Genomic DNA, 72089 nt, shown 5'->3' on the forward strand with positions numbered 1-72089 from the left:
CAGAGCAGATAGGCCTAATGAAATGATCCAACAAGGAGTGCCTACTTGAGAACCATTATTTTACCCATAAATTTCAAGTTTCTTTTTTCAAATTTTGTACTTAATATAAAATTTTAATTCTTCATTATATTTATTGATTGTAGAAAGGAAGCGCTACCAGCATAGAAAATAATTTTTTTTACAATGTCACAGTTTATGTGTGGCGGTGGTTCATCAATCAATCTTCCATTGTTTCCATACTTTACTAATGTCGGTCAATCATCGGGCCAAGGTTTATCCACGATAATTTCACCTGTGCACCCCCAACAACAACAACAAGACGACGATGATTACGGGTAAGAAGACACAAATTAAATAAGGTAATTATGATTATTATTTTGTGTTTGTTTAAGAACATTTGTTATGTATAATTAAAATTCAAATTTTGGTGTTGTACTACTTATTATTTTGTCTTTGTTTAAAAACGTTTGTTATGATTTTTAATATGGTTTAATTTTGTTTCAATTTCATTTAGGTTTTTGTTTATAATTTAATTATTTTTCTATTTTAGGTTTTGTAATTTTATTAAAATATATATTTTTAATTATATTGCCTATACCAATTGGTTATTAACAACATTCCCTATACCAATTGGTTAATAACTAATCGATGTTTTAAACATTTCCTATACCGATTGGTTATTAACCAATTAGTGTTTCTCGACGTTCCTTATACTGATTGGTTAATAATCAATTAGTGTTTCTTATTCTCTATACCAATTGGTGAATGATCAATCGGTGTTCTTTAAATTTGTATTACCGAGAGAGGTACTAGCGATCAGTGACCATTGGATTAAATCCATAGGTATTTCCCTATACCGATTGATAATCAAATTATTACTGATCGTGTAGAGGTTTTTTTACTAGAGGGAAGTGAAAATTAGAATTCAATGTCTAAAGTACTAACCATTACACCATATAATTCATGTGAAAAATACTACAAATTAACAACTAAAATAATATATTGCAAAATCTAATAAGATACAACTTCATTTTGAATTACGAAAATGGTAGGTCTTATCGGGAGTTGAACCCACGTAGTTGGATTCCAAGTCCTGAGTACTAACAACTACACCATAAAGGTCACGGGTAGCCCAATGTTAAGTCTTGAAGATATACGGTTTGAATAGAGATAATGTTGGAGGTGAACAAAAATACTACAAAATAACAAATAAAATAATATATTGCAAAATCTAAAAAGATACAACTTCCTTTGGAATTACGAAAATGGTAGGTCATACGGTGAGTCGAACCCAGGTTGTTGGATTCAAAAACTAAATTGCTAACCACTACACCATAGAACCCATGTGATTATACATTATTTGAATAGATATAATGTTGGAAAAAAGAATACTACAAAAATAACAATAAAAATTTATTACTAAAAATAATTTATTGCAAATAAGTGTAAAATACAACTAAAAAATTGATGTGTGCAAATGTTATTGTAAGACAAAAAAATGGCGCGTAGATGTTATATCCTAAACTCATTTATCAATCACTTTTTTTGAGTTACAAAATAGGGAGTTACAAAAAGATCCTAATAGTAGTCAAACCCAGGTCGCTGAATTTAATGTCTATAGTACTAACCCACTACACCATATAGTCCATGTGAACCTATACGGTTTGCATAGATATAATGTTTGAAGTGAAAAAAAGAATTCAATGTCTAAAGTACTAATCATTGCACCATATAATTCATGTGGAAAAAATACTACAGAATAACAACTAAAATAATATATTGTAAAATTTAATAAGATACATCTTCGTTTTGAAATGTCTTATCGGGAGTCGAACCCAGGTCACTGAATTCAAAGTTCTGAATACTACACCATATATGTCACGTGTAGTTTAGTGGTAGAGTCCGGTGGTAGAGTCCGGAATATATGCAGTTTGAATAGAGATAATGTTGGAGGTGAAAAAAAACTACAAAATAACAACTAAAACTATCTATTGCAAAATTTACAAAGATAAAACTTCGTTTTGAATTTAAAAAATAGTAGGTCCAACCAGGATTCAAACCCAGGTCGTTGGATTCAAAGTCTAGAGTGCCATTCACTACACCATAGATCCCATGTCAATAAATATCATTTGAATAGACATAATGTTGGAAGTGAAAAAAAGAATTCAATGACTAAGGTACTAACCACTTTTTTTATCGAACACTTTTTTTTAGTTATAGAAAAGGTCCTACTAGGAGTAGGACCCAGGTCATGTCTAAAGTACTAACAACTGCACCATATAATACATGTGAACATATATAATTTGAATAGAGATAATGTTAGAAGTGAAAAAAAGAATTCAATAACTAAAGTACTAACCAGTACACCATATAATCCATGTGAAAAATATACTATAAAATAACAATTAAAATAATATATTACAAAATCTAATAAGATATACCTTCGTTTTGAATTACGAAAATGGTAGGTCCTATCTGTTGGTGCGGAAAATATTATAACTAAGAAAATAGGATTTTATTGATAGAAATCTCAAGTAGCTACAGCTCACTTAATTTTGATATATAAAAACTAATGAGTGAACCTCAATTTAAAGGATAAAGTAGAAGGATCTAGAACTCAAAATAAATACAATTCATGACATTAAATAATGCATCTCTTGAGCTTCATCTTCCTCTCACGCTTGATCTTCAACTCTTGAGTTTCACCATCACATTAAATGTTTTCCAAGATTATTAATTATTTATTTTTTTAACACCCCTCTTAATTAGTAATCTTGAGTTTCTTCTTGAATTTGTCGAACTTGTCAATCGTGACGGCTTTGGTCATGATATTTGTTGGCTGATCCTCCGTCTTGATAAACCTCATGGAAATTACTTTTTTGAGTAACCAAATCTCGAATAAAATGATGCCGTAGTTCAATATGTTTGGACCGAGCATGAAAAACAGGATTCTTTGTCATTGCAATAGCTGACATATTGTCACAATGAATAATTGTCAGCTCACATTGTTCAAACTTAATGTCCTTTAAAATTCTTTGAAGCCAAACAGCTTCACAAGCTGCATCAGTACATGCTATATACTCTGTTTCGGCTGATGACAATGCCACAAATTTCTATTTTCTTGAGCTCCATGATATTACATTTGATCCAAGACAAAAGATATAACCGGATGTACTTTTTCGATCATCAATCGAGCTTGCCCAATCACTATCTGTATACCCAACCAACATACATTCACTTTCCTTTTTGAATTCAATGCCTTGAGTTTTTGTGCCTTTAAGATATCTAAGGTTTATTTTTCGGCTGCAAAATGAATTTGACTTGGCTCATTCAAAAATCTAGAAAGCAAGCTTACCGAATGTGTGATATCCGGTCTTGTGTTGAGATAGATTAAGGAACCAATCAACTTTCTATAACTAATTGAGTCAGCTTTCTCACCGTCGTCGTTAACTTGAAATTTTTCATTCAACGCCATAGGAGTGGAGAGGGGCTTGCATTGACTCATATTGAATTTCTTGAGCAGATCTTCAATATATTTTTCTTGAGATATAAAGATTCTTCTTGGACTTTTCTTAACTTGTATACCAAGAAAATATTTCATGAGTGCCAAGTCTGTCCTCTCAAATTCTTTCATCATTTGATTCTTGAAGTCTTCCACCATAGCTTTGTTTGTTCCAAAATAGATGAGATCTTAACATATAAACATACAATCAAGAAATATTTGTCAATAGTCTTCACATATAGAGATGATTTACTTGTACTTCGATTAAAACCTTTCTTGATGAAATAGCTATTGATTTTGCTGTTCCACGCTCGGGGTGCCTACTTTAACCCATACAATGCCTTTTTTAGTCGATAAACTTTCTTCTCTTTTTCTTTGATCTCAAAACCTTCGGGCTGCTCAACATACACCTCTTCTTGAATTTCTCCATTTAGAAAAGCTGATTTTACATCAAGTTGAAATATATTTACCTCCAACTAAGCTGCAATGGCTACACAAGTACGGATTGTCTCCATTCTTGCAACATGAGCATAAGTTTCTGAGAAATCAACTCCCGGTTGTTGAGAATAACCCTTTGTGACAAGTCGAGCTTTATGTTTTTGAATCAAACCATCCTCATTGTACTTTACTTTATAGACCCATTTTAAACCAATAGTTTTATTTCCATCTGGCAAGTCCACGAGTTCTCATGTTGAATTTTTCTCAATTGTAGATAACTCGTCCTTCATTGCTTTTTGCCAATATTATTTTTGATAAACTTCTTGGAATGATTGTGGCTCACAAGAAAATAATCCAAACTCAATTTCATCATAAATGTCTTGAACCATTTGGGTCTTTCTTGGAGGACTATCTGAATTAGATTCTGAGCCTTGTGCAGAAGGTTGAGATGAGCTAGCTTGGGATGTACTAGCTTGGGATGCAATTGAATCAGTAAATGGTTGTGATCCCAAGTCTTCAACTTCTTTCCCCTTCCAATTCTAAGTAGTTTTTTCATCGAAAACAACATCTCGAGATACAATAATTTTGTTGGTCAATGGATTCATCAATCGATATCCCTTGGATTCATCACTGTAGCCAATGAACACAAGTTTTTGACCTTTCTCTTCAAACTTCTCCCGACTTTAAGAGGGGATTAGAGCATAAGCAGTACTCCCAAATATTTTAAAATGATCAATGACGGACTTTTTATCATACCAAGCTTCAAATGGAGTCTTATTTCTGACCGCTTTGGTTGGTGATCGATTGAAACTATATATAGTTGTGTGAACAGCTTCAGCCCAATATAGATTTGGAATTTTCTTTCTTTTCAGCATGCTTCTTTCCATCTCTACAATTGTACGGTTTTTCCGTTCAGCTACATCGTTTTGTTGTGGAGATCTACTGACGGTTAATTGTCTTTTGATACCATTATCTTTGCAATATTCCGTAAAGGAATTTGAGAGATATTCTCCTCCACGATCAGTTCTCAAGCACTTCATTATATGATCACTTTCCTTTTCAACTAGAGACTTGAATCGTAAGAAAATAGAAAATGCTTCGGACTTTTGATTAAGGAAATAAATCCACAACATTCTTGTATAGTCATCAACAAAGAGAATGAAATACCTCTTATTTCCAGGAGTAGGAGTTTGCATCGGGCCACATATATCAGAATGGACAAGTTCAAGTGGTCATTTTGCTCGCTAGGTAATTTTGAGAAATGGGAGCTTGTGCATCTTTCCATAAATACAACCTTCACATATATCATTCATCACTTGAATAGAAGGAAGTCCAACCACCATATTTTTCTCTTTTAGCAACTGAAGTCTCCGTTGATTTAGATGACCATATCGAAGATGCCAAAGTTTAGACAAATCTTTATTTTCCACTTTTAATGCACAATCACTTTTTAATGGAAACGTGAGAGAAAAAGTCTTATCTTTCATTTCGTTAATTACCACAACCACATTCTTTTTTTTGTCAAATATTTTGCAACTTCCATCATCAAAATATACCGAGAAGTCCTTCTTAATAAGTTGTCCAATACTAAGAAGATTATATGAAATATTAGGGACATATAGAACATCCGTGATAAGATTTTTGTTACCTCCCGAAGTTGGAACAACAATGGTTACTTTTCCTTTCGCATCTTGATAAGAACCATCTCCAAGAACGACAGTTGAAGTAATGTCTGAGTTGAACTCCACAAACATATCTTTATTGCTTGTCATATGGGTTATAGCACCGCTATCAAGATACCATCAACTTTTTGACTTCTCTTCACCATTTAGAGAAACAAACATAACGTCATAATCTTCTTTCACAAATTTTGCATCATCTTCTTTCTTCTCCTGATTTTGAAATCGACAATCCCTTTGAGAATGATTAGAGATTTTGCATCTTTTGCATTTGAAATAACAATCTTTTGCCTCATGATTTGATTTCTTTCAAATGATACACGAATAAGAATCATTTGATTGTTGTGGTGCTTTACCTTTCCAACCGAATGTCTTCTCATTTTTCTTACCAATTTTTTTGTGATGACTTCTTGAAAACGCTTCTGGTACTTGCTTGGATTTGAAGGCTTGATCAGTTGATGGAGTACAAGAGCGATTAATTCTTTGCTCATGTGCTAGAAGAGATCCAGTCAACTCATATATTGTCATCTTGGACAAGTCTTTTAATTCTTCAATCGCAGCAGGAACATGATCGAACTTTTGAGGAAGGCTTCGAAGAACCTTTTCAACAACCTTTTTATCTTTGATTTCATCTCCGCTGATTTTTATTTGATTGACAATAGTGGAAACACGAGAAGAAAAATCTTGTACCATCTTTAGATTGTCAAAATCTTTCCACAAGGCTTGGAGTTTTAATGCGATCGTTTTCTCTGTACCTTGAAATTCCTGTTTCAATATCACCCAAGCATCTTGAACCTTTTTTACTCCAAAAATACGATGAAATATGGTTTTCCCAACTCCTTGTTGAATATAGCGCAAAGCTAGTGCATCTCGTTTTTTGAGATCCTTTTCAAATTTCTCGTATTCTTCGTCGTCTTCATCGGGCACATCGAGTTCTTCTTCATCTATCATATCCCAAAAACCTAGGGATATGAAAAATGTTTCCATTTGGCTGCTCCAGAATTCATAGAATTCGCCTTCAAAGATAGGAACTTGACTTGGAGAGTATGAGAATAGAGTGGATGCCATTTCAATATTGAAACGTAACATTGCTCTGATACTAAATTTGTTGGTGCGGAAAATATTATAACTAAGAAAATAGGATTTTATTGATAGAAATCTTAAGTAGCTACAACTCACTTAATTTTGATATATAAAAACTAATGAGTGAACCTCAATTTAAAGGATAAAATAGAAGGATATAAAACTCAAAATAAATACAATTCATGATATTAAATAATGCATCTCTTGAGCTTCATCTTCCTCTCACGCTTGATCTTCAACTCTTGAGTTTCACCATCACTTTAAATGTTTTCCAAGATTATTATTTATTTATTATTTTTAACACTATCATGAGTCGAACCCAGATCGCTGGATTCAAAGTCCTAAGTGCTAACAACTACACCATAGAGGTCATAGGTAATTCAGTGGTAAGAATTCTAAATATATACGATTTGAATAGAGATAATATTGGTGGTGAAAAAAATACTACAAAATAACAAATAAAATAATCTATTGCGAAAAGGGTAGGTCCTACCGGGAGTCGAACCCAGGTCGTTGGATTCAAAGTCCAAAGTGCTAACCACTACACCATAGAACCCATGTGATTATATATTATTTGAATATATATAATTTTGAAAGTAATAAAAGAAAACTACAAAAATAAAAATTAAAGTTTGTTACTAAAAATAATTTATTGCAAAATTGTATAAGATACAACTAAAAAATTAGTGTGTGCAAATCTTAATTGTAACAAAATAAAATGGTGCGTAGATGTTATATTCTAAACTCATTTATAGGAGTCAAACCCAGGTCGCTGAATTTAATGTCTAATGTACTAACCACTGCACCATATAATCTATGGAACATATACGGTTTGAATAGAGATAATGTTGAAAGTGAAAAAAAGAATTCAATGTCTAAAGTACTAACCACTGCACCATATAATCAATGTGAAAAAATAATATTATAAAATAACAACTAAAATAATATATTGAAAAATCTAATAAGATACAACTTCGTTTTGAATTATTAAAATGGTAGGTTCTATCGGGAGTCGAACCTAGGTCGCTGGATTCAATGTCCTGAGTGCTAATAACTACACCATACGGTTTGAATAAAGATAACGTTGGAGGTGAAAAAAAATACTAAAAAATAATAACTAAAATAATCTATTGCAAACTCTAAAAAGATAAAACTTTGTTTTGAATTACAAAATTAGTAGGTCCTATCGGGAGTCAAACCCAGGTTGCTGGATTCAAAGTCTAAAGTATTAATCACTACACCATAGAACCCATGTCAATATATATTATTTGAATAAACATAATGTTAGAAGTGATAAAAGAATACTACAAAAATAACAACTAAAATTTGTTACTAAAAATAATTTATTGCAAAATTGTATAGGATACAACTAAAAAATTGGTTTGTGCAAATGTTACTGTAACACAAAAAAATGGTGCGTAGATGTTATATCCTAAACTCATTTATCGAACAATTTTTTTAGTTACAAAAAAGGTCCTACTAGGAGTGAAACCCAGATCACTGAATTTGATATCTAAAGTACTAACAATTGCACCATATAATACATGTGAACATATACAATTTGAATAGAGATAGTGTTGGAAGTGAAAAAAAGAATTCGATGTCTAAAGTACTAACCACTACACCATATAATTCATTTGAAAAAATATTATAAAATAAAAACTAAAATAATATATTGCAAAATCTAATAAGATACAATTTCGTTTTGAATTACGAAAATGGTAGGTCCTATCGCGAGTCAACCCCAGATCATTGAATTCAAAGTTCTGAGTGCTAACAATTATACTATAGAGGTTACAGGTAGCCCAGTGATAAGAGTTCTAAATATATACGGTTTAAATAGAAATAATGTTGGATGTGGAAAAAAAATACTACAAAATAACAACTAGAATAATCTATTTCAAAATCTAAAAAGATATAACTTTCCTTTTGAATTACGAAAAGGGTAGGTCCTACCGGGAGTCAAACTCAACTTAGGTAGTTGGATTCAAAGTGCTAACCATTACACCATAGAACACATATACTTATATATTATTTGAATAAATACAATGTTAAAAGTGATAAAAGATACTACAAAAATAACAACTAAAATTTGTTACTAAAAATAATTTATTGCAAAATTGTATAAAATACAACTAAAAAAATTTGTGTGTGCAAATGTTATTGTAACACAAAATATGGTGCATAGATGTTATATCCTAAACTCATTTATCGATCACATTTTTTGAGTTACCTAAAAGAGAGTTACAGAATAGGTCCTAGAATAGGTCCTAATAGGAGTGAAACCCAGGTCGCTGAATTTAATGTATAAAGTACTAACCACTGCACCATATAATAATCCATGTGAACCTATACGGTTTGAATAGAGATAATGTTAGAAGTGAAAAAAAAAATTCAATGTCTAAATTACTAACCAATGCACCATATAATCCATGTGAAAAATACTACAAAATAACAACTAAAATAATATATTGTAAAATTTTATAAGATACAACTTCGTTTTGAATTACGAAAATGGTAGGTCTTATCGGGAGTCGAACCCAGGTCGCTGGATTCAAAGTCCTGAGTGCTAACAATTACACCATAGAGGTCACGGATAGCCCATTAGTGAGATAACGTTGGAGGTGAAAATAAATACTACAAAATAACAACTAAAATAATCTATTGAAAAATCTAAGAAGATACAAGAGCAAGGCATGATGGTGATCAGATTTGGCAAGATATTGTTAACGATGGACATGCCCTAATACATACATGGAGGAGAATACCCATTAGCCCGGAAAATTTGGAGCTATGTCTAAATTGGTCAATCAAATTCAAAGAAATCATAAAAACAAATTTGTTGTTTAAGGCGCGTTAGACTTCTATTTGTTTAAATGTGTGTTGTAATTTTTTTATTTTTTTTATTTTATTTTTTTTATTTGTTTAAATGTGTGTTGTAATTTGATAGATAGCATGTAATTCAATTGTTGGTTGCTTTGTTTAAGTCATCTAAAAATTAGAGCAAAAGTTGTTTTTGTTCTAATTCAAAACATTGTAGGTTTTTACCCTTTTGTGTTTTTTTAATAAAATGACGATAAATCGTTTTCTCAAAATAAAAATAAAAAATTTAAAATGATACAACTTCCTTTTGAATTACGAAAATGGAAGGTCCTACTAGGAGTCAAACCCAAGTCACTAGATTCAAAGTCCAGAGTGTTAACCACTACACCATAGAACTCATGTGAATGTATATTATTTGAATAGACATAATGTTTGAAGTTATAAAAGAATACTACAAAAATAACAACTAAAACTTATCAATCAAAATAATTTATTACAAATTTATAATACGCAACAAAACAATTGGTGTGCAAATGTTATTGTAAAAATGGTGTGGAGTTAAAAAAAAAAGTATTGAAAAGAGATAATTTGGAATTGAAAAGAAAATAACAACTATAATTTGTATCTCAAAATAATTTATTGCAAAATTTTATAAGATACAACAAAAATTATAACCTTTTTTTGAGTTATAAAAAGGAGATCCTATCGGGAGTTCAAAGTCTAGAGTGATAACCACTACATCATAGAACCCATGTGAATATACATTATTTGAATATAAATAATCTTGGAAGTGACAGAAGAATACTATAAAAATAACAACTAATTTTTTTTAATCAAAATAATCTATTAAAAAACTTTATAAGATGTAACTAAAAAATTGGTGTGCAAATGTTATTGTAACACAAAAAAATTGCGAACAACATGATTCGTCGTAAAAACTATTCTCGATTAAATCAAGTTTATAAAATAAATCGAACTCAATAATCTAAATCACATAACTTACATTTCCCTCGAATCTTGAGTGAGATGAGAAACTAAAATGGTAAATTTAATTAGCTTTTGTCGATTTAAAATAATTTCTCGACTACATGATTCACCACCTTATTTTTTTCACAAAATTAGGAAAAATAAATTTAGTGTAAGAACACTATAAAATCAGAGATTCTTTTCAATCATGAGAAAGAGTCTAATTTTATGTCTTACATGACGATCTCTACTACGTATGTGTTTGTCCATTAGTTTAGAAATATTTTTACACATCTTATTGTTCTTAAGCATTATCTGTGCTAAGAGTCTAAATATGCCATATCCTAAGTCTAAGGGTGACATGGAGAGCCAAAAATAATACACATAAAGAATAAGTATATAAGAGTAAGTATGTAAAGGATAGTAAAAAAATGATAAAGAAAATAATTAAATAGTTCCAAATGGAGGAAATAACTTTTTATAGTCACAAATTTATTTTTGAATACCATGAACTTTTTTTATATATTTGTTAGAATTTTAAAATCAAAGCTATAATCCAAATGAATATGTAAAAATGTTAAAATATAGCCAAACAAGCTCTAGCGAAAAATATGTTTATGGTTTTTATCAAAATTATTATTTTTAGTCATTTTATATTTTTTTTAAGAATTAAAAAAATGATTAAAGCATAAAATATATAAAATAAATAGACAATTACAAATATGAAAAACAAACGAGTGTTAAATGTAAATGGACTAGAGTCTTGGTCAGATGGCATGGTTAAAATTAGGTTACGGGTCATGGTCAGGCATCTTCTTCACTTCAGAGCGACAAATTTCTGCGAATTTGTCCGAACCTATTTGTTAGACTGCCTACTTATCCTCGTGGAAGATGGATCTTTCCAAAGGTAAAAGGTAGTTCAATTTCTCTTTTCGAAACCGAAATCAATGATTTGAAAATCCAGACCTTAACCTGAGCTAAAGAGTTTTCAATGAATTCGAAAGATGACCGCTATTGAGATTAAGGTTTGAATGATGATTTTGAGATGCATTATCAAATGAGTGATCCATGCAATGCAAATCATATTTATGCATTTTTCTTGAAAAATACATCTAGTATGAATCGAGGTCTTGACTTTCATTCCTATGAATGAAGAATTTGGACTGAAGGGACTGAACTTACTAGGAGGTTGTCTAAATATTCCTATGTGGGGAATCAGGTCTGCATATAGTTCGATTGAGGAGATCAAAATCGTGATAGAAAGACTACCTTAACGTTCAAAGCTAAAAGATTTTTACAAGTTTTGAGGCTTCGACCTTAGCGATACTGAAGAGTTTCATGGGCAAGATCAAAAGGATTACCTTAGTGTTCGTAGCTGAAGAATTTCGAACAAGTCTTGAGGCTTTGACTTTGAAAATGCTCAAGGGTTTCATGGACAAACTCCAAAGGACTACCTTAACATTCAAAGCTGAAGTATTTCGAACAAGTCTTTCGGCTTTGATCTTAGCGATGCTGAAGGATTTAAGGGCAAACTCAAAAGGACTACCTTAGCGTTCGAAGCTAAAGGATTTCGGTGGGTATTTCAATATACTCATGATCTGGAACAGATCAAGAGTTCAAATACAAAATGGATAAAAAAATATCCTTATCAACTGGGTTAAAGGGTATCACCATAGAATGTTGGATACATTTCTCGAAACAAAATGTCCCTAGTGTGAATTAGGGATCCAATAAATGATCTATGGAAACTTATCATTATTATCATTAGTGCAATGACTAGAAGACAAGACACATTTTGTTTTTCAAAACTAGTCATAGGAAATTAGAGTCTTCATATATTCAGAATATGATATGTTAGGGAAAATCTGTAACAACTAGGTTAAATGACTAGATGATTTTTTTCCGCTGAAATGCTCCTAGTATGAACTAAGGTATTGATTCGTGATCCGCTGGGGAAGATTCTTATGGACTAGGGTCTTGATTTGTAATCTGCTATTGAAATTTGGTTTCACTTCTAAAACTTGATCTTAGATTCTTAACTCATTTATGTTCACTTCTTTTTTTTAGTTACTAAAAAAGTCACTATAATCAAACCCAAGTCATTGATTCCAAGTTCTAACCACTAAACCATATATAACCCTGTGAATATTTATTTTTTGAATATAAATAATATTTGAAAGCGATAAAAGAATACTACAAAATAACAACAATTAATCACTAAAATTTGTAACTCAAAATAATCTTTGTAAAATTTGGCATGTACAACTAAATTATTATTGAAAAATAAGATATTATAAAAAAAAATGCACCAAAATTGATGTGCAAATGTTATTGTGATGTTCCATATCGTGAAATTACAGTAAATATGAACTCCTTATAAAGTTAGACTAATAGAATATAGATACCTTTTGAGCTTGGGCTATAGTTGTCCAGTAGTTTACTTAGGAGTATTTATAGTCTATTTCCTCACAAGTAGGGTACTCAGGTTCAGAGTGTTACAAGTGATATTAGAGTTGACCCGATGGTAGGAACAAAGTATCACAGTGGAGCACCTCTTGAATCATGCGGTAACAAAGTGCCATGTGTGTCACTTCTAGAGTCTTAACCGGGAGAGACTAGGACTACAAATGGGATTATGATGAGGATATCGCGTGACCAAGTTGGGGAGATTGTGATGTCCCACATTAAAAAATCATAGTATATATGATTTTCTTATAAGAGTGAGGCTAATAGACTACATATACCTTCATGGGTACCTTTTGAGTTTGGGTGGTGATGACCTAATGATTTGCTCGCTCGGGGGTATTTGTAGTCTATTTCCGGGTAATGGTACCCAGGTATAGGGAATTACAGGTGGTATCAGAGTTGACCCAATGGTAGGAATAAAGTGTCACAGGAGAGTGAGGGTAATAGACTATAGATACCTTAATGAATACCTTTTGAGTTTGGGTTGTGATGACATAATGATTTGCTCGGGAGTAGTTGTGGGAGTAGTTGTAGTATATTTCCTCGTGGGTAATGGTACATGGGTTAAAGGAATTATAGGTGGTATCAGAGTCGGCCCGGTGGTAGGAACAAAGTGTCACAGGAAAGCACATCTTGAATCCTGCAGCAACAATGTGTCACTTGAGTCACTTCTAGAGTTTTAACCGGGGAGACTAGGAATATGAATGGGATCGCGATGAGGACGTCGCGTGACTAAGTTAGGAAGATTGTGATGCTCACATTAGAAAATTACTATAAATATGAATTATAAAGTAGGGCTAATAAATTATAGATACTTTCATATATACCTTTTGAGCTTGGGCTATGGTGCCCCGTAATTTTGTTTGATGGTATTTATAATCTATTTCCTCACGGGTAACGGTACTCATGTTTGAGACATTACAGGTGGTATTAGAGCCGACCCGGTGGTAGGAATAGAGTGTCACGGGAGAGTACTTCTTGAATACCGTGAGAATAAAGTGTCACATGAGTCATTTATAGAGTTCTAATCGGGGTAGACTACGAATAGGATCGTGACGAAGACGTTGTGTGACTAAATTGGGGAGATTGTGATGTCCCATATCAGAAAATTATAGTAAATATATTCTCCTTATAAGAGTGAGACTAATAGACTATAAATGTTTTAATACGTACCTATTGAGCTTAATAAAAATAAGCTATGATATCACTTGTCCTATTTTAATCAAACAAATGGAAACAAGAATAACATGTTAAATATAAAAATCAAAATAGAAAATCTTCTAAAATCGACAACTGTTGTAGCTCTTGTGCTTGAACCCTTACCAACATAGTTTACATAACTGTGCAATTTATAGTCTCTTGATCAAGTTGAAAATTTCCATCATATCTTTGATTTTTTTTTTTTTTTCATTTTCATCCGCCTTTTCAATAATTTTCTCACATTTAACCTGTTCATCCTCAATTTTTTGTATTACCCTCATTTTGTGAGAATGAGATCGTGCATTATGGTTCATTAAGCCTGAAATTCTTGATAGTAATAATATTGAGAAGCAAGAAAAAATAGACACCAACTGGAGACAAATTTATACACGAACAGCCAATCTTTTAAAATTAATAATAGTCCTATGTTAGTTATCTAATGATTAATATTATGAAGTGAGTGTATACCCTGCTTTTTAATTTTGTTCTTATTTATAACATTTGTTATAGTAGTGTAGAATTAGAAAACAAGCCCTTAGTTTAAATATAAAAATAAAACATAAGGCAAAATTTCAATGAAGGGTACTCTTACACAAAATCTTCTACTACTAAAATCTACCTCAAACCTATCACATAGATGAAACACAATTTAACAAACGAATAATCTAGACAGAAAATGGCTGGTTCCCTCTAAACAAGAGTTACCCCATAAAATAATGTTGTTGGTGAATCCTAAAAACATGGGACTCCCCATAGATAGGGGATACACTTTGTAGGATAACCCCTACTCTTATTTCTGTAATCCTCCATTTTCAATTGCTAATTCTTAATCCATCCTTGTTTTTCTCCTAATTCTCTACCATCCCCGCCCGTTCGACAGCCATGGCTACCACCATGGCTTTGTCCCCCTATAGGAATTCGCTTGTCATTTCCCTTCGTCTTCTTCTTGTTCTCGAATGGGTCATTTTTCTCTCCTTCCATTGGTCATTCGGTTACGCGGAGCTTCAAACATTCCACCATCCGTTGAAACCCGATGGCTCAATCAGTTTTCTAGTGATTGGAGATTGGGGAAGAAAAGGGTATTACAACCAATCTGAGGTTGCACAACAGGTACATGATCTCTAGCTATGTTGACCTAGGTTCACTTGAGCTATGAAAGGATTTTCAATCCTTAGGTAATTTATGATCAATCATGTCATAATGATTGTTCATGCATGAATTTAATATGTACATGCAGATGGGAAGAAAAGGAGAGGAAATGAATATCGATTTTGTCGTGTCTACGGGAGATAACTTCTATGATAATGGATTGAAGGATATAAACGATCCGAATTTTCAAGAATCATTCACAAATGTCTACACTGCCAAGAGCCTCCAAAAGCCATGGTTCAATGGTAAATGCCTCATAAACCCTAGATAACCCTATAGCCAATTATGATTTAAGACAACTAATAAAAAATTAATTTGTGTGACACAGTTTTAGGAAATCACGACTATAGAGGAGATGTAAAGGCACAACTAAACCCCATTCTTAGGAAAACCGATAGTAGATGGCTTTGCTTAAGATCTTTCATCCTTAACACAGGTTAAAACTCTCATTTACAATGAACATTATTTTAAACCAATTTTCTTAGTATATATATTTTTTATACAATTTCAATGTTATGCAATTTTGTATGATATCTCGTAGAGGTGGCGGATTTGTTTTTCGTGGACACTACACCTTTTGTCGAAGAATATTTTACATCCCCCGATGGACAATTCTACGATTGGCGAGACATTCTTCCTCGACAATACTATATTGCCAATCTCCTTAAGGTTAAGTAACACATATTTTTGCAAATTCTAATTAATATTTGTTCCCTAATTTAATTTCTCTCTATTTCAAACTCATCTTAATTAACTAATTAAAAAAGAAGTTTGATGGAAAATATTAAAGGTTTCTAATCAAACACATATATTTCAAAATTATCTAACAAGATTGAATTTTAGAAGCAATATCAAATTTGAATGATTTAAAAAAAATATAATAACCCAAATTATTGGTCTATGTATTATATTGCAATAACTTCAACTTTATTTTATTGTGGTACTTTTTAACATATATATAATTAGTTCTTAATTAAATAAAAATCTGCCTTGCTTTAACTACAACTTGAGAATGCTGAATAAAATTATATAAATTGTTTGAATATATTCTTATAAAAAAAAAATCTTATGCTAATTAACAATATTATGTGATAGTTTTATGTGGTCAATAATTAAATTTAAAAGGATTTGGAGTTAGCATTGGCCCGATCAACTTCCACGTTGAAGATAGTCATTGGTCACCATGCCATTCGAAGTATTGCTCACCATGGAGATACAATAGAACTCATCCACATGCTTCTTCCTATGCTTCAGGTAATTATTTTTACCACATTATTTTAGACAATAAAAAAAAAATAATAATAATAAAGGATAATCATAAGCCCGATATCATCGCAACTTGTTTCGATGGATCCGGGTCAGTGATGGGGCATCGGTGAAACTCGTCTCGATACTTAATACCCATCCCCGATACCCAAATATGTGTTAAATATTCTTGAATATTATGCTTAATAAAATCATAATAGACAATTTTAGAGCCTGTGTTGAAATTAATTATAGTAATTTATATATTATGCAGGATAACAATGTTGATTTTTACATTAATGGACATGACCATAGCTTGGAGCAAATTAGTTGCATGGGAAGGTGAAAAAAATCACTTTAAAAATAACAAATGTCCCAATGAGAATACATATGATCTATTTATTATCTAATTCAAGTTATTATATGATTATTGCAGCCCAATGCAATTTTTCACAAGTGGAGGAGGGTCCGAGGCATGGAGAGGCGACGAAAAAGGATTAGGAGACAATAAATGTGCGGTTAATTTCTTTTATGATGGACAAGGTTTTATGTCTACACAAATTAGCTCTACCAATGCGAAGTTTGTGTTCTATAATGTGAATGGAGAAACCTTACATTCCTGGAATCGATCAAAATTGTTTCATTCTTCATTTTGATTCGAATTGTACTTATATAGGACATGTCTTATAGTTAGAACATGTGATTTGTTTGTCAAAGAAATCTGTAATTTTTTAAAGTAATTGAATTGGCATTTTGATAAGATATTGGATACTTAACTAGCTACAATATGTTTTCCGTCTCTATTAATTAACCCAAAATGGAAATAACCTCAATCAATAATATTTTTTTTTTTTTTGAGAAAACGGTTAGAACCATATCATTAAAATCTCAAAAAGTGGGAGAGTTAAAAATCAAAGCTAGACAAACCTTAGCTATGGTTAAGAATAACAATAAAAAAACCCTAAAAAAATTGATTGGTAACATTTCATACATTTTAAAAAAAATAGATATTACAAACAGAATAGACTACATTCAAACTTAACTATCCCAGTCTAGCATTTTCTCATTCCATCCGTTTTCATTAAGAAACCTTCTTCCTCTTCCGTTCGCGACGGTAATTTGATAATAACTATACTTAATTTGTTGATATTTTCTTTCAACTGTCGCTATTAGTTTTAGTAAAAATTTGGATAGTACTATTGTTCAGCTGAGATAATAATTGGGATGTTTTTTTACGGTAATTTGATAATAACTACACTTAATTTATTGATATTTTCTTTCAACTGTCACTATTAGTTTTAGTAAAAATTTGGATAGTATATACTATTGTTCAGCTAAGATAATAATTGGGATGTTTTAAAAAAACGGATAATCGGTTCAATTTTTGATAAGCTGTTTTTTTACCGGTTTAATCGATTTATCGACAATATATTATTTATATATTTATAATTCAAAACAATTACAATAATTAAAGTTTAAACTCTTTAATTACTTCAGGTATTAATTAGAGATGTCAATAAATACCTTAAGTACCTCATTCTGAATCCGATTTTATTTTACTACCCGGTCCAGAATCTTGTGGGCATTTAACATGTACCCATTACTCAATTAAAATTTGAATTTACATTTATTATTTTTTAAATATACTAAATATTATTAAAAAATATCATAGAAGTTCACCGGACAGAAAAATGTAGAAAAATGTCACTCCATTGGGGGATTTTTTTTCTTTTTAATATTAATTAATAAGCATAATAAAAAAAACTAATACAAAAGAGCTCAAGAAAAAGTTGCCACCCACCATATAATTGGGTGATCTCTCATATTATATTATTAAAAGGAATTTTTTTTTCCGTAGAAGTACCCTTAAAAGAGCGTGTAATAGCTCACTAATTGAGTGCTCTTGCGCGGAAGATGAACGACTAAGCTAGCCACTCCTTTTTAAAATAAAAATTGTTCTTATCTAACCTTTATTTATTTAAACTACACAAACATGCAACTTATCCCTTCCCTTAGATTTGATTGTATGGTGTGGTTAGACTAACTTATGATAATTCATGTTTTAATATGTTCTAATTATATGCGTTTTTGTTTCATCCTTTGGTACTTCCACATTTTGCGACATAAATTATTTCAAAAATAATTTATAAAAACATATAAAGAAGCTTACGGAATGAAAGTGAAACACAAGTCCAACATCACATATAAAACACCAAGAAATTCATATCAAAGGCAAAACCCAACTTTATAAAATGTAATTAGTTAGGTCTTAGTTCTTCGAGGAGATTCATTATGGTGTAACCAAACTCATTGTTGACCGAAAAAATAGTACTCACAATCGAGGTCTAGCAAGCCTTGTTTACAAGAATCTTCATTTTCTTTCAATCAAACAAAAAGACAAGAGGTATATATTGTGATCTTATCTATCAACATGCATGTTTTCCCCATAATGCCAATTGAGAAAGAATATACTAAAGCTACAAATTAAACATGTAGCCATCCAATATCCATGTGTGAGTGTCAATAATGCAAAGAAAATAAAATATTTTTTTCTGATTTTCGAATCAATCATGCAATAAAGTCCAAAAGAGATTCAAACATTCATTAATTATTTATTATTATTTGAACTTTCCAACAATTTTTTGGGTTTTAAATAATGGCAACAATGAAGTCAGGTAGCTTGAAATGGATAATATCGGATAAGAAATGGTCAGAAGAATGGCTGAGAAATCGAGTTTCAAAATTCATCATGATCAGACACAGCTGATCACTTTCATCACAATCTGGATAAATTCATTATATAATTTAGTGATCATAAACCATCTGGATAAATTCATTATAGGCCAAAGAACCATCTGGATAAATTTGATTGTTTTGAGCATATATATATAATATTGCAAATGTTAAGCATGGGCTTTTTTTGTTTGAGAAAGAATAATCATTTGAGCAATTTTATATATTGATGAATACAATAAATTATCATAATTAATAGATACAAAAATTATTCGAATGCTACCTATAAAGGACTATCTCGAGAAACTCAGATCTATATATTAAGCAAAAACATATTTAGTCATAAACCAAGATTTAATCCGAACATGTAAATAATAAGAAGAAAGAAAAAGCATATATTATTATCTAGTTCTGAATTTCTCCATTATGTTTGAGAACGAATTATACAATAAGTTTAATCATAATCAGACAACAAAAAATAATAATAATAATAATAATAATAATAAAAAGTATGGTGCTGAAGTTAAGAGGACAAATGTTCACTGTCTCAGTAAGCTGTTGGTTTTTGTTTGGCTATTAAATATGTCAAACCTATGTGCTCATTAAAGAATTTTTTATTATTATTTTTTAAATATTATAAGTTATTTTTCGAAATTCTCGAAACAATAATCCTCCCTTAACTTTAAACGTTTTTAGTAAAAAAAATAATAAGTGCAAATAAAAATGAAATAAGTCCATCAAGGTAGCTCGGTGGTAAGAATCGACTTAAAAGGTCACAGGTTTGATTCCTTCTGAAATTAAGTGCTTTGAATTAAAGCGGTGTAATGTTAGTTTTTCTTAATCTAAAAAATAAATAATAATAAAAATAAGAAACATGCTTTTAATTTTGATTTTATTCACAGTTAATTAATTTTGAAAAATATAATTTGTTTTAAGAAACTGATCACTGTTTAATATTATATTATAGTTCAGTTGCTGCATGTAGTTTTTTGTTTTTAATTTAGGAGCTACCTAATATATAGGCATTGTTCTCAACTTTAAAAAAAAAATCAGAGATCTTGTTAATAATAATAGTGCAGTGCAGAGGTTATAAAACTGGTCAAGACTATTGAGAAGATTCCAAATAACTATTAAAGTTAAAACTGAAAAAATTAAAATAGAAAATCTAAAAAGAAAAATAAGTGAAAAACAAAGAAGAAATGGATGCAAGTAGAGGAGGATCTAAGTTAAGACTAAATCATCCCAAAAAAATGTTTTACGATAAAAAAAAATATAAATCCGTTAATTTTCTATTTTTAAAAAAATATTTAATTATTTATTTATCTAATTATCAAAAATAGGCAAAAACATAGTTTGATTTATTTCGTTTCATTCAAAAAAGTTTTCAAAAACAATTTAAGCCCACATATTTTTTTTAAATTCATCCCAACTTAAATTTCTGAATATGTTACTAGATTCAACTCTTTTAAAGTTATTTTTTTCTTTATGTTTACTCATGCGAATATGAACCTCGCCAACTTACTTTTCATTTTTGAAGTTCGAAACTACTATTTATGTTGAATATCACCCTTTTGTTATTATTTGTTTCTTAATGTTTACATATTTTTTTTCTTTATACCGGTTCATTGATGTAGTTTGTTGGTACAACTTGTGTCAACAAATGATTTGTAATTGGTTATTTGATTTTTTCCACCAATTCAATATCCTTCACGACATCATGATCAAAGAAAGAAAATCTCATTTTTTTTCAAAAATAAAAAGATGTTCGAAGATATTTATAAGTATTGAATGTCAATTTGTCTCACTTCCAAAACCATCATCTCACAATTTGAAAACACGAGGAAAATTGAAAATGCAGGATTTAACAACTAAACTTTGTAACTCAAAATAATGTGGTGCAGAATTTGATGAAGTGTAACTAAAATTAGAATAAAAAAAATAAGATATTCAAAATCAAATGCATCGAAATTGGTGTGCAAATGTTATATTCTAAATAATTTATTGATTAATTCTTTTGAGTTAAAGATATTGTATTTGAGAGTCAAACCCTCATCACTTGACTTCAATTCCAAATATATCAATAAAAATTTGAAAGCACAAAATAACACTACAAACAAAAATTTGTAATTCAAAATAATTTGTTGCAAAATTTGATATAGAACTCATGTGAATATATTTTATTTGAATAGAAATAATGTTGAATGTAACGAAACAAATACTTTAAAAATAACAACTGAAATTTATATTTCAAAATAATCTTATATAAAATTTGATAAAATTCAACTAAAATTAAAATTGAAAAACAAGATATAGAAAGAAAAAAGTCCATCAAAATTGGTGTGCTTTATATTCTGAACTCATTTATCAATTATTTATTTTTGAGTTTTAAAAGAGTCTGCATGAGTCAAGACCGGATCGTTAGATTTAGTATTTAGAGGGTTAACCACTACACTATAGAACTCGTGAGAACATATATTGTTTGAATAGAGATAATGTTATTGCTAAACTTAAAGTTGAGTGTGTTAACAATTACACCATAAAACTCGTGTGAACATATATTATTGAATAATATTGTTGGAAGGATTCAAACCCAAGTCGCATACAACTTTTTTTTAGTTAAATAAATGTCCTAAAAAAAGTTTTTTAGTTAAATAAATGTCCTAAAAAAAGTTGAACTCAAGTCGCTGGATTCAATGTCCAAAGTGCCCCTACACCATAAAAGTCATGTTAAAAAAAAGGTTCGAATTAAATAAAGGTCCTAACGAGAGTCGAAACAATGTTGCTAGATTCAGAGTGTTAACCACTACACCATAAAATCAATACAAACTTATATTGTTTTTATAGAGATAGTGTTGGAAGTGATAAAAGATTACTAAAAAAATAACAACTAAAATTTGTACCTCAACATAATCTATTGTAAATTTTAATAAGATACAACTAAAATTACAATTTCTTTTTTAGTTACAAAAAACTTCTATCTGGAGTCAAACTAAGGTCACTAGATTCAATTATCAGAGTGATAGCCACTACACCATAAAACTCCTGCAACTAAAATAACTACTTTTGTTACAAAAATAATCTATCGCGAAATATGATAAGATGCAACATAGAAATATGATAAGATGCAACAAAAATTATTACTTTTGAGTTACATTAAGGTCATACTGGGAGTCAAACCCAGGTTGGTGGATTCAAAGTTCAAAGTGTTAACCACTCCACCATAGAACCCATGTGAATCTATATTGTTTTAATATAGATAATATTGGAATTGAAAAAAATACTACAAAAAAAAAATTGTACCTCAAAATAATTTATTGTGAAATTTGATGAAATGCAACTAAAATTACATCTTGTTTTTGAGTTAAAAAAAAGGCTCAACTAGGAGTCAAACTCAAGTAAGATTCAAAGTTAAAGTTCAGAGGGATAACCATTACACATAAAACTCGTGTGAATATATTATATTTAATAGAGATAAAGTTGACGTTGTACCTCAAAATAATATATTAAAATTTTTGGTAAGATGCAACTAAAATTGCAGCTTATTTTTGATTTACAAAATGGTAGAGTCCTATCGAGAGTCAAACCAAGTTGCTGGAATAAAGTTTAGAGTGTTAACCACTACACCATTAACCCGTGAAATATATATTATTGAATAGAGATAATATTGAAAATGAATAAAATAACTAGAATTTTTACATCAAAATTCTATTGCAAATTTTAATAAGATTCAACTAAAATGATTTATTTTGAGTTATACAATAAAATCAACACAGGTCGTAGAATTCAAAGTTCAGAATGCTAACCACTACACCATAGACCCATATGAATATATACTGTTTGAATATAAATAATTTTGAAAGTGACACAAATGGAAAATTTTGATATAGTGCAACTAGAATTACAACTTTTTTTAGTTCAAGAAAGATCTAGAATTTGTATCTCAAAATAATTTTTTGTAAAATTTGATAAGATGAAACTAAAATTACTTACTTTTTAGTTACATCAAGATTCTACTGTTGGATTCAAAGTGTTAACCACTACACCACAAAACTAACTCATGTGAATATATATTGTTTAAATAGAGATAATGTTGGAAGTAGGCAAGTTTGCAAGTTATTATAAGATGCAACTATATTTACAACTATTTTTGAGTTAATGAAAGGTTTTACTAGGAGTCAAATTCAGGTCAATGGATTTAAAGTAAAAATGATAACAAGTACACCATCGAATTTGCGTGAATATATAATGTTTGTATAGAGATAAGGTTGGAGTTGTACCTAAAATAATTTATTAAAAAATTTGATAAGATGCAACTAAAAGTGCAACTTATTTTTGAGTTATAAAAAGGTAGGGTCCTATCGAGAGTCAAACCAAGTCGTTGGATTCAAGGTTTAGAGTGTTAACCACTATACTATTGAACTCGTGTAATATATTGTTTGAATATAGATAATATTGAAAGTTAAATAATATCAACTAGAATATGTACATCAAAATTTTATTGCAAATTTTAATATGATGCAACTAAAATAACTTATTTTGAGTTACATAAAGATTCTACCGTTAGATTCAAAGTCACTACACCACATAACTCATGTGAATATATATTGTTTAAATATAAATACTGTTGGAAGTGGGCAAATTTTCAAGTTATTATAAGATGCAACTAAATTTTCAACTATTTTGGAGTCAGTGAAAGATTTTACTAAGAGTCAAATCTAGATCGATGGATTTAAAGTAAAAATGATAACAAGTACACCATAGAACTTGCGTGAATATATAATATTTGAAAAGAGATAAGGTTGGAGTTGTACCTAAAAATAATCTATTAAAAAATTTGATAAAATCTTATCTTCTAGCCTAGCGGTAATAAGAGGTGAATACTAACCCTAAGTTTCTGGGTTCAAACCCATTAGGCAGCAAGTTCTGCGTCTGGTTAAATTGTTAAGTGTGTTTGTGGGCTACATACTTAATCCGTTGTCACATTTTAACTCATCAAGGTAGCTCAGTGGTAAGAGTCAACTTAAGAGACCAAAAGGTCGTGGAGGTCATGGTTGTGGGGTGTCATGCTAGCTCTGCTTTACTCAAAAAAATTTGATAAAATGCAACTAAAATTGTAATTTATTTTTGAGTTAAAAAAGGTAGGGTCCTACCGAGAGTCAGACCAAGTCGTTGGATTCAAGATTTAGAGTGTTAACCACTATACTATTGAACCCGTGTAATATATATTATTTGAATAGAGATAATGTTAAAAGTGAAATAAATAACAAATATAATATGTACATCAAAATTCTATTGCAAATTTTAATAAGATGCAACTAAAAAAATAAATTTTTTTTGAGTTATATAAAGGTCCTACCGGGAGTCGAACCCAGGTCGCTGGATTCAAAGTCCAGAGTGCTAACCACTACACCATAGAACCCATGTGAATTTATATTGTTTGAATCGATATAATTTTGAAAATGACAAAAGTTGAAAATTTTAATATTATGCAACTATAATTATAACTTTTTTTAGTTAAAAAATATTTAGAATTTGTACCTCAAAATAATATATTGTTAAATTTGTTAAGATACAACTACAATTACAACTTCTTTTTGAGTTAAAAAAAGGTAGGGTGGGGAGTTAAACCAATGCCCTGAATTTAAGGTTTAGAGTGTTAACCACTACAACATTGAACCTGTGTAATATATGAGAAGTAATATGAGAGATAAATTATGAGAGAATGACATGTCATCATGTTATTGGCTGAAAAAAGGAAAATCTATGAAGAAAAGAGAAAAGAAGAGAGAATTTTTTTACATATCTCAATTCAAGGTTTAGAGAGTTAACCACTATAGTGCATTTATGTCAAACTCAAATCTAGGTTTTTCAAAACCAGGTTGTTTACCTAAACTCGATTTAAGAAAGGCATTTTATAGACACTAAAATTTGACTCATGACTCAATTTATAAAAAAAAAATTAATAATCCTCAATCATTAAAATAATGTTAAATTTATAAACTCGATAAGGATTTTAAAATATATTAAATAATTATTTAATTTTATATACAACGCAAAAATTATAATCTTATGATTTTTATTTTATTCTCTCTTATTTATTTAATTTTTTCTAATAGTTTTATTCATTAAATAATCTATCAATCTCTTTTTAATATTATATATAAATAAATAAATAAATAAATGATAAACTCATCGAAGTGCAGTAAATGCAAAAATAAAATTCGAAACATGTCTAGGAGAGAAAAAAATTAAAAATATCTCAAAATGTCATATTTTAACATTCGAAATGTCATTTTTTTTTTTCAAATTCTTACGTGGTTTTACTTTCGCTGACCTTGAGTTTATAATTATATATATTGCTTTAAAATTTTATTTTTGAATGATATCATTCAAATTTCAAATATATATTAATTTAAATAAATTGATTTTTTAAAACATAACTTAATTATGGGTATAAATACATTATACTTTTAAATTTACAAGTTAAATAGATTAAATGAGATTAAACCCAACAAATATCACTATAATTTTTAAATAAGAACATACTCATTATATATATATTTTTATAATTTTTTTTATATCATATTCATTCTAAATATATATATATATATATATTAAATTATATATTAATAAAAATTTATAAAAAATAATATATTCATAAAATTATTTTAAAATATATTATTTTTTAATTTAAATTATTTATTAATATTTAAAATTAAATTAATAAAAATATATATATAATATTAGTTATTAAATAATATTATAGATGTAAAAAAATAGTGTCACTTTATATTGATAAATCATACACAAAAGTATGTTATTATAAAATTTTGTGAAAAATAAATATTAAATTTATATTTTTAAAATTTTCTCAAATCTTTACTTAAATTGTATAATTTTTAATTATTCAAATCAATTAAGACAAAATAAAATGTATAATTCTCCAAAAAAATATATTGAATTTAAAAAAATAAATCTTAAATGTTTTTAAATACTATTTTATTTATAAACATGACAAATTAATTATAAAAATAATAAAATTTTAATAATTTAACTTCTCATGACACCCTTTAAACTTTCTCTCTCAGGATAATAATTGTGTTAATAAATAATAATAATTTTATAATATATATATATATATATATTATTTAATGTATTGAGATTAAATGACTAAAATACAATTTATCTTTAATATTATAAAAAAAAATAAAATAAATATATTTAAATATTTCAAGTAATAATTTAAATTTAAAATAATCCTTAATTAATTAATTACCTAATTCATTTAAGATTTTATTAACACAATAAATGAGGTTATAAAGGAAGAAAAAAACCCAAACTGGTTGCCAAGCTGGCGCCACGTGGTCCAATGAAGTATCAATAAACAAAATATAATTTCCAACTGGTCTATAAAACTGACCAAAAATTGTCTTAAAACCTAGAGAGAGATTAATTTATTCCGCCATGGCTATCACCTTCATGACCAGAAAAACCATGGCCGTGATTTTCTCTCTCAAGCTCGCCTTCTTTCTCTCTCTACAATTTTCCTCCATTAACGCTGAGCTTCAACGCTTTGAACACCTTTCCAAGAACAGAGATGGTTCGTTAAGCTTACTTGTTGTTGGAGATTGGGGAAGGAAAGGAACCCATAATCAATCTAGAGTTGCTCATCAGGTAATGATCATTAGGGTTTTTTGATTATGGATTATTTTGTGTTTTTTTTAATTAATTTGTTAGGTTATAGCTTATTGAGAAATGGGTTGTAGTTATTTTTATTATACAAAGTAAGAATAAATTTATATTAATTAATGATATATAATTGAGTAGAAAATATATTTAGGTCTTGTTTGGTTGGGAATTTTTAAATAATCTCATTCTTATTCAAACATAATCTCACTTTCTATCATCAATTCTATCATTCAATTTAGTAACAAAAATACAAACATACCTTATATTTGTTTAATAAAAAAAATTATTATTATATATTATTACTCTTTACAAACTTTTTAGTATGAATTTTTTGGATCGGTAATTTTGAAAAAAAAAAAATTATAAATAAAGTTAAAATGTATTATTATATAATGATAAAATTAAATTATTGTTAAATTAGAAGAAATTTTAATATCTTAATTAATGAATTAATTGATAGAATTAACAAAAAAGAATTGATAAATGATGTTTAATTTTGGTTAAACTTTTTTTAATAAATTCAACCAAACAAGTTCTGAGTTACTAAAAATTCTATCACTTCTTCAATATTATCGTCCATCAAGATTTTTAAATAATTTTAAAAAAATCTCATACAAACAAGGCCTAAAGGGTTATTTAAAATTAATATGAATTTAATAAACTACCTTACAAGAAATGTATTAATAAATGATAAATTAAACGGATTGTTGCTAAATAAAGTGATATCTGGCCAGATGTTGCCTGAAACGTAAAGGCTTTAACTAAGAAGTAAAGATTGTATTCAAGTGTATTTAAAATATTAATGTTGTATAAGCAATATATATATGACTTTTTATTTGGGATTAATTAACTCAAATATATAAATATTATAACATTTAAAATATTTTTTATTTTGATTAATAAATTATTCTTAAACTTATACATTTAATTAATATCTTTTATTTAAATAACTCATTTTTAATAACTAAAAATAAACTAAGTTATCTAAAATTTACCTCTCATTTATCCAAATAACTGAAAAAAAAAAGTCTTAGATGATTAAATTTTGGTAAAATAAAAGTTTGAAATGACATGGAAGGAAAGGAATAGACCGTTCTAAATATATTCGGGGACTGGTTCATTATGAGTTTTTTAAATAATTTTATACAAATTAAATATTATTTCATTTGCCTCTTATCAATTTTATCACTTAATTCATTACTTAAAATATTAAAATACTTTATATTTTAAATTATTATTTTTTATTTTATCTATATATATATATATATCAATATATTTTTAAATTTTTTTACCCATATTCAATTTTCCATCATTACCTATTATTCAATTTTTCTTTCTCCTGATTTAAAAAAAAACAAACAAACTACTAAACAAGGCCATAAAAATCATGAATCTCTATGTTTTATTGTATGTCATAATGATGCTATTCTTTTACTAAATTAGTATTTTGATATAAAAAAAACAATAATTTAAAATGTTGTTTAATTAATCAAATCAATTCAATTTAGATTGAGTATAACCAATATAATATAAACATATTTAAGCTATCTATAAATCAATAGGCAATCACCTCCATTCATAATAATGATCTTTACCAATAATTCTTTTTACAAAATTGTTTTTAAATCTTGGTTTAAATTTTAATTTAATTTAGTGTTAAAGTTATTTTTAATTATTATCTTATTTTAGTTCATTTAAAATGAACTTTATAATTTTACACATATATAAAAAAGTCATACAAATGTGATAAAAGAAATAGATTGATTATAATTATTATATATTATTTTGAAGTATATCTTAATTAGGTGGCAAGTATCTTATAATGATTCCAATAAATTATTCTTTTGTCCACCCTCATGGGGCCCATCTCCATCTAATTGTGAATTTTGAGGATTATCATGACCCACCTTATCCTAATAATCGACAAACTTTATTTAATGTATAATATTCCACATCATCTTTTGTTTGTTATATATATATTTTCAATTTAAGTATAATATTATTTAATTTATTAATTAAAATATATTTTATTTAAATTATTAAAAAAGTATTACCAAACAAAATAAATATTAAAACAAGTTTTTAATCATTAAATAGTCTATAAATTAATAGTTTTTAAATAGTCTATAAATTTGATTAATTAAAAGAAACTAAGTAAGATTCTCCACTTTTATATACCACTTCAAAGTTTGTCATGTTTGAAGTTGGAGATGGGTTTGGTTTGTTTTTTTAGTTTATATAAAATTTATATTTTTTTTATAATATTTTATTGAGGTGTTTATTTAGATGAATTAATGTTTTGAAATATTTTTAATTTAATAACATTTATTCGTTCAAATTTATCTCGTATTTTTAAACCGGACTATTATTTAATTTATAATTTTATATTTTTAAAAACCTTGCAGATGGGATTAATAGGAGCAAAATTGGATATAGATTTTATTATTTCAACTGGAGACAATTTTTACGACAGTGGATTGACAGGTGAAAATGATCCAGCCTTTGAAGAATCATTTACCAATATTTACACTGCCCCAAGTTTACAGAAACAATGGTACTCAGGTAAATAATTCATTACTTTTTTTTTGTTTTTTTTAATTTAATCCTACAATAATTATTTTTACTTTAAATTAAAGTGATAAATAATTATTAATATTAATAATTGTACAATTTTAATTTACAAACCCTTAAGAGAACTACTTTTTTTACTCATAAATTATTTCAAATCAAACTGATTGTTTAATTATGTGGTAGTTAAAAGAGAAGACATTAACACATGATAGTGTTCAATTAAAAGACTATAACTTATTTAATTATGTGTATCCTCTATCAAATAGGATAATGACCTTGTCCTTGAGCAATACAATTTATTGAAAATACTGATAATAATTAATATACTAAATTAATTTGTGTATATTATTTTAGTGTTAGGTAACCATGACTATAGGGGTAATGCTCTGGCACAATTAAGTCCATTCCTTAGAGAAAAAGACAGCAAATGGCTTTGTTTAAGGTCCTTCATTGTCAATGCAGGTGAGTTTATTAATGTACAATAAAAATCCTAATTACTAATTAATTATGAAATAAGTTTCAAATATATATTACTTAGTACCCATTAATTTCTTTTATACTTTCTATAGCGGAAACTGTAGATTTTTTCTTCGTCGACACAACTCCGTTCCAAGACAAGTATTTCTCAGATCCCGATCAAAACTACGATTGGAGAGGCGTGTTACCAAGAGAAAAGTATTTAACCGATGTTCTAAAGGTAAACATGAAAACAAAAATTACTACAATATGTTAAAACCTATATATAAGTTTTACCCAATATTTTCATTAAATCATATATAGTAAAAGAAGTCAGAAAAATAATATTAATAATATAATTTTTGTTGTTTTTATTTTTGGAAGGATTTGGATTTGGCATTAAAAGAATCAACTTCAAATTGGAAAATTGTGGTGGGCCACCACACAATCAAAAGTGCTGGAAGTCACGGAGAAACATTGGAACTAGTACAAAAACTTCTTCCTATTCTTCAGGTATTATTATAATAATAATTATATGGAATAATTTTAGTTTTTTTTTAAAAAAAAAAATGTAACTAATAATATTGATTTTTATTTTATTTGTTATGTTCAATGTAATGTGGATTGTATACATATTTTGTAGGCTAATAATGTTGATCTTTACATCAATGGTCATGATCATTGCTTAGAGCACATAACAAGTTCGGATAGGTAACATATACTGTTTTTTTTTGTAATGTAAATAGATAAATAAATTAAATATGCGATTGTTTTGATTGTGAATGTGACAGTCCGCTTCATTTCGTGACAAGTGGTGGAGGGTCGAAAGCATGGAGGGGCGAGTACCATTGGATGCATGATCCAAACGAGGTGAAGTTTTACTACGACGGGCAGGGTTTTATTTCTTTGGAGATTACGGAGTCAGAGATTGTTATATTCTTTTATGATATTGACGGTATTGTCTTACACAAATTCAATGTGGTTAAGCCTCTTCATGCTGTCTTGTAACTCTGAAGAGAGAAAAGAGACACTTTCATCATGTTGGTTTCCATGATTTGAAACCCTAGATTATGATTGTTGGAAGGTGTCTTGATGTTGTTATTATTATAAAAAAGAAGAAGTTATGTTCCTATTATTGTTTGAAATTTAAATATATTGTTAAATTTATTAAAGTAGTTTAAGATTTACAAAAAAAAAAAGATAAGTCTTTAAGTTTTATTTTTTTTTTAAAATAGTGACTTCTCATCTATATATATATAATGATGCTTAATTTTTAAAGTGTCCGGATTGGCGGGTCGAGAGCTGTGGTTAATTTGGATACTTGGGTCGGATTGTGGGTTGACCCGTTTTTAAATTTAAAACGGTTAAAAATAAAATTAAAAATGCTAGAGGTATGTTTCGAACTTGCAACCTAACAAAACAAGTACAACTCTTTAACCAACTAGGCTACAAAGACTTTACATTTTAAATTCAACACCAAATTTGATAAACGCGGGACGTTTTAATATTAATATAAGTTCAACTTTTTAACTAACTAATCTATATATATATAATGATGCTTAATTTTTAAAGTGTCCGGATTGGCGGGTCGAGAGCTGTGGTTAATTTGGATACTTGGGTCGGATTGTGGGTTGACCCGTTTTTAAATTTAAAACGGTTAAAAATAAAATTAAAAATGCTAGAGGTATGTTTCGAACTTGCAACCTAACAAAACAAGTACAACTCTTTAACCAACTAGGCTACAAGGACTTTATATTTTAAATTCAACACCAAATTTGATAAACGCGGGACGTTTTAATATTAATATAAGTTCAACTTTTTAACTAACTAATCTATATATATATAATGATGCTTAATTTTTAAAGTGTCCGGATTGGCGGGTCGAGAGCTGTGGTTAATTTGGATACTTGGGTCGGATTGTGGGTTGACCCGTTTTTAAATTTAAAACGGTTAAAAATAAAATTAAAAATGCTAGAGGTATGTTTCGAACTTGCAACCTAACAAAACAAGTACAACTCTTTAACCAACTAGGCTACAAAGACTTTATATTTTAAATTCAACACCAAATTTGATAAACGCGGGACGTTTTAATATTAATAAAAGTTCAACTTTTTAACTAACTAATCTATATATATATAATGATGCTTAATTTTTAAAGTGTCTGGATTGGCGGGTCGAGAGCTGTGGTTAATTTGGATACTTGGGTCGGATTGTGGGTTGACCCGTTTTTAAATTTAAAACGGTTAAAAATAAAATTAAAAATGCTAGAGGTATGTTTCGAACTTGCAACCTAACAAAACAAGTACTTTAACCAACAAGGCTACAAAGACTTTATATTTTAAATTCAACACCAAATTTGATAAACGCGGGACATTTTAATATTAATATAAGTTCAACTTTTTAACTAACTAATCTATATAGGTGTTGAGTAAATGGATACTTGGGTCGAATTGTGGGTTGACCCACCCATAAACTTAAAACGGTTAAAAAAAAATAAAAAATGTTATCCGTAATTTTTTTTCACGGTTTTATATTAATATTACTCGTGCAAATGCACGGGCTAAATGCTAGTTTCATTAAAAATGTTCCAAAATAAGTGAACAATGTAATTGTTTTTGTTTTTGTTACACAAAAATAACATTTGCCTCAGCTTATTCAGAATTTTCAAATGACATATTTCAGAAGGTTAAAGAAACAATTCATAGTGGAAATAACCAAATTTCTTGTTTTTCACTTATAAAAGGAGAGATTATAATGTTAGCTTTTTAAATTAAAAAAATAATATATATATATATATTTATATATTAATAAATTATTTAACTTATACTTTAGTTGATTATAAAAAATAAAAAAGTTGAGGTTATTAATATATAGTAGAAAAGTAACTATTGAAAAATAAAGATATAGGGTATATTTAAATAACTCAATAAAAAAAGACCAGATCAACTATACATGTATGTTCTTATTTTTCTGATTTATTCTTATACTATACATTATAAAAGATTAAGAAAAACTCAACAATACCATTTTCAAAACTTTAATCCAAAATAATAGTTTTATAAAATTGGCAAATATATATAAAATTATAATATCACTCAAAAATGCTTTCAAGCTTCTCAATCTTAATCTCTACAAGAGTCTGCGACCGAGAAAATAGATCCATGCCTTCTCCAGTGCGATAAGCTTGTCGAAAGCTCTTTACATAACTTAATACAATACAATTCCCATTCATCAACTGCAGCACCAAATTGGGCCGAACCAAGAGGAAATTGTTGCCAATTCGCGATGAATTTGAAACTAAACAATGCCTTAGCCAGTTCTTCATCCTTGAGAAAAGTGTGTTTCAGCATGTTCACTTTGTCAATCTGCAGTTGGGATAATGGTACCACTAACACATTTGGGTTTTCAACATTCTTCTCTTCTCCTTGCAGATTGGAAGCCTGCCAATGATAGAATAATATAACCTGTCAACCACAAAATGGTCCAGCAAGAAATGGGATTGTCAATGTTAGAACATTTGAGAATTCAACTAGATAATCATATTACCTGAAGGATATGTGATATGTTGAGAAATTCCTTGTCAAACATATTATTTTCCCTTGTTATCATCAAAGGATCATTCAATCTTTCCATAAAATCATCAGAAGGATCGGATTCTGAAATATTTCTTTGACCCATATGACAAAAGAGACCGAATCCAAGAGTATGCAGTCTTGCAAAGCGAATATCAAATCCTTTTGATTGGTAGCCTGAAGATTCATCAGGGGGAAACCAGTACATTTTGCTTGATGCTGGTGAGGGCAGGAAAGAAGGATGAAGCGAACATGTTAAATGGTTCTGTGTGAGAAAAGAAATAAGTTTCGCATCCTCATCATGGGAATTATCACGGGTAAACCATAATGTTAATGTAAGTCTTTCTCCATCCGTAATCTGAAAATTAATAATATGTAAATTAGAACCGACAAATATGTAAACATGGACAGACAGACAGACAAACTTGAGAGGTACCTCGTCAACAGAATGTATGTTTCTGCTGTCTGCGGTATAAGCAACTAGATCCTGAAAAGACAGAACAAGAATGATTGCTCTAGATTCTGGCAAAACATGCATATAACGAGGCGAAAAAAAGTTGGGGTATTGGAAACGATGTTTATGTTTTAGTAAATTTGTAGTTGTGATTGGATCTCAATGAGAACTTGAATGTTGAATGGATTGGTCATTATACTTTCTCACCTAAAACCTATTTCAAACCTATCTATCGTAACAGATCTAAGAAATGATAAATTTTCTACACTGTTTTCTTTCCTACATAAATGATCTTATATGTAAATGGCGAAGATAATAGACTATGTCACTTACACCAGCCATGGGAATGAGAGTTTCAGGTTCTGAATCCTTGAAATGAAAAAGCCCTCCATTAAAATCTTCACCATGATTGTTCAAATAACACACTGCCTTGGAAATCACACGACAAGAAAAAATGGTCAGAAGAGATCGTTTACTACACAAAAGAAAACATTGCAACATAGATGTCATCCAGATAGATGCATAGCATCATTTGAAAACACCATTTCTGTCAGATTTCTCATCTAGATCCGAGTTCAGATGAGATCATTATTTGAAAACATAATAATGTATCTGAACTTAGTTCTCTACCAGATCAGAACAGAGACAAAAGTGCTTTCAATAGAGCAAATAAGTTCATCATTCATACCAAATCCATAAACAAATTGAATACTCACAGAAAAATCCCTTTGTCTCAAATAAGGCCTGTTATCATCACTGTGCCAGCCAATACTAGCTCCTTTGCACCAACTGATTCAATGTAAATTGGCCTTAATTAGAGCAATGAAAACAATTGAAATGTAATAAACCTCCTGAACTAATAAATTTTTTCAGATATCCAAAATCATAAAGCAAACAGCAGCCATTCTTGATACCCAAAAAGAACCAAACCAATAAAAAGAAAATTAACCCATTCTTGAAACCCATCTAGTAAACAGAACCTGACCTAATTAAGCCAGTGAATTCAATAAAAAGCTCAAACTCACACCCAAAGAACTCCTCCACTTTCTCCTTCAGCCTCTCTGCAATTAACAAAAAACCCATACATAAAGCTTCAAAAGAAATTGATTCATTTCCCATTTCAGCCAAAAAAAACATTAGGATCTCATACCACGAATGGGTACAAAAGGCATAAGAAAGTGACCACAGTTGGTGGCAATAAGATGAGAAAGAGTAGTGGAGAAGACATTTGGTCTATACCCAACTGCGCCGCAGCTCTGATGGATGAATTCAAGTTCCTACAAAAATTACTACCCTTTAAATAGTTTAAAATTGACAATTAAGAGATGATACAAACACCCAATTCATTCAGCTAACAATATCAGTATAAAATGAATGTCTTTATGTAACAGTGTATCAGTATAACAATACCTTGCATTCGGCTAGAGAAAGAAAATTGGGAATAATGAGACGGGGATGATCATCATTCGCCATCTTGTTCTTCACGGAGCACAAAATTTTAATTAAAGAGCTGCAAAAATTGTTAATAAATCATTTAAAACCTTAGCAGGACTCGAATTTATTGATTTTTCTAAGTATTAAAAAGATATTTTTAATAAAAATGAGTTATTAAACATTAATTTAGGAAATTGTTTTTTTTTTAACCTTGTTTGATAATTATTTTTAAAAACTAATTTTTTTGATAAAAATACCGATATATAAAAGAAGTGATTAGATTATTGAAATAATGAATAAAATGATAGTCGGATTTTAGGATAAAATCTAAAACAAAACCCAAAAAACCAAAAAAACACCCATCAAACGAGCCCTAGGTATATAGACAAAAGAAAATTGGACCAATAACCCTAATAACAGGTCTAATTAGAAAAATGATTAAAGTTGATAATGTTTGTCAATGACCTTTTGTACCGGTAAAATGTTCATAGTGCTTAATGGGAAGTTTGACTAATCTTATTTGACTTTTTGATTGCGCTCGTGGTGACATCTTTATTTTATTTTTACGAAAATGCTCAGGTTGCGAGACGCAACTGGCAATCGCGAGACGCAATTTTTTTTTTTTTTTATATTAAAAAAAAAAAAAATTGCGTCTCGCGATTGCCGGTTGCGTCTTGCGAATGTCGGTTGCATCTTGTGAATGTCGGTTGCGTCTTGCGAATGTGGACATCTTGCGACAAGGACAAAATCGTCCAAAAAAAATGTTACCAGCGCATCAAAAAGTCAAATAAGATTATCTTTAAGGCTATTTCGTTAAATTTCCGCTCTTAATGAGTCTTATACCCTCCCAATTGGGAATCCCGGTTCATTCGCTTCATATTATTCCTCCTTCTCCCTCCCTAAAATCATAAACTCTCCACCTCAACATCAGCAACCACAACTCTTCCTCTCCCTAAGTCCTAATCCCTTTTCTCCATCCGACTCTCCGTTCAACATCAGCGGTTGAAGAAAACAACCATCACATTTCTCAGATGAGTATGTTAATGTTCATTTTATATTAAAGTTAATTTATTTGATTATTTCTTAGTGGCCTGATTTTGTGAAGAATACTTACATTATGTATTGGTTCCTCACGAGTATTGTATAGTTCGTGTGAAGTATTATATATTTTGTGTAGTTCGTGTGAAGGGGAAATTGGATGAAATGACCCTACAAATAGGCCTATTTGCATCCGTGGTAATGTTTAATAATTTTTGATCTGATGACCACTTATTTTTTTTTTGACGAATTTACCCTTTTCGCGTAACGCGAAGGGACTCCGCGTTTCGCGAAGTGAAACAGTATTGATATATATACTCAAATTTTTTCATTTCTCTCATTTTCTTTCTCTCTCATGCTTTCTTTCCTCCTAAGTTTGTCGCCGGCGGCGTAAACTCCGGCGATGGCGACTAATATGAATGAAATCGACAAGATAAGAAACCTAATCCCCGAATCTATGTTTATATAACAGATTTATGTTCTTATTTGTATTTCTTAATGAAACCCTAACCCTAAATATGTTCTTTTTGGTGATATTGGTTAATATTGGTTCATATTGAATCATATTTGTTCATATTGGGTTATATTTGTTCATATATGTTCATATTTGTTCATATTGGTTTATTAGTTTGTTCATCTTATTGATTGTTCTTTTGGCTGTGATGATATTTGCAGATGATATCGTTTCTGCTAGTTACTTAACGAAGCGTTAAGTACTTAACGAAGCGTTATGTACTTAGCGAAGCGTTAAGTGCTTAACGCTTCGTTAAGTACTTAACGCTTCGTTAAGTACTTAACGCTTCGTTAAGTACTTAACGCTTCGTTAAGTACTTAACGCTTCGTTAAGCACTTAACGCTTCTGCACGCGCGCGTAGGAAGACGAAGAGGCGCGCGTATATGCACGCGCCGTACCATATATTTTAAAAAATAAAACATTTGGACATTCATTTCTTCCACTTTCCCTCTTCTATCCTCTCGATTCCTCTCTCTCTACAACCGTCTCACTGAAGAAGACATTGACAAGGCCGATCTTCCCGTCCCCCTCGTGTCCTCCCTCCCTATCATTGATTCCCCATAAATCTCAGGTTAGTTTTATTTTGGTTGTTGCATGTCTTTTTTTGGTTATGGATTTTCATATTTGCATGTTTAGTTTTAGGGTTTTGGCTGTTTCAGTTTATTTGGTTAGGTTTAGCGTTTAATGTTTGTTTCTGGTTATTGATTATTGCATTATATTTGCATGTTTGTTTCTGGTTCTTGGTTATTGTTTCTGGTTTAGGGATTCGCGAATTACTTAACGCTTCGTTAAGTACTTAACGCTTCGTTAAGTACTTAACGCTTCGTTATGTACTTAACGTTTGATGTGGTCTATGTATATGATCTTACATTTTTGTTGTTGTTCCTTTTGTAGATGGCAGAAACCACCGTTCCTGATTTCCCTGGACGGATTTCTTGGAAAAGCGCCCTCTGCCTGAAGAAGATTGTTATGAAGTTTGAGGAAATGGATCTTGTGGAGAAGGTGTACAATACCCAATTCCGATATATAGTCTCTGCTCCAGTGTTGCAGTTCTCAGGAACTATTGTACATCACATGTTGCTTAGGAGGGTAACCTCAACCTCCAAGGAGATTACTTTCAATATCAATGGGCAAGAACTTGTGTTTGGTATGAAAGAGTACGCCTTGGTGACGGGCCTAAACTTCGGAAGGTTTCCTGAGGTGAACGAAGAAGAATGCCGAGGTTGTCCACCTCTGTTGGTAAAATATTTTAAAGGGAAGACGAGTGTAGTAATGCAAGACTTGGAGACTGCTTTTTTGAAATGTAGAGATAAGGAAGATGCCTGGAAGATGGGGCTGGTATGCTTGATTTGCCAGTACCTATTTTCATTTGACCCAAGGAGGGTGGTATTTGCCAAAATCCTCCACATGGTCGAAGACGAGGAAAGTTTCCTCCGATTTCCTTGGGGGAAGGTGACCTTTAGAGCCACCCTCAAGGGTTTGAACAAGAACATGAGACATCTCAGTCACAAATATTATAAGAAGAAGAAGAAGAGTACTGATCCTTATGCTCCTTTTGCTTATAACATTTATGGGTTTGCACTGGCATTTCAAGTGTGGACATACGAGGTCATCAAAGGTTTTGTTCCTAAATTTGCTAGAAAGAATGAGCTTAATGATCCTCTACGCCCAAGGTTGTTAGTCTATCATTCCAACAGGAAGAACACCTTGATCGAGATAAAGTCTGCCCTGGAGACAACGGATCTGACTGAGATGGAAGAGTCCTCCATGGAGAAGAGGTTATACAGTGGTGAGGACTTTGAACAAATAGATGAGTCAACTGATGAATTTTTTTAGGGATTTACAGAAGGGAAGTTAGTGAAGGAGGATTATGATGATGAAGAGGAGGGAAGTGAACCTGAGGATGAACATGAAGAACCTACTTCCAAACCAAACACCCGGAAGAGAAAGGCTGCGCTTAATCTCAAAGAAGCAGTAAACCTGAAGAGGAAGCTTGCTTATGAATCTAGTCCTGCCAACATTCCTAGCCCCCCATCCGCTACTACTCCTGGATTACCTCCAACATCTTCTGTTGGATGTAAATGTGAAGAGCTGAAAGAGGAGGTAAAAGCGCTGAAGGAGGAGCTCATCAAAGAGGTGAAGGAGGAGCTCAAAGAGATGAAAACAGCTTACGAAGAAACTCAAACAAATCACAAGGCTTATATGAAAAAGTTGGTTGTTAGTATGTGCGAACAGTTATTAGCCAAATCCAACCAAAGGATGGCCACTTTAATTGTCAAATTAGATAGTATGGAGGAGGAGAGGAAGAAGAAGAAGAAGAAGAAGAGCAAATTGGAAAAGAAGGCCAAGACTGAGGTAAGATGAAGATACTTATCGCTTCGTTAAGTACTTAACGCTTCGTTAAGTACTTAACGCTTCGTTAAGTACTTAACGCTTCGCTAAGTACTTAGCGAAGCGTTAAGTACTTAACGAAGCGATAAGTACTTATCTTTTGTTGTTCTTAACTGACCACACTGTTGTTTTATTTTTGCAGGAAGGGAATGTGGAGGAGATGAAGACGAATGACATGGAGATGAAAGATGGGAAGGTGGAGGAGGAGAGTGAGAAGGTGGAGGATATAACTGAGGTAGGTTTTACTTAGTGAAGTCAAATGTTGTTTCGGGAAGTAAACGCTGACCACACTGTTGTTTTCTTTTTGCAGGATGGGAAGGTGGAGGAGATGATGACGAATGAGATGGAGATGAAGGATGGGAAGGTGGAGGAGGAGAGTGTGAAGGTGGAGGATAAAACTGAGGTAAGTTTTGATTAGCGAAGTCTAATGTTTCGGGAAGTAAACGTTGACCACACTGTTATTCTATTTTTGCAGGATAGGAAGGCGGAGGATAGTGTGGTGAAGGTGGACGAGACTGAGAATAATGTGAAGGTGGATGGTGGGGAGATTGAGACTGATGTGAAGGTGGATGGTGGTGAGACTGAGAATAATGTGAAGGTGGATGGTGGGGAGATTGAGACTGATGTGAAGGTGGATGGTGGTGAGACTGAGAATGATGTAAAGGTGGATGGTGGGGAGATTGAGAATGATGTAAAGGTGGATGTTGGGGAGATTCAGACTGATGTAAAGGTGGATGGTGGGGAGATGTTGCTCTCCGATATGATGCAAGAAATAATTGAGAAAAAGAAGGATAAGGTCAAGGTTGAGAAGGTTGAGAAGGTTGAGAAGGTTGAGAAGAAAGCCAAGGTTGGGAAGGTTAAACTCAAGGTTGGGAAGGTTGAGAAGAAAGTCAAGGTTGAGAAGGATGCCACGGATGGGAAGGATGAGAACGATGGGAAGGATTCGAGGGATGGGAATGATGAGAACGATGATGATGATTTCCAATTATACAACACTCCACCTAAAGGAGTAGTTCCCAAAAAAAGAGTGAGGAAGCAGAAGAAAGATGAAGACTACACCAACCCTTCTTTGTCAAAACAGCCAAAGACGAATGATCCATTAACTATCAATCCCCTTCAAAAATTTGATGATGAGTTGTTGGTTCAATTACAAAATTGGTTGAAAGATGAAGCTACCAATGATGAGACAAAGACTGTGTTTACTTGCGAAGCACGAAAGAAGTTGTTTGTTAGTGTTAGATAAATTCATACCGGTTCAAATAAACCTAACTTAAACAAACTTCCTATGCAGGAACAAGGAACCGGACCGGATGAATGAAAATCAACTGAAGTAACCGAACCGGTCAAGCTACCAAACCGATCGAGTATACTTAGAACATGACCGAACAAAGGAAGGATCGGCCAAAGCCCAAAACCGGAACCATCAAACAGCCGATCAATCCACAAGACAAGAATAACCGGAAGAAGTCCGGTTACCTTACTATCAAAAGACATTCGGCCAAGTCAAGTGGCCGGCCTGCACAAGGAGACACTTTGGGTATCTGTTGAGAATGATACCAAAGGAACAGACTGAACACTTCCATATCTATGCAAGTCCGAGGAAAGACTGTAGGCTGCAGAAGACAGTACTACCGAATCCGTCTACTTCGGGATAAGCCAGAAAGGAAATCTTCAAAGTACAGACAACTGCCCAAACAGACAGTACCTACATTAAGCAAAAGACAAACCCGGCAGGTTTGCTTTACAGACCGGCAGGTCTGAAACATGACACCAGGTCTGAGATTGACCGTCAGGTCTGAGAAGAAGACCGCAGGTCTGAGACACTGAATCACTGCACCTCTGATCAGCCAATCAGATTCAAGGCAGTGAAATATGACCGTTGGCATATTTCACCTATAAAAGGAGGCAGTTGCAGAAGAGTAAATGCGGGATACACAACTGGGAGACTTAAGTGCGACACACATTGGGATACCGAAAGCTAAGAGCATTTACTACAAGTGATAATAGTGTGCTATTCTAGAAAGCCTAAGTATTGAGAGCTTAAGTGTGATTACAATTTCGGTGTAAATTGTACGGGTATTATCGAGCAGGAAATAAGTCTCGATCGGATTGTATTTGTATTCCTTAGTGAATATCCTTCTCGCGGTTTCGAGAGGAAGGGGTGACGTAGGAGTTTTATCTCCGAACATCCATAAAATCTGTTGTGTTATTTACTTTCTGCAGGCTTTGTTACATAACCGACTATTCTAACAACACCACCCAAAACCGAATCTACATTAACCACACCAAGTATCCAGATTGCCGAAACCGACCCACCATCCTTCAAATCTCCATCATCCGAAACCGATTCCGCCTATCATACAAGCATACCGCTTCAACCTGAAAGTAAACCTCTTCCGCGCTTGAACCTAGTTCAAGGGTCTGTGACAGGTTGTGTAGTATTGAAACCCCGGTGTTAATCTCTAACAGGATTAACCACCACCCTACGAGTGTGAACCGCTAACCGGTCCAACCCCCGGTCCACCAGCGGCGATCTAGATCCTAACAGTTAGAGTTCTAACAAAGTGCACATGGCTTAAAGATCCTGTAAGTCTTGCATTTCATATTAATTCTTTAACTTATGAATAAGGTTTTTGATATATGCTGCCTTTTCCCCCATTTTGTAGGAAATCGACGCAGTCTGCCACTTGTTGCGCAAAAGGATTGAGCAATATCCCAAGACATATAAACATTGTAAAGTATCAATAGGGGATTGCTTATTAGCAGATATGATGAGGCGAGAGTACCCGAACTATAAAAAAGATCCTGAAAAATTTCCAATAGCAGACGTCTTTTCTCAGTACTTCTGGGGAGCGCCTCATAGACATATGCCAGAATGGCCACTAGTAGACGATATTTACGTGCCTTTGAACATTGGCAACAAGTATTGGGTACTGTGCGTCGTTCGTGTACAAGATAATCACATTGATGTTTATGACTGCGACTCGAGTATTTATAGGAATCTCGATCCATACATGAGACCTTTGTGTGAGATGTTTCCACGAATATATGCAATGGGAGCCAGTGATGCTGAGCTACAACGGTATCCTAATTTCAATTTCCAGAAACTGACATATAAAAGGTTGCCACACCCAGTCAAAAATGCAGTCGCCAAAAATGGGGAAGTCCCTAGAGCAGCAGAAAGTGGGGATTGTGGTGTATTTATGCTTATGCACATGGAATACTTGACTGCTGGTTTAGGTGTAGAGAAGGTGACTTCCAATGAAATGGAGTTTTTTCGACAAAAGATGGCGGTCCGGTTATTTCATCAAATTGCAGAACCTTAGTTTGTATTGTAATCGTTTATTGATTTTTGGATAGAACTTGACTTGTGCTTATGTATTCTGAACTTGTATTACTTTTTGGGTAGAACTTCAACATAAGTTATTAAAATATTTGTAGTTTTAATGTAGTCTGGTTGGTTGGTAGTCTGATATTTACATACCAAAGAATTGAACATATAAATCAATGTACCAAGTAACTAACTTAAACTCACTGAAACCAAGTTTTACTTAACGAAGCGCTTAACGAAGCCTTAAGTACTTAACGAAGCGTTAAGTACTTAACGAAGCGTTAAGTACTTAACGCTTCGTTAAGTACTTAACGCTTCGTTAAGTACTCCTTCAGTACACAGATAAACTAGATACAACATACAGATTACAACTTATCCGATTACAACTTATCCGATTACAACTTATCCGAGTACAACTTATCCGAGTACAACTTATCCGAGTACAACTTATCCGAGTACAACTTATCCGAGTACAACTTATCCGAGTACATAATACAACTTATCCAAAACACTTATACAACTTATCCCAATCAATCTAAAGGCTCATATTGTTGAGATGATGGCTCGTGATGTTGAGAAGAAGAGTCATGATGCTTAGATGATGATGCTTTTGCAGTAGATGGAGCAGGCATGACTGCTTTGCATGTGGCCCTATTATGTCCTAGTCCACCACATGAGCTGCATCGTCTCGGAGCCTTACGTACCTCACCTTGAGATGACCTACGCTTTGTTTGTGGGCGCCCTTTCTTAACCTTGACAGGTGGTTTTAGACATACGCGTTCCTTGATCATTTCGGGAATATCCCAATCGTCTTCATCACCAGCAGGGTAACATGTCTCCGCATATGCATTCATCCAAGATTCAGTTGTGTAATATCTGTAAGAATGGAAAATAAAACGATTAAACAATTGGTTAAATAGATTGAACATGTGAGCTGAATAATACCTTGAACAAAAGTCATAACAAACCAAATTGCGGTGACGGGCAGCAGCCATTGCATGAGTACAAGGAAGACCAGAAACTTCAAATACCCTACAAGTGCAGTTCATGTCTTTCAAATTGACTTTAAAATGAGACCCATTGTCATGCACATAAAACTCGAATCGGTTAAGCGATGATACTGTATAGAATCTAGCCTTCTCGAATCCCTCACGTAACCACTTTTCATATGTTGGAGATAACACTTCTCGGTGGTTGGACGCTCTTTCTCTTCTCTCATTAAACCAACCTTGTATTGTCAATCTTAAATACTCGGCCATTGAGGAAATGGGGTACTTTCTGGCTTCCCTGCTCTGACTATTAAAACTCTCAGCATAATTGCTTGTTAGTTGATTGTATCGCTTACCGGGGAAAAATGCTCTACTCCATCTTTGAAATCCAATTTCTTCCAAATAGGCAGCAATCCTATTATCTTTAACCCTTATCTTGTCAAAAAAAACGATTGAATTCGTGGACGGTGTACGCACGAGAAGCCATATCAAACTCCATATGACAATTATCAGTTTTGAATTTCGCGTTGATATTCATCTTTATGTGATATGTGCACGCACCGTGGTATGCTTCTGGAAAAACAGCACATAAGGCATTGGCGATGCTTGGGTGTCTATCGGATACGAAGACGAGATCATCAACTAATCCAATTGCTTCTCTCAATTTTTGCATAAAATAAGTCCAAGAGTTATTATTCTCTGAATCAACAACTCCGAATGCGACAGGATATAATTGTTCATTAGCATCTAATGCAATAGCCACCAATAGTTGACCTCCCACCTTGTGCTTAAGAAAACTGGCATCAACACACAATACGGGACGACAAAATGCTTTGAAACCCCTAATAGAGAGGCCTAGGGACATGAACATATACTTGAAGTGCCCGACCTCGTCTGTTTGGATGTCTGTTATGGTACCAGGATTATGCTTCTCCAACATGTATAGGTATGAGGGTAATTTTTCATATGAATCCTCAACCGTTCCTCGCACCGCCACTAATGTCATTTCCCTAGCCCTCCAAGCCTTATTATAAGTCAAATTTACCCCATAAGTTGCCTGCATGTCTTCAATTATTTTCTTAGGCAAGTGATTATGGTGATGGTCCATATACTTACTCTTCACGCACTGCCCAATAACCCATGCTGGTGTTTGCATTTTTTTCTCTAGCCTAGATAGAACTGAGCATGAGTGTTGTTGGTCGAATTTCCGGATCTCAAACATCTCAGATAATTTACCTTTCACGGCACGCAATCTCCACTTGCATTTCTCATCCAAACATTTCACATACCAAAGATGTTTTCTTGACTTCTCCACCTTGAATTCAAAATGATTAGCCATCGCATATTTATATAGCATCAGTTGTAGTTCTTTTTTATTTTCAAACAAGGCACCGACTTCCAATACAGTTTCAGTAGTTAACGCCAACGCAAATGAGGGGTCTGTCGGTGATTTGTCTGTCGGTGATATGTCTGTCGGTGATATGTCTGTCGATGGTGTACCAAATGATGATCTTCTTGCACTACATGGTGTACCCAATGATGATCTTCTTGCACTAGTAGGTGTACCCGTTGATGCTCTTCTCGCACTATGTGGTGTAGGTATCGATGCATGCAAGTCCTGAGTAAGTGGGATGTGAGGCAAAGAGTTATCTCCGGCTTCATTACTTTCAACAAAGACCTCCGAGGGTAAAGCTTCTGGTACAATTTTCTGAGTAAATTGTGGGAGAATACTTTCTTGAGTTGGGTAGGTAAGTAGTGGTATCTTTTCTTTAGTAAATTGTGACTTCTCTACTACAGACACACACAATGGTGACACAGTTCTACCCAAAATCAAGCGTGATAAATATATGTTCAGATCCTCATCATCTTCAATAAAAACGGGTTTAGGATTTGTGATATTCGGAATATCATACTTCACTTGCAGCACTAAATCATAGGTAGATTTCTGCACTTGAAGTCTTTCATGGAGTTTATCAATTAATTCAGCATAACGAGTATTTTGGGGTAAATCCAATGTTTTGATTGAAGAGGCATCAAAAAACCATATTCCATTAGCATCAACTTTCCACTCTCCATTATAGAAAACGAAAACTTCGGCTGCAAGAAAAATGGGAAACGGGATAATTAATACTGTGAAATGGAAACCCTTCGCGAAACGGGAAGTACTTAGCGAAACGGGAAGTACTTAGCGAAACGGGAAGTACTTAGCGAAACGGGAAGTATCATCAGAAGAAACCCTAAACAACACAGTGATTCGAAAATGCATAAATGAACAACAATAAACTTGAAATACATAAACTTACCAATTGTTACAGTGCTTGTGCTCGTCGTGGAGCTCATTGAGTGCCGCCGTTGAACTCCGTCGCCGGCGAGATTAGAGAGAAGGAGGAGAAAACCGGAAGGGAAGAGAGAGAAGAAGAAGAAAAGAAATGAAAAAAAGATGGCCGGATTTTATTATATAGTAAGGGTATTCTGGACTTTTCACAGCGTCTCACTTCGCGAAACGCGAAGTCCCTTCGCGTTACGCGAAAAGGGTAAATTCGTCAAAAAAAAAATAAGTGGTCATCAGATCAAATTTTATTAAACATTACCACGGATGCAATTTCCCCTATTTGTAGGGTCATTTCGTCCAATTTCCCCGTGTGAAGTATTATATATTTCACGAGGAATATTGTATAATTCATGATGGTATTGTATAGTTCTGAAACTACTCTTTCTTATTTCCCTATTTTGTTATACCTGTGATTTGATTATTACTTATATTCCTCATAGAATACGACCAAGTATATATCTCTATCTCCCTCGATTTTTGACTTAGTTTTATGGTTTTGAGTTGCATTGATAGTTTCTTTTGTTATTTTATTCTGTTTAAACTGGAATTTTTCAATCTCATCATTACAATTACATAAAACCAAACTTAACAAAATTATAAACCAGGATTTCATATCCAGCTAAGTAATGGAAGAAATCCATGAATATTGTTGAAGAATACAGTTGTTTTATTTGTGCATCTCTTTGCTTTTGAATTAGTTGTAGAAATGTCTACTGGATTCTTGTATTTATTATCAATATAAGCAGCTATAATCCATATTATCTTGTATAGTAGATAAGCAATCATTCTTTGAAAATTGTTGAAGGAACACTTGCTTTATTTTTTAATCTCTAATCCTAACTATAATTTGGCCTCTGCTTTTGAATTAGGTGTAACTTCTTGCATTTATCAACTGAAGCAACTGAAATCCTTATTATCTTGTATAGTAGATAAATAATTGTGCTTTGAATAGATGTCAAAAAAGAGGCAAAAGGCTGAGAATAACAAGAATAGGCAAAATCTTGTAACTGAGTGGACTTACGCTATCGCGTAGGGTATCGAGGATCTGATTCCAGGAGAGGTGCTTCTGGAGGCGTGGAGGGGTGAAGTATCATCAACATCAGAGAAAACAGTGAAAAATGGATCAATGTGAACCATATCAGAACTAGTCAGATTGTGAGAGTTAATAAGAATAAAAAAGAAAAGAATGTGCTCAAGAAAAGAAACATGGCGAGAAACATATAACTTTTTAGACTGAGAATGATAACAACAATGGGCTTTCTGTCCACTACCATAGCTAAGAAAAACACATATAACTACATGAGAGGATAATTTTGTTCTCTCAACATAATGAAAGAGAACAAAACAAGTAAAGCTAAAAACTTGCAAATGAGAATAATAAGAAGTGTGACCAAATAATTTAGCATATGGAGAAAATCCAGAATTATGAACAATAAAAATCTTATAAATGAGATACACAGATGTAAAAATAGTCTCGCCAAAACTCACTAGGACATTAGAGACAAAAGCATAGAACGATCAGTCTCAACAATGTGTTTGTGTTTTCTCTTAGATACCCGATTTTGTTGTGGAATATCGGTACAAGAAGACTAGTGTATAGTGTCATCAGCAGTAAAAATATCAGAAAAGACTCCCTTAGTATACTCCCCACCCAAATCAGAACGAATACACTTAATAACAACAAAATATACGTGTTTTGACATAGGTTTGAAAAACACTGTAAATACCAATAAACTCAGAACGACGTATCATTTGGTAAACCAACAATAAAAAGTATAATCATCAATAATTGAAACATAATGTTTAAGAGCAGACCCCAAAACATCAGAATCAATCAAGTCAAAAGGTGCATGAAAAACATAAATATTATGGTTAAAAGGCAAAACAGAGAAATTTTCAAGTTTACAACCACTATAATCAAAGATATCGTCAGAATGTAAATCTCCTACCACTATTGGACATAAATTTTTGATCGAGAGCCAAAGACAATGGCATAAATAGAACTTGGAGGAATTAGAAGTTAAATGAAAAGATGACAAATCAATAGGAATGGAAGCAGCAAAAGCAGGAACATGTAATTAAGTCCCAAAATGTAGACTCTCCCCTCCCCCCTATGACAAGTCCAACCAGCCTCTTGGATCAAAGATCCTGTACATTACAAGAGGTGGAAGAAAAATAAACAAAATATTCAAAGTCACATAATTGGCCAATAGAGACAACATTCATGGTAAGTTTAGGAATACAATATACATTTGATAGAGATAAGTGTTGAGTAGAGACGGTACCAATGCATGGCAATGGTGTACCATCCACGGTCATAATAGTATAAGAAGGGGTGATAAAGACATTAAAAAGGAAAGACTCCCTTAGTATACTCCCCACCCAAGACACATAAGTGTGGGGGTATACCTGGAACTTTCCGACAAATCTATAACAAATCTGAAATTTGGACGATTCTGTTGGAATGGAGTAAAGAGTTCGACCCTTTGTCAAAATGAGTTTTAAGACGAGTTTTTCCAATTGTATTATTGTATACACGAAAAAATTTCAACAATGAAAGAAAATATATAATGAAACGAAATTCAAACACATGCAAGTTTCAAGATTTTAAATGTTAAACTTAAATCGATAATAAGGATAATTGAAACTAATCCATAGATACATGGGACAAATTGCAACGGTCAATAAGGATAATTGAAACTAATATAAAAGCATTTTTACTATTCACAATGTTATCAACTAATATAAAAGCATTTCTACTATTCACAATATTCACAATGTTATCAAACAATTTATGATGATTACAAAAGTCATGAAGTAAAGGAAATCAGAAGCATTTCTATATGACAATTCCTATAAAATTAATATTTGGGCTTCGTTGATTCCTTTCCATGATCACATTGACGAATATTATAAAAATCTTGATGAACGTTATAAAAATCGTAACGAACATTACAGTAAAAATCATGATCCGAATTACATATTTCGCGTGACGAGTTATCAGGACCGGCCCCGAGAGTTGGGAGGCCCAATGCAAATTCAAATTTTATGGTTCCCAAAATTAAAATAAATACAAAAGTTGTACATTTTATCAAAAACATATTAAATATACAAATTAAATATATAACTTGATTGATCATTGATTTCAGAAAAAGAAAAAAATACATGTGGTCGTATTAATATGTTTTTGGTCATTTTGGAACTTCCTGATAATGTTTATGATATATTATGTATGATGTTTTTATAATGAAAAAAATATGATAAATAATTTAAAATGAGGAAAAATTATAAAGATAAACATAAAATAAGAACAAATAAAAAAATAAATTTAAAAGCATTAAAATGTATCCTCAAAGATCATTTTCATAATTAAATTAGGGTTGGATTTATGATAAAAAAAAATTAAAATATTAGAGATGGAAATACAATATAATTAAGGTTAGTAATATAAAAAATCTATAATAAAAATATATATAGAAAATGAGAATAATATTAAGGATAAAAAGTGTTATAAAAAAATAATATAAATTACAATAAATAAATAAAAATTAATATATTATTATATTAGATATAATAAGGAGAGTAAAAATTAATGTATAATATAATATAATATAATATAATATAATATAATATAATATAATATAATATAATATAATATAGAGAGAAATAAGTAATATATTATTATATAATATAGAGAGAAAAACAAATATATTATTATATATAATATAGAAAGAAAAAATTAACATATTATAAGAAAATAAATATAAAAATAATATGATATTATACGAGATATTTTATAATATATAATATATAATTAATAATATTATATACTAAAAACAAAAAATTTAGGGCCTGAAAAATTTGATGAAATAACCATAATAACGACCTTAATTGGGAAATATTGCACAAATGACCACTTCCCAATTTTCGAATGAAAATGTCCCGTCGCCGTGACGCGAGGAACTCTATTTCGTTGAGCGTGTCGTCGCGTCTGACACAATTGTGCCATTAAAAAAATTAGTGTCATTGCAAAAGACACGTCAGTATCGTTGCGAGACGCGACCGACATCGAAACGAAATAGGATTTCATTGTCTCACTCTAATTTAGAAATCCAACCATAGTTAGAATTTAAAAAAGAAAATAATATATTAAATTATTTTATATATTTTTCATTAATAATTTTTAAAAATATTATTAATTAAATATTAATCACATTAATATTATTTGTTAACCACATAGGAATGTTATATATGTTTTTTTCGATAATATTAACGCAAGATAATTATACATTAAATTATTATATATATATATATATATATTATAAAGATAAACATAATAATTTTAAAATATATATTTTTAATTAAATATATATTATATTAATATTATTTACATGATATAAAAATTATAACATAAAAGTTTTAAATTATTATTAATTAAATATATATAAGTTTTAAATTATTATTAATTAAATATATATCAGATATTAACCGCAAGTGGTTGAGAATTTAAAAGATGAAATATGAATTAAATTATTATATATATTTTTATGCAAAATAACATAATAATTTTAAATTATTATTAATTAAATATATATCATAATATAATATAATATAATATAATATAATATAATATAATATAATATTTATATGTCAATAAATATATATCACATAAAATAAATATATTATTTTTTAAAAATAAAATATATAATAATTTAATATATTATTTCATCTTTATATTCTCAACCGTAATCTATATATATAGCATGCATCGAACTAACCCTTTCTCTATATATTCTCCAGGCAGGCTCCAGTTCCGTCTGTCTTCCGGTCTTCTTCTCCGAGCGACCGACAGCCGACCGACTTTGTATTGGTATGTTTCTTGTTCTTAAAACTTAAACCCTAATTCCTAAATGTCTTGTGCACATACATAGATGAATTCTTAGTTTAATTAGATTCTGTTGTGATTGTTGATTAATATGGCATAAGATGATGAATACTCCAGTTGATGTCTTGCATTGTTAGAATCAAACTATTGTAGATTTCATTCTATTGCTATTTGATCATCATTTGAAAAAACTAACTTTGTCCTGCTTTAAAATATCAGACTTGGGTTAGATTGAGCCAGCGAAGATGAGGGGAATTAACAAGGAATCAGACCTTCCTCGGCCCACCCGTGTGAAGAACAAGTCTCCTGCCTCAATTCAGATCACTGCGGAGCAGATCCTCCGTGAAGCACGAGAAATGCAAGAGGCTGATCAAATAAGACCACCGAAACAGAAGATCACAAATGTCACCGAGCTCAACGAGTACCGTCTCCACAAGCGCAAGGAATTTGAAGATCTAGTCCGACGCGTGCGATGGGACGTTAGCGTCTGGGTGAAGTATGCTCAATGGGAGGAATCGCAGAAGGATTTCAACCGTGTTCGTTCCATTTGGGAACGAGCACTAGAAGTCGATAACAGGAATCACAGTCTTTGGTTAAAGTATGCCGAAACAGAGATGAAGAACAAGTTCGTCAATCACGCAAGAAACGTCTGGGATCGAGCCGTTACTATTCTTCCTAGAGTTGATCAGCTGTGGTACAAGTACATTCACATGGAGAAGATGCTTGGAAATGTTGCAGGAGCTCGTCAGATATTCGAGAGATGGATGGTTTGGTCACCTGATCAACAAGGCTGGCTTTCTTACATAAAGTTTGAACTCAGTTACAAAGAAATCAAAAGAGCAAGAGGAATTTTCGAGAGATTCGTGCAGTGTCATCCAAAAGTCAGTGCTTGGATTAGATATTCTAAGTTCGAAATGAAGAATGGAGAGGTTGGACGGGCAAGGAATTGCTATGAAAGGGCTGTAGAGTTGCTTGCTGAAGACGAAGATGCAGAGCAGCTGTTTGTCGCGTTTGCTGAATTTGAAGAACGCTGTAAGGAGATCGAAAGAGCGAGGTGGTGATAAGGATGGTATATGATCTTAATTACCATGCATCAGTATAGTTGAAAGCCTTTCCTTTCACTTTTTCCTCCATTTTTTTTTATTAATTCAACTAACGCTAAAAGGGAAAACCCAAGATTTAACATGGTTGTTTGTTTGTACATATGGGATTCTTGTTTATATTTTGAACTTTGACTTTATGTAATGACGACATATCCCTAGTAAAAAAATGGTGTACATCGATCAATACTACCTTAATTACTAATCGGTATTACAGATTGATACAGATTGATTGTAATACGATCGTTATAGGGTAATACAATTCTTAGGTTGTGACTACTTTTATTAAAAATAACTGCAATTACAGAAAATATGTAAAGATAAAACTAGTAGTGTGAAATTGTACTAATAATTGTAGCAGTAATAATAATATCAAGTTTTGGAATATTAGTACTTGAAACAGAAAACAGAAAGTGGAACTCTTAAAAGAAGTGGAAGTCATCAATAACTACTATTACTGCTACTACTAAACCACCTTCTGATCGCTGCTGCTAACTGCTGTTGTGCTCAACTCTCCATTTCTTTTGCCGCGCTTTACATTCTTCAAGCTCTTCCTTTGTCTCTGTAACTATTGGTACTACCGGAGCCTGGGGATGAAGGAAAACTCCAGTTCCGGGGACAGGATTCAAATGAGGATGAGGGGAAGGTGGATGATGTCTCAGAGAAGAAGATGGCGGCGGCCATCAGACTCAATTTAGTATCATTCCTTACTTCTTCAAGCTCTTCCTTTGTCTCTGTAACTACTATTACTACCGGAGCCTGGGGATGAAGGAAAACTCTAGTTCCGGGGACAGGATTCAAATGAGGATGAGGGGAAGGTGGATGATACCTCGGAGAAGAAGATGGCGGCGGCCATAAGACTCAATTTAGTATCCTTCTTACTACAATCGAGCCTTGAAGCTTCACTTACGCATACACGAAATGAAGATAAGATGTAAAGTTCATGTCTGAATCTTGGTATGTTTTAGATCTAAATAAAATATAGGCTATCAATTCGTGAAGTACTTCGCGAAATGTGAAGTCCCTTCGCACACAAGACGTGAAGTATTTCCCAAAACGTGAAGTACTTCAAGAAACGTGAAGCGCAAAACGTGAAGTCACTTCAAGTACAAATAATCCAATGTAATGATGGAATATACACTTCAAGTTCTCTCCAAAATTCATTTCAAATTTACAAGTACAAAATATTAACATTACATCAACTTTACAAAATACAACTATGGTTCTTCAATTTGATGGAATAATCTGACCGTCAATTTTTTTCTCCAAAAATTCATTTTATCTGAAGTCACATTCTCTATACCTTGGTTAGCAGTCAAATATTCTATATACATTAGCATTAAGACACCACAGTTCCTGCTATGGGTTGCTTTAGGGACTTCCCCTCTCTTAGCTGCATTTTTTTGCTTTAGGGTGTGGAAGCCTTTGGTATGAAATGGCTTCAAGCTGATCTTAGGAAACATCGTTGCTCAGTAAGAGAGGTTGTCTTTACAAATAAATATAGAATCATTTCACACAATGGTCTTAAGTATAGATCAAGAGTCTTAAAAAGATAAGAATCGCAGTCATAAACATTGATGTGCCACTGTTGTAGACGAGCAACGCAGAGTATCCAATGTTTGTTAATAATGTTCACAGATATATATATATCGTCTATTGATGACCAATCAGGCATATATCGATGTTCAGCACCCAAATAATAGTCGACAAATTCTTAGTTTTTATACGTTCAAGGATCTTTACGTTAAATGTCGTACTCTCGCCTGAGTTTATCTCCGAGTAAGCAATCCCTATTGTTACTTTAGATTTCTTATAAGTCTTGGGATATATTGCAATCTTTTTTCTCAACAAGTGGCAACATGCATCGATTTTCTGCACAATGGGAAACATTCAGTATATATCAAAGAACTTTGTTAGAATAACATTAATGATGAATTGCACGACTTACCGTATTTTGAAGCCATGTGAACCTTGTTAGAATTCTATGAAACACCTCATTCCCTGCTTCACAGGTATGGAGATGTTTTTTCTCATTTATGGTATCTGGATCATTCATCTATTTATGTACTTCATCCAACAGATCATCTTCAAATTTTTGAAGGGGATTGACTCTTATCGATCATTTGTCTTTGTCAGTTTTCCCGAATGGTTAGTGTACGAGACATTTATCTTCGGTTTTCTCATCCTCTTATTTAGTCCAAATGTTGCTTTAGGAGGAGTATTGTATACTTTTAAATCATCATCATTTTTTTCTTCTTCTCCTCAATCTCTTGTCGCACAATTTCGCTGAGCACCATTTCATCTTCCTGCTCCTCCACCTCCACATCCTCCTCAGCTTCATTCTGTTCCTCCACACTCTCCTCATCCTCCACACTTTCCTCATCATCCACCTTCACATCCTCATCCTCCACCTTCACATCCTCCATTCTCTCCTCATCCTTCACCTCCACCTTCACATCCACCTTCACCTCCACCTCATCCTTCTCCTCACATTCACCTTCCTTCACCTCCACCTCATCCTTCTTCTCATTCTCCTCACTTTCACCTTCCTTCACCTTCACCTTCACCTCATTCTTTCTTCTCCAACTCCTCACCTTCATTCGTCTTCATCTCCTGCAAAATAGAAAAACATTCTGATGAGTTGCATTATTTTATCGCGAAACGTGAAGTACTTCGCGAAACAGTCAAATTTTAATATCTAACCTGAAGGACCTCCTTCTTCTCCTCCTCATTCCTTTTTTTTCTCCTCCATATTATCTAATTTTGCTAATAATATGGTCATCTTTTGGTTAGATTTGACTAATAACTGTTTGGACATACTAATAACCAATTTTTTCATATAAACATGGTGAGTTTATTGAGTTTCTTTGATGGTGATTTCCAGCTCTTTGAGCTCCCCTTCAACTCTATTTTCAGCTCTTTTAGTTCATCCTTCAATTCTGTTCTCAGCTCTTTTAGCTCCTCCTTTAGTTCATCAAAAGAAGGTGTTGGAGGTGATGCATAACTTGATGTCGCGGTGGAGGGACTAAGAATACTGGCAGTTTTGGGGGACTATATTCTACATCATAAGCAAATTTTCTCTTCAGGTTGACTTCTTTGAGAGTAGTTTCAGTCTTTCTCTTCCTAGTGACAGATTTGGGAGTACTATCTTCAGATTTAGGTTTAGATTCTTCATCTGCATCTTCATTTTAATTTTTGGATCTCTTCTCATCTTTAAATCCCTCAAACAAATCATCAGTTGACTCGTCTATTTGTTCAAAGTCCACCCGATTGTATAACCTCTTCTCCATTAGGACTCTTCCATCTCAGTCAAATTTGTGTTCTGAAGGACAGACTTTATCACCTTCCATGTGTTCTTCCTATTGGATTGATAGACTAATAACCTTGGGCGTAGAGGCTCATTAAGCTTATTTCTGCTGGCAATTTTATGGACAAAGTCTTTGATAACCTCATATGTCCACACTTAAAATACTAATGCGAACCCATAAACGTTACAAGCAAAAAAGAGCAAAAGGATCAGAACTCGATTTCTCCTCGATCTTCTTAAAATATAAGGAACTGAGACGTTTCATGTTTTTGTTCAGACCCTTCAAGGTGTCTCTCTAAAGGTGACCTTCCCCTATGGAAATCGGAGGAAAGTTTCATCGTCTTCCACCATGTGAAATATTTAAAAAAATACAATCCTCCTTGGGTCAAATTCAAATAGTTATTGGAAAATCAGGCATATCAGTTCCATCTTACATTCATCTTTCTTGTCAATGCATGACAAAAAAAGAGGCTCAAACTCGTTCATTCGTACCGTCATATTCCCTTTAAAATATTTCATCAAGAGAGGTAGACAACCTCGACATTCATCTTCTTCTTCGTTCACCATAAGAAATCTATCAAAGTTCCTACCCATTGACCATTAATGTCATCTCCTTCGAGTTTGAGCTTACCCTCCTAAGCAACATATGATGGACTATTGTTCTTAAAAACTGCAAGCATGGGGCTGTGAATAAATATTTGAATTGGGTATTATAAACCCTCTCCAAAAGATCCATTGTATCGAACTTGTTAGCTATCTTTTTGAGACAATTGACGTTTATCCAAGAAATCCTCCCAGGAAACTCAGTAAGGTGGTTTCTGTCATCTATAAAAGGAACAACAACTAAAATGTAAGAACAAATACAAATACCATAGTGAAACCTTAACCCATAAAGAAACTATAAACATAAACCCTAAACCCATAGCGAAACCATAAACATAAACCTTAACTCATGGTGAAACCCTAAACATAAACCCTAACTCATAGCGAAACCATAAACATAAACTCTAACCCATAGCGAAACCATAAAAATAAATCCTAACCCATAGTGAAACCATAAACATAAACCATAAACCCATAGTCAAACCATAAACATAAACCCTAACCCATAGCGAAACCCTAAACTATAAACTCTAACCCATATCAAAACCATAAACATAAACCCTAACCCATAGCGAAACCATAAACATAAACCTTAACCCATAGCGAAACCATAAACATAAACCATAAACACATTGCGAAACCATAAACCATAACCCATAGCGAAATCATAAACATAAACCATAACCCACAGCGAAACCATAAACATAAATCCTAAACCTATAGCGAAACCATAAACATAAACCCTAAACGGTTTAAACCAAAAACTAAACTAACCTGATTAATGACGACGATGATGGAACGAGAAGACGAGCAGGAAGAATCGTCGAGGCAGGGAGCAATGAAGTTAAGTAGAGGATAGAGAGAGACGAGGCTTTACGAAGTGAAGAAATAAAATATTCCGCGTAGAACATAATTATAAATAGTATAGCGCGTGCAGAAATGCGCGCCTCTTCGACTTCCTTCGTGAAATGTGAAGTCAAATCGCGAAACGTAAAGTCACATCGGGAAGGGACTTCCGATCGTGAAATGCAATTTTTTTTAATTATTTATAGCTAATCTCTCTCGTTTGACAAAGTATCAACAACAAAGTAATGGATTTGAAGAGAATCTCTCTTAGCAAAATAAATCTTATTAATTTTAAATGAAAACATTTAGATTTTTCAAAAAATGTTTTGAAAAAATGATCATTGAGCTTCAGACAAGAGAAAATGGTTTGAAATCGATTCTAAGTCCATTGAAGAAAGTAAAGAAGTAGTTGAGTTGTTAATCTTTTATTTAACAACTCAACTTCTTCTTTACTTTCAAATCCATGTGGTTGTATTGATATGTTTTTTTTATCATTTTGAAGCCTCATATTTTGTATGAGTAATGATAGGGAACCGAATTTGGGGCCGCGAAAGTCCGCGAATATTGGATATTCTGTTTCATGAATATTTTCTCCTCTCTTGTTAATTTATTTCTCTCACTCTCATTTATCTCTCATCTCTTTCATTAATTATTTTCCCTCTTCTCTACCACTAATTAATTTATTTCCTCTATTAATTAATTTATCTCGATTATTAATTAATTTATCATTTTCTTTTTCCGATTTATTAATCTATTTTCTCGGTAGATATTAAGTTTTTTTATTAATAAATATTAAAAATATTTTTTAAATTATAAACCCTAAACCCTAAATTCTAAACCCTAAACTTTAAACCCTAAATTCTAAATCTTAAGAGCATTAGCAGCGCACAAGACCTTTGCCCTCTTATTTTGTGAAATCAATATTCCACATCAGCAGAAAGCGGGCAGCCAAAACACTCCAATGCTTCTGCCCGCCCTCTTATCTAAATAATAAATTTTATTTATACTATTTTAAATAAATAACTAATTTATAATATAGGAATATTATAACTAATATTCCTATATTATAGGAAAATTTGAGATTTTAAACTCACGTGTTAATATAATTAATAAAAAATATATTAATTTATTTAAAATATATTATATATATTATAGGAGAATTTGAAAATTTCACCCTTAAAACATATTAATATTAAGAAAATATTTTATAACGGATATAATTTATAACGATATAAAACATGTTAATATAATTAATAGAAAAATATATTAATTTACAATTACAAGAATAAATTTGAGAATATATAACATATATTCCTATATTATAGGAAAATTTGAGAATATATAATTAATATTTCTATATTATAATAAAATATAAAATATTTTTATAATTTAAAATATATTATAATTTTTTTATAATTAAATATATAATTAATATTCCTATCTTATAGTAAACTTTATAATATATATTTATTTAACGTTATTATAATAATGTTACTTAAAAATAGTATGAAAAAATATTATAATTAAATATATAACTAATATTACTATATTATATAATATATTATATTATATAATTATGAAAAAGTCAGAAGAGGGCATGACCGGCATAGAGGGCACTGCCCTCTTTTTGCTTTTATCTCCAATGCAAAAAATGAAAAAAAACCAATGACCTGCCCTTTTCCGCACTGCCCTCTTTTTGCTTTTATCTCCAATGCAAAAAATGAAAAAAACCAATGACCTGCCCGCCCTTTCCACGCTGTCCGATGCGGGCACATGTCATGCACTGGAGATGCTCTAAATCCTAAACCCTAAACTCTCCTTTCTTTTTTCTTTTTCTTATTATTTTTTCATATTTTTTTAGTTTTATTACTTATAAATGTTTATTTAATATTTCTATTCTCACGAAATTTTTTTCACTCATTTCTTTGATAAATTCATAATTTAACTAAATATAGATAAGAGATATTAATTATGGTTTAAGATTTAGGGTTTAGAATTTAGGGTTTATAGATATTATGATTTAAATAAATTAATCAGATAATGAAAGAGATAAGTTAATTAATTCATAAAGAAGAGAAATTAAGAGAGAAATTAATTAACAAGAAGAGAGAAATTAATTATTAAGAGGAGAGAAATTAATTAATAAAAGAATATAAGAATATTCGGTGTTTTATGAGAATATTCTATTTTCGCGGACTTTCGCGGCCCCAATTCTTAAATATCTTATGCACATACATAGATGAATTCTTAGTTTAATTTATGATAGATAATTTAAAATTAGAAAAATTATGAAGATAAACATAAAATTAATAACAAATAAAAAAATAAATTTAAAAACATTAAAATATAATCTCAGTTATCATTTTCATAATTAGGTTAGGGTTAATTTATAATAAAAAAAAAATTAAAATATTAAAAATAGAAAGACAACTATAATATAAACAATATAATTATGATTAGTAATATAAAAGAGCTACTAAATAAAAAAATATATAAAAAATAAATGTAATATTAAAGATTAAAAAAAAATGTTTACAAATATTATAATAAAGAGAAAAAAAAATAATATATTATTATATTAAATATAATATGGACTAATATATTATGGGAAGAATATATATATATATAGCATGCAGCGAAACTAATTAACCCTTGCTCTATAAATTCTCCAGACGGGCTTCAGTTCCCGTCTGTCTTCCGGTCTTCCTCTCCGAGCGAAACGGCTGCCGACTTTGTATTGGTATGTTTCATGTTCTTAAAAGTTAAACCCTAATTCTTAAATATCTTATGCACATACATAGATGAATTCTTAGTTTAATTTATGTTTATTGTTCTTAAAACTTAAACCCTAATTCTAAATATCTTATGCACATACATAGATGAATTCTTAGTTTAATTTATGTTTCTTGTTCTTAAAACTTAAACCCTAATTCCTAAATGTCTTATGCACATACATAGATGAATTCTTAGTTTAATTAGATTCTGTTGTGATTGTTGATTAATATGACATAAGATGATGAATACTCCAGTTCATGTCTTGCATTGTTAGAATTAGACTATTGATGTTTGATCATTATTTGAAAAAACTAACTTTGTCCTGCTTTAAAATATCAAACTTGGGTTAGATTGAGCCAGCGAAGATGAGTGGAAATAACAAGGAATCAGACCTTCCTCGGCCCACCCGTGTGAAGAACAAGACTCCTGCTTCGATTCAGATCACTGCGGAGCAGATCCTCCGTGAAGCACGAGAACGAGAAATGCAAGAGGCTGAAATAAGACCACCGAAACAGAACATCACAGATGTCATCGAGCTCAACGAGTACCGTCTCCGCAAGCGCAAGGAATTTGAAGATCTAATCCGACGCGTGCGATGGGACGTTAGTGTCTGGGTGAAGTACGCTCACTGGGAGGAATCGCAGAACGATTTCAACCGTGCTCGTTCCATTTGGGAACGAGCACTAGAAGTCGATAACAGGAATCACACTCTTTGGATAAACTATGCTGAAACTGAGATGAAGAACAAGTTCGTCAATCACGCAAGAAACGTCTGGGATAGAGCTGTTACTATTCTTCCTAGAGTTGATCAGCTGTGGTACAAGTACATTCACTTGGAGGAGATGCTAGGAAACATTGCAGGAGCTCGTCAAATATTCGAGAGATGGATGGGTTGGTCACCCGATCAACAAGGCTGGCTTTCCTACATAAAGTTCGAACTCCGTTACAACGAAATTGAAAGAGCAAGAGGAATTTTCGAGAGATTCGTGCAGTGTCATCCAAAAGTCAGTGCTTGGATTAGTTATTCTAAGTTCGAAATGAAGAACGGAGAGGTTGGACGGTCAAGGAATTGCTATGAAAGGGCTGTAGAGTTGCTTGCTGAAGACGAAGATGCAGAGAAGCTGTTTTTCGCGTTTGCTGAATTTGAAGAGCGGTGTAAGGAGATCGAAAGAGTGAGGTAGTGATAAGGATGGTATATCATCTTAATTACCATGCATCAGTATAGTTGAAAGCCTTTCTTTCAATTTTTCCTCCATTTTTTTTATTAATTCAAATAAGGCTAAAAGGGAAAACCCCAAGATTTAACGTGGTTGTTTGTTCTTGAAAAACCCAAGATTTAACATGGTTGTTTGTTCGTGAAAAACTCAAGATTTAACATGGTTTTTGTTCGTACATATGGGATTCCTGTTTATATTTTGAACTTTTGTCTTTATGTAATGACGACATATCACTGTACACCGTTCGGTACTACCTTAATTACCGATCGGTATAAGGTAATACTGATTGAATGTAATCTGATCGGTATAAGGTAATACACTTGGTTGTCGGTATAGTTGAAAGCCTTTCTTTCACTTTTTTTCTCCATATTTTTTTAAACCTAATATTTAACATAGTTGTTTGTTATTTTTTTAAACCTAAGATTTAACATGGCTGCTGTTTGTTCGTGAAAAAACCAAGATTTAATATGGTTGTTTGTTTGTGAAAAATCCAAGATTTAACATGATTGTTTGTTGGTACATATGGGATTTCTGTTTATCGGTACTACCTTAATTACCAATCAGTATTACCTACCTTAATTACCGATCGGTATAAAGTAATACTGATTGAATGTAATCTAATCGGTGTAAGGTAATACTAGGTAATACTGATTGAATGTAATCTAATTGGTATAGGGTAATACACTTGGTTGTGACGTCTCTTATTAAAAATAACTGCAATTACAGAAAATAGGTAAAGATAAAACTAGTAGTGTGAAATTGTGATAGATGAGGAGTGTAAATATTAGGTGGTAATAATTGTAGCAGTAATAATAATATCAAGTTTTGGAATACTAGTACTTGAAACAGAAAACAGAAAGTGGAACTCTTAAAAGAAGTGGAAGTCATCAATAACTACTATTACTACTACTACTAAACCACCTTCTGATTGCTGCTGCTAACTGCTATTGTGCTCAACTCTCCATTTCTTTTGCCGCGCTTTACATTCTTCAAGCTCTTCCTCTGTCTCTGTATAAATCTCTCGTTGTCTCTAGACGGGTACCACCTCGTTTGTCTCGCCTTCAACTCCAACCGCTTTTCCTTTAGGAGAGTTAGTAGTGTTGTTGCCGCCATTTTCCTTTTCTTTTTCTTTTTCTTTTTCAGTTGAGGAATTACTATTACTACCGGAGCCTGGGGGAGGAAGGAAAACTCCAGTTCCGGGGACAGGTGTCAAATGAGGATGAGGGGAAGGTGGATGATGCCTTGGAGAAGAAGATGGCGGCGGCCATACAGCTGAGATAGGAGATACAGCAACTGTCGCCGGAAAAGGTATGGTGGGGGTGACTGGAGTCACGAAAATGGGTGGGATCCCATTTGGAGGGCGGTTGAGTGGGACAGGAAGAACCCCTGTTGCAGGACCAGGCATATAATGCTTCTGACGAATAGAAGGAAGAAGATTAGGTGAACGACTAGGCGGTGGGCCCCAGTGATGGATGTCGCCAGTTGATTTCCTAGGTTGCGATTTGACAAAGGTGACGAGTATTCGTTGTCTGCGTGTTGATGACATGGCGTGTCTGGCAGTATCTGCTGATCTTCCTTGCATCGAAAGGAGTGATCTGTAACAAGTTGAAGACAAAGTTAAATTTGTTTTTGTTTAAATTGACGCGGTTTGAGAAAAAGAAGAGATTTTGATGTACCCGGGAGTGAAAGTTTGTCGGAAAGTGCCTCGGAAATCGCCAGGATGGTCAATTGTGATCATTCTCCCAAAGCTCATATCGCATTCGGTCAGAAAGAGTAGACAGATTGGTCTTCCATACCAAGATGGCCACATATGTGGTTGTGAGTAATCTCCCTAATATTAATAACAATAATCCATAAATCAAACCAAATTGAATTAATGTACCAAGATTAATGATGCTCTTAAGGAATGGATTTATATGAATAGATAATTATCGGAACTAAGGTCAAGAATTTATTTTCAAATCTATACAAATACAAAATCTTTTCTTTCTTGAAAAAATAAAATCAAACCAAACAAAGAAGACCCCTTTTTTAAGCATATCTTTCCTCTTAAAAAAACCAACTTTTAACTATTTCATGTTGTTACCTCGTTAAAGATATCAATAATGCAAGAGTCTGCCTTGACAGACGTGATTTGCATATCGACTAAGCGATCAATTACATCTTGAAGTAACTCGGGTATAGATTCCACTCTCGAATCTGCATAAAAAGATTTTAATTTTTTTTTAAAAAGGCAATCATAAGAAGAAAAATTGCTTTGAATGCTTTTGCGATTGATTCATGCCTTTTGCAGAGTTCCCAGAGACATTCTCATCTTCAAAAGGTGCATCGGCAATAGGAAGGCCTAATTGAATCATCTCCCTCCCATGGCCTTTCATTGGCCTCCTCATGGCAACATATGTCTGCCCTGCTTGATCGTCAAGAAACAGGTAGACATGTAAGCACGATAAATTATTAATTAACTTGCATACAAGACAATCCTAATCAAATTAAGATACCAACTGTTCAAAACTTGGTAGATACCCTGGTTTCATTTGAAAACACTTTGTTAGTCTTATTGGGTGTAGAATGTAGATATCCCTTTTGAAAACAGTCTATGTGAACTTTATCCCTGCTCCTATTCATATACACCTAAAAATAGATGTTGAAGATAGAGCAGCTGGGTGTGAGCTCAATAAAGTTATCCTACAGTGATTTTTACAAGCCATCCAAATTTTCATGGTAACTGGACGGCTAGATCATCAATAAGAGGTGTTTCAAAATTGAGCAATTCCAAGTGTATCTCACCCAACCGCTCATTTAATATCAAATGTATCTGGATCCAGATATAAAAGTGTTTCCAAATAAACATGTTAAAAAAAACATACTAAATTAGGATGAAGTGGGAAATGTCTGAATTATGGAGTTGTTACTCTAAAGTCAAAAGTAGCTTTAATTGTATATCCATAAGAATGGGGAAGAATTATGTGCAGTTAAGAGGGAATTGTGATGACTTTAATTGCTCCATCAACCAACCTCCATGAAGATTTAAGCTTGGTTTTTGTTGTCACCACTTAGGTCTTGTTTGATCTAGGGTTATTTAAAGTTATTTCCAAATAATATTGTTTGATGTAGGTTACTGAAAATCAGACTATTTGGGAAAAAACATTAAGGGTATAAATATATAATAAAAACTTTTTCTAAAAATAACAGATCATTTGAATAATGTGATTGATGAGTAAATTGTTGATCGGTCAATGGGTTATTTGATATTAATCTCATATAACCCACATCAAGCAAGGCTTTAGTTTTAAACCGCAAATATCAAACATTTAACCAAAAAAATTCAAATACAAATTTAAGGGGGAAATGAGTATCAACCGACACCAGCAATAGCGGCATTATGTTATAGAAAAATAGAAGACATGCCTTGAAACTGTCCCTTCTTTCCTGCAGCTCTCATATCACTAATTAATGACCCAATTTTTGAGACTTCAGTGGCATTGAGCAGTTCTCCATATAATTTCATTCCTTCCATCATATTAACCTGTGGATGGGAAGATAAAGAGCAATATCTCATAGGCAAGGAAATCAAAGTCATACTCTATTTCTTCATATTATTCAAGTTAAGTTTCTGAATAGTATAATTCACATATACCATTTTCCCGTCAAGCAGCTCTGTAGCAACAAATGTTCTTGGAACAATATCATGGTTTTGCTTCCCATGAGAATCTGATCTATTTTGGACATCATTTTGAGAAACCACATCACAATGCCCTAGGAAAAAAGAAACACCAACAAAGATTAGAAAAATAAATTAGAAATTCTGCAGAAGCGTCAAAGATGGCATGTTCTTGAGCAAATAGTTCCAATTATATTCATGCAAGAGCCTAGATCTTTCTTCACACTAAGGCGGTGTTTCCTTACCTTAGCTTATCAATTAATCTAAATGATTATTTAAATTAAGTTCATTTAATAACTGTTACTTAAAATCACTTAATTAAGTTAATCAAGCTGCCTTTTTCGTGTTTGTGCTCCCTGTCACATACATTCTAGAAAAGAAGCAGAACTTCTCATCCTCCTAATTTTGGTTTCAGTCATCCCTTGCTAAAGATGATAAGTCTTCCATCTCTTGGCATATCAAATAAAGGGATCAGCAAGAAAAATAAGGGATTTCGTTTTGATTGTGCGTTTGCTAAAGAAGTGATTTTGATCAAATGTTCAACTTTGGAAACACGGTTTATTCTGTAAGATCTGTGGTTGTGTCAAGTTAATATGTATAAAGTTATTTTCATTAAAAAAGTTCGTTTAGATTCAACTCAAATTAAGTTTACAAAATTAACTATAAAATATGGTAAGATAGTTCAAAAGACAACTTTTAACTCTAGAAATTACGTAAAATAATTTTAATATTTTCCCAATATTAGTTCTACATTTTATAACTTACATGCCAAGCACTTAACATTCAGATATTTGCATTTGATTTATTCGATTTTATTTTCGAGATACTTAACTCATTTGATACTTAAAAATTCAATATTCAACATTCAATACTTATTTTTAGTTTTATCAAACGCGCCCTAAAATGTTTCAGGCCACCTAGCACATCTAGGAAAAAGTCAAAGAGTCAACTATCTAGGAGACTGGATAACCCCAAACTTGTTGTCGGCTAATCTTGGTACGATAAGTGATATGTTTTGCTTTAACCCACTGAGGTCTGTATTAGCTAGTTTTTGTTGATTTGACTTCTGTTTCCAGTTAGGTTTTGTGTGTTTTTCTTTGAAAATGCTTGCCTCGGGTGTTCTTGACTTGTAAAACAAACAAAAATAAATAAAACAAGGTTGTGGTTTTGCTGCTTTGGCTATTTGATACATATAATTAACAAAAAGGGAAATATGTCCCTTTCCAAAAAAATGAAGAAAATGGAATATATACCAAAACAACGAACATCAAAACAATAAAAGAAATAAGAACATGAGGGTAGTGGCATACCTTCATTGTCTACAGAAGAACCATGATCTTGTTGCTCAGTTTCTTGTTCAGAAGTACCAGAACTGGTTCCTTTTGAGTTCTTTGAACCCTCAATAAAGCTCTCTACTTCTTGAGTTTTTACCACAACTGGTCCAGAATCAAACACAGTCCATCACATTAGTCACGAGAATTCAACAATATATCAACCAATTCTCTAGCAAACAAACAATCAAAATGATTCTCAAATCTGAAATGGAAACTAGGAAAATCAAAGAAAAAAGATACCCAATTGTCTATACATGGAAACAAAACAATTGGTTGCCAAAGGCACACAATAAAAAAAAATAGAGTATACAATGATGCATGCAAAGGCGTTATTTCTAGTTGCCGATAGAATGGAAAATAACATTAACTTGATCCTCGAAACGTACATTTAAGTTCCAACATTAAGGTACAATCGATGCATAGAGTTGGCAATACTTGGAAACAATATCAAATGTATAAACAACATTTAAAGTAAATTGATTCTCACAATCTATCCTAAAAAAGCTCAATCATAGTTCAACATTCAAAACTCAACAACACCAACAGAACCATTATAAAGGAAATGTTTTCAATTAGTAACCATCTTTATAACCACTATAAATGGAATGATAACTAAAATAATCATAATTCATAAGTGATATATAGACAAAATACCTTTCTTATCATCAGATAATACAACACTCTTCTCGTCTAAATTTGCAACTTCTTCTCCTTTCTCAGCAATTTCACCAACTTTCTCCAAAACATCGGAATTACCCGTTCCATTTCCATCATAACTGTGGTACTCACCATTGTAGTTTTGATTTCCCTTAACAAAATCGCCACCTCTTTGTCCTTGCCTTGAACCAGCACCACCACCACCTCTCCTGAAATCTTTACCATTTCTCCTAACTGGTTCAGAAAACCGCTGTTGTCTCCTCCAAGCCACCTGCTGCAAAGAGTATACAACTTCGGCAATAGAGAAATATTGCTGCATATGAAGAACTGTGTTCCAATTACACCTCCTTTGCTGTATAAATCCCATAACAGCATCATACTCGCCTGGCTCACCAACAGACTTCATATGCTGACATAAACTGTCTATCATCGCATTGGCAGCCGCAAACTCACTTCTCAGCCACGAGATAAACCCATCTCTTTCATCTGGAAACCATTGCCGTTGATGCGCTAGGTTAAGGATTTCAGCTCCCCCATTGTTGTTCGCAACAACACCTCCTCCTCCTCCTCCAGCGCCAATTGGATACTGCATTTTGTCTGATACAGTATTTCCTGGCGGCAATGACATTGTAGAAACCTGTATACTCAGAATTCCTCACACTACCCACATAAATGAGCTAGCTTTTTTCCAGATCTGATATAATAATCACGAAAACTGTTGAACCCAGATCAAAATTCTCGAATTTAGTAAATAGAAATGAAGAAGCAATTACCGATTGTACTACTATGCCTGATTAGGGAATCCGCTATCAAATTATGAATCAAATTCAGAAAGCATACGTAAAATGAAAAGAGAATTAACAAATGTCCAACGCTGAATTGGGGGAAATGGGATTGTGTCAGATCTGAAGTGGGAAGGTTAGTGCTAAGTTTGAGGGTAGTAAAAGCGATCTATTGGGTGTTGATGAAATGGGTGTTGAATGGTGATTGGAGAAGAAGGTCTCCAATGGAGGGTTTTAGACAGAAAGGAAAGAGACGGATGGATGAAGAGGGTGAAAGTGTGGTACTTGGCTAGATGATGAAAACAGAGGTGACGAGGCTAGTGTGCTGATATGTTCACAACTGGAGCTTTTGGGTTTGGTTTGGTTTTGGAAATGGCGTCTATATCTATATTATTATGTGGAAGAAGAATCAGATACCGCTACTTTTCTCCAAAGCATATTCCGTCTACTCTCTCTCTCTCTCTTCAGATCTACTAACTATATATTAAGGGTGAGAGGGTCTTTAGGGTTTTTCATTCTTGGATAATTAAAATAAATAAATAAATTTTTATCAAAATTGTTTACATTATTTTTTATTTTATTTTTAAAGATTAATGTATATTATTAAAAATGAAAAAAAATCATTTAAACACGACAAATTATGATATTAAAAAAAAAAATTGTACTCAATAATTTATCGAGCTCATAATCTATGACAAACCCTATCGGCTGGCTTTCCTAAACGAATCCCAGAAAGTGGCGTAATAATAGTATTATGAATCATAAACATGGAATAACTACAACTATATTGAAAAAATTGTTTACATTATTACAATTATTAAAATTAAAATTGATTAAATTGTGATATTGAGATTCTTTATTTGAAATAGTTGATATTTTAGATATTTTCTTTTAAATTTTTTACGATTAAAATTATAAAAAATAAGAATTTGGAACGTCAAAACTTATTATTTATAACATTTATAAATATATATACATATATCATTAATTTAATTATTAATTTTTTTTAACGAATTTAATGTTTTTGACTAAGTATTATCTTTGAATTTCAGCTAAAACAAAATTCATAGCTTCAAATTGTAAAGTTAAAAGAAATGGATAAAATCTTAATTAATAAGAAAAAGAACCAACTTAAAATTTTGGACTATTAAAATTTATATTAATTAAAATATAAATTTTGATATAACTTTTTTTTTAATATTTGAATAAACTTGTGTATCTATCTTAATATATCAATTATTATTATATTGACCTTCTTTCACATATATCAATTATTATTATTATTATATTCAACTTATTCCACATGTTTTATTTGGTCTAATTAGTTTGATATAACGATATATTCGGATAGGTTAGAATAGTCAACATTTTGAATACTAGATGATGGATGTATAGCTAATTATATTCACAACTTATTTTTATTTAGAACTTATCTACTTAAAATAATATAATTTTTTTTAATGAAATACATGATGAATATAAAAACAATTTTATAAACAAATCTCAAATAATTTAACTTTTTTATTAAACAATTTTTTTTTTCTTTATTTGTAATATATCACCCCATTTAAAGATGCCTTAGTGTTTGAGGGATAGAGTTTAAGTCTTGAATTCTTATAGTTTTAGAAATATACATGGACCAAAATGCAAATATTCTAATTATTTTTAGTAAAACTTCTTTTTATTTAAAAATAGACAAAAATATAGACTTATAATCATAATAAATAAAAGCAGTTCTCCTCTTCTTTACATGGAAAAGGAATCCATAAATTGAATTGATTTAAGAATAAAATCATTAAAAGTTAAATTATGCTTATGTGTTTGATAAAATTGCCACTATACTTTAAAAGGAATAAATTCATTATTTTATCAATTAAAACTTGGAACTGAATAAAATCGTTTAGTTCAATGAGTATAATTAAATTATAAGTGAACTGATTTTTTACCATATTAAATTGACTTTGTGGAATAATACTCCAATTTTATATAAATAGGCACAATTTGACAAAATTTAGTATTTAAATTTCAGAATTTAACTAACTTTTTTTTTGTAACAAAATTTATTTCTTTCAAAGTTGTAGTTTAAACCAGACAAAACACTACAAACAAACATAAAGACTATATTATCTTCTTTTATTTAGTAGAGTTTACTTTTTAAAGAAATTAAAGTTAACCAATTCTTTATAATTTTAGCTCTATTTTAATTTAAAATTAAACAGTATATTATCAAGAATATATATATATGAAAAGTAAAGCTGAAAATCAAATAATAATAAAGCATTCAATATATAAAAAAACATGAAATTGATTCCAGAAAAAACTGTAAAATAAAATATTGAAAATTCATTATGTTAAGATATCTTTTGATCGTTTTTTAGCATCGGAGGAGGATGTCGGAGGATGATGCATTCAGATTTGAGTTGGTGTTATGTTTTTGATCGATACAATATTTTATTTAGCTGAATCGGACTTATCGGTTCAAATTTTGTAATCCGAATAATATTCTCAATGTTGGTTGTTTGTTGTTTATATGTACCTTTCAATTGTGGTGCTGATCATTTTTCGAGTTCATGTTTATCTCTTTATTTTTACAGCAAAGAAGATATTATTATTAAATCTAAAATTATTTCTTATTTTTTTAATAATTTTTTTTTTAAAATTTGTCTTTAATCTAAATATCCTTTTACATGTATTCTCTAATCATTTTTATTAGTTTCTTGTTATTTTAAACATATTTATAGATAGTTAGTTATCATTTAGTATTCTTTAATATTTTATATGAGTTTCTCGCTATTTTGATCATATTTATAGATATTAGTTATCATTTAACATAAAAAAAATTCGACTTGTTTACCCATCCTCAAACAAAGATAAAATTTCACTACAACTTAAAATTTTGAATAGAGATTCTTTCAACACCGTTTAATTGATTTGTTCTCATTCATCACGTAATAATTTCTCCTTTGGGTCTCCTTGAAAAAAATTGAATGATGGTTTGAAAATTTCTTTTAAAATTTTAATTTTTACAAATTATTTACAACCCATTATATTTTATTATTTATCTATTAATGTTTTATATGTAACTTTTTTTTGATTTAATAAAAAATATCCAATCAAAACTGTAAAAGAACTTTTAACTTTTACATAATAATTTTAAAAATTTTAAATCTTGGACTCAAATATGAAACTTTTTTTTAAAATATGATTTGAACTATTAAATATTTTGTTCAGTTCCAAAGAATGTTTAATCCATTTTTTTTTAATTAATATGACAAAAATTTAATTTATTTAATTGTCGCATTACATGACTCTGTAAATAATTTAATTTTTTTATATCAAACACAATCTCTTCTCTCTTTTTCTCCAAGTTAGACCCCCACTCTCTTCTTCTTCTTTCTTCTACAAATAACAACCTTCCATCTCGTTCGATAGACAACTCGTCCGTTTGTCCGCAACCTCGGGCCTCTATTGTTTTATCGACGCATCTCAAGCACCTCTTTCCCGATCGACGATGGCTCTCCATATCGTGAATTCGACCATCGACGGATAGATTCAGGTATTTAAATTTTGTTCTTTAATTTAGATTTAAATTTTGTAAATGAGTAAACCTTAACTCCAAATCATAATATGTTAGAATTTATAAGGTCATTAGTATAATAAATAATTGTGTAAATATCATCTTTAATATAAATCAAAATAATATGATCTAATGTGAAATTAAGTTTATAGCTTATGGGTGTATTTGTTATGAATATAAAGTGATGATACCTAAGTGATATTTCTAATTTTATGAAGAAATTAAATTAGAAATGACCAAACTATAATAGCTAAATTAACTAGCATGTATCCCGTGCATTTGCACGAGTAATAATATAAAAAATCGTAAAAAAATATTACTGTAAAAATGTGATAGCATTTTTAATTTTATTTTTAACTGTTTTAAGTGTATGGGCGGGTCAACTCACAATCCGACTCAAGTATCCATTTACTCTCACATTGCAGAACGATCTCTAAAACAATTGATACAATTTGATTCCTCAACTCAATTAATTTGATCTCTAGAGTCCACTTCTTTCCCATACTACGAGTGAAAGGGAAAATGTAAAGACTACCATTAAAGTAGTCCAAACGAGACTTACTATATCTACATGAATTATGTTCCCTATCTCTATAAATATGACGGAATTCTTCCATTATTGCTCACTAATAATAGTGAAATTTTTAGCGTAGAGTCAAAAGAGAAATATGACTGATTAAAGACTATTGATGAACCATTGCGTTTATCAAATTTAGTGTTGAATTTAAAATATAAAGTGTTATTAGCCTAGTTTGTTAAAATATTGTACTTGTTTTGTTATTTTGCAAGTTCGAACCATACCTATAGCATTTTTTATTTTATTTTTAACCGTTTTAAGTTTATGGGCGGGTCAACCCACAATCCGACTCGAATATCCATTTACTCTCACATATATATCCAAATTAACCATAACCCTCGACCCGACAATCCGGACACCTTAAAAATTAAGCATCATTATATATATATATATTTTATTTTTTTTAGTTAGTTAAAAAGTTGAACTTATATTGTTAAAATGTCTCGCGTTCGTCAAATTTGATGTTGAATTTAAAATATAAAATGTTATTAGCTTAGTTGGTTAAAGGTTGTATTTATTTTATTATGTTGCAAGTTCGAACCATACCTATAACATTTTTAATTTTATTTTTAACCTTTTTAAATATATGGGCGGGTCAACCCACAATCCGACCCAAGTATCCATTTACTCTCACATATATATCCAAATTAACCATAACTTTCGACCCGACAATCTGGACATTTTAAAAATTAAGCATCATTATATATATATAT

At 31.5% G+C, this 72089-nt stretch overlaps 6 protein-coding genes and 2 non-coding genes across 10 annotated transcripts; 4 read left to right on the top strand and 4 right to left on the bottom strand.

The window, feature by feature from the left end:
• Nucleotides 1-7186: 7186 nt before the first annotated feature.
• TRNAQ-UUG lies at nt 7187-7258 on the bottom strand. Its single transcript has one exon. It is a non-coding gene; the product is annotated as a tRNA-Gln (tRNA).
• Nucleotides 7259-15039: 7781 nt separating this feature from the next.
• On the top strand, nt 15040-17211 carry LOC124935352 (purple acid phosphatase 4-like). The gene is made up of 7 exons (XM_047475788.1): nt 15040-15267; nt 15395-15551; nt 15635-15742; nt 15848-15975; nt 16432-16560; nt 16826-16893; nt 16988-17211. Exons 1-7 carry the CDS (start codon nt 15040-15042, stop codon nt 17205-17207), a joined length of 1038 nt encoding a protein of 345 aa, XP_047331744.1. The 3' UTR covers nt 17208-17211.
• Nucleotides 17212-24631: 7420 nt separating this feature from the next.
• On the bottom strand, nt 24632-24703 carry TRNAQ-UUG. The gene has a single exon. It is a non-coding gene; the product is annotated as a tRNA-Gln (tRNA).
• A 2086-nt stretch (nt 24704-26789) lies between these two features.
• On the top strand, nt 26790-31023 carry LOC124935928 (purple acid phosphatase 3-like). Its single transcript, XM_047476372.1, has 7 exons — nt 26790-26958; nt 29379-29535; nt 29899-30006; nt 30114-30241; nt 30385-30513; nt 30644-30711; nt 30792-31023. Exons 2-7 carry the CDS (start codon nt 29379-29381, stop codon nt 31006-31008), a joined length of 807 nt encoding a protein of 268 aa, XP_047332328.1. The 5' UTR covers nt 26790-26958; the 3' UTR covers nt 31009-31023.
• A 1980-nt stretch (nt 31024-33003) lies between these two features.
• LOC124935927 lies at nt 33004-35535 on the bottom strand. 3 transcript variants are annotated; one of them, XM_047476370.1, is made up of 8 exons: nt 35437-35535; nt 35177-35303; nt 35012-35087; nt 34743-34815; nt 34360-34455; nt 34009-34059; nt 33547-33930; nt 33004-33440 (listed from the first exon to the last, which is right to left on the bottom strand). In XM_047476370.1, the coding sequence occupies exons 1-8, from the start codon at nt 35497-35499 to the stop codon at nt 33123-33125; spliced, it is 1188 nt and encodes a 395-aa protein (XP_047332326.1). In that variant the 5' UTR covers nt 35500-35535; the 3' UTR covers nt 33004-33122. The 3 variants fall into 3 exon arrangements, with proteins under 3 accessions (XP_047332326.1, XP_047332325.1, XP_047332327.1); XM_047476369.1 differs by having other exon boundaries at nt 33004-33464; XM_047476371.1 differs by having other exon boundaries at nt 33004-33464; nt 35177-35315; nt 35437-35493.
• Nucleotides 35536-51185: 15650 nt separating this feature from the next.
• On the top strand, nt 51186-52001 carry LOC124935353 (crooked neck-like protein 1). The gene has a single exon (XM_047475789.1). The coding sequence runs from the start codon at nt 51186-51188 to the stop codon at nt 51999-52001; it is 816 nt and encodes a 271-aa protein (XP_047331745.1).
• Nucleotides 52002-59461: 7460 nt separating this feature from the next.
• Nucleotides 59462-60889, top strand: LOC124936679 (crooked neck-like protein 1). Its single transcript, XM_047477198.1, has 2 exons — nt 59462-59536; nt 59922-60889. The coding sequence occupies exon 2, from the start codon at nt 59937-59939 to the stop codon at nt 60750-60752; it is 816 nt and encodes a 271-aa protein (XP_047333154.1). The 5' UTR covers nt 59462-59536; nt 59922-59936; the 3' UTR covers nt 60753-60889.
• A 633-nt stretch (nt 60890-61522) lies between these two features.
• Nucleotides 61523-67663, bottom strand: LOC124934271 (RNA demethylase ALKBH10B). Its single transcript, XM_047474775.1, has 9 exons — nt 67214-67663; nt 66438-67134; nt 65760-65885; nt 64426-64544; nt 64197-64314; nt 63073-63195; nt 62875-62987; nt 62465-62619; nt 61523-62383 (listed from the first exon to the last, which is right to left on the bottom strand). The coding sequence occupies exons 2-9, from the start codon at nt 67066-67068 to the stop codon at nt 61819-61821; spliced, it is 1950 nt and encodes a 649-aa protein (XP_047330731.1). The 5' UTR covers nt 67069-67134; nt 67214-67663; the 3' UTR covers nt 61523-61818.
• Between the last annotated feature and the right edge of the window lie 4426 nt (nt 67664-72089).

The sequence above is a fragment of the Impatiens glandulifera genome, chromosome 4 (assembly GCF_907164915.1).
Source record: "Impatiens glandulifera chromosome 4, dImpGla2.1, whole genome shotgun sequence".
NCBI classification, from domain to species: domain Eukaryota; kingdom Viridiplantae; phylum Streptophyta; class Magnoliopsida; order Ericales; family Balsaminaceae; genus Impatiens; species Impatiens glandulifera.

Coding starts and splice junctions, on each gene's coding strand:
- LOC124935352 (XM_047475788.1), top strand. CDS start 15,040: ATGGCTACCACCATGGCTTTGTCCCCCTATAGGAATTCGCTTGTCATT. Junction 15,552..15,634: donor CCAAAAGCCATGGTTCAATG/GTAAATGCCTCA, acceptor TGTGTGACACAG/TTTTAGGAAATCACGACTAT. Junction 15,976..16,431: donor ATATTGCCAATCTCCTTAAG/GTTAAGTAACAC, acceptor TAAATTTAAAAG/GATTTGGAGTTAGCATTGGC.
- LOC124935928 (XM_047476372.1), top strand. CDS start 29,379: ATGGGATTAATAGGAGCAAAATTGGATATAGATTTTATTATTTCAACT. Junction 30,242..30,384: donor ATTTAACCGATGTTCTAAAG/GTAAACATGAAA, acceptor TATTTTTGGAAG/GATTTGGATTTGGCATTAAA. Junction 30,712..30,791: donor CACATAACAAGTTCGGATAG/GTAACATATACT, acceptor TGAATGTGACAG/TCCGCTTCATTTCGTGACAA.
- LOC124935927 (XM_047476369.1), bottom strand. CDS start 35,499: ATGGCGAATGATGATCATCCCCGTCTCATTATTCCCAATTTTCTTTCT. Junction 35,304..35,436: donor TTTCTCTAGCCGAATGCAAG/GTATTGTTATAC, acceptor TAATTTTTGTAG/GAACTTGAATTCATCCATCA. Junction 34,456..34,742: donor TGAGACAAAGGGATTTTTCT/GTGAGTATTCAA, acceptor GTGATTTCCAAG/GCAGTGTGTTATTTGAACAA.
- LOC124935353 (XM_047475789.1), top strand. CDS start 51,186: ATGAGGGGAATTAACAAGGAATCAGACCTTCCTCGGCCCACCCGTGTG.
- LOC124936679 (XM_047477198.1), top strand. CDS start 59,937: ATGAGTGGAAATAACAAGGAATCAGACCTTCCTCGGCCCACCCGTGTG.
- LOC124934271 (XM_047474775.1), bottom strand. CDS start 67,068: ATGTCATTGCCGCCAGGAAATACTGTATCAGACAAAATGCAGTATCCA. Junction 62,620..62,874: donor TTATTGATATCTTTAACGAG/GTAACAACATGA, acceptor TATTAATATTAG/GGAGATTACTCACAACCACA. Junction 62,384..62,464: donor CGACAAACTTTCACTCCCGG/GTACATCAAAAT, acceptor AACTTGTTACAG/ATCACTCCTTTCGATGCAAG.